Below are 72,089 nucleotides of genomic sequence, written 5' to 3' on the forward strand. Positions count from 1 at the left end.
TTATCCACGTAGCCAACAGAAGGCTTTGCCTTCATGTGCTCCTCGCAGCAGGATATTTAGACTTAAACTTACTAGGAACTCTCCGCTAGAAAAGTAATCCTTCTTTGATACCCAAGAAGACACAGCTGATCTGGAATGAGGATTGCCAAAGAAGTCTTCCTTCTCTGGGTGGCAATCCTGGTGTGATCACAGCATCAGACAGAGCGCTAGTGGAGGATTCCCTTATTTGAGTAAAAGACTCACACAGACCACAGGAAAACTCTTATTCAAGGGCAGGTGGCAGGTAACAGAATAAGATTTCCTTGTAATTTTTTTTCCAGGTCGCATTTACCTTAATATTGAAGGACTGTTCATTTGTTCTAACATGGCAAGCTTTACCCTCCCCCATCCAACCCTAAAAAAAGAAGAAAAAAAAAGGAGTTTCTTCAACAGTAGCTCCTGATGGGAAAGTTGAAAGTCACCTTTGGGTGTTCCATATTTCCCACAGATGAGTTTGGAGAGTTAGTGCTTGGTTTAACTTTGTTATAACTTGCTGTATGATTCAAATGAAACTGGGCCTCAGTTTTCTCATTTTTGATGAGAGCATTGGGATACATAACAATGATTCTCCAGTTATTTTTAGAAACATAATTTTTTCTATAAAAAATCTTAAACAGATTTCTAGTACATAAAACAGACAAATGCAGAGTTGTCTAGGTAATAGCAGGGATAGAGGGCCTCTGAGCCCTGCTGCCTTGCCCACTCCCTTGCTCACCTGACCCCCACGACACTCCCTGAAACTGCTCCCTGGAGAAGATTTAGTTCAGTTTGAAAATCACTATACTAGATGGTCTCTGGAGTGCCTTCCACATATAAAGTTCTAAAAGTCTTACATTTTTGCTTTCTTTTAATTTTCCAGGTATCATAACAGTGTGTGTCTATTCATCCATCCATCCATCCATCCACCATCTGTCTGTCTGCATGTATCTATCATGTATGTATGTATGTATGTATGTATGTATCTATGTCTGATTAAGAAAACAGCTCTGGAATCAGAATGCCTCGGTTTGTGTTCCCATTCTGCCACTTTACTGGCTGTGACCTAGAACAAGATAATTAACCTCTCTTGTGCCTCAGGCCCCAACCATGGAAAGGTAAGGGGAATACTATCTACTTCCAAATGTTGCTCTGTGTATTACATATGTAAGTGTTTTGAGCCCAATGTAAGAGCTCAACAAATATTAGCCATAATTATTATAATCTGGGTAAACCTTTGAAATTTAAAATGAATTTTTAAAAATCTGTATGGAGTGTAAGGCAACTAGGCCCTTCTCCCTCAAAAACATGTCCTGAGTCCTAGACCATAGGAGCTGGGGTAGAAAACAGCTGAGGTAAGGAGCAGCCTTAAGAAGGCAGAAGATGGGGCTGGGTCAGTGGTGCTAGTGAAGCAGAGGTTGGGAGCAAGCTCTTCTCTTAAAGTTACTGACCATGGCAATAGAATGAGACCTTGCCTACAGTCAGGATAATGCAGTCTGAATAACTGTATACTGGCTTTTACACCTGTTGGACATTGCAGAGCTTCAAGCTCTTTGAAAACCCAACCCAGTATTTTCCCCAGCTACTCAGGAAGTTTGGGTCAAATGACCTCATGAATGAATGTCAGCACTTATTTGATCCTCTATTTTCCTGGCCCAGACTCACTTCCCTGGTGCCCTCTGCTGGGCATTGCTGAGTCAGTCGGCACTGCCACTCGTGTAACACAGAGGCTGCCATTACTCTGCCCTGTTTGTTGGGTGTCATTCACCTTGGTGCACTGGAGAACATAAGGCAGAAAGTATAATGTTCTTGGTTAAAGAAGGGGCCAACGTCTCTCCATCTCTTTTGGCCACACTGTTATGGAGTCCTGAGGTCAGCAGAAGAACCTGAGTGCATAGATCTGAGCTCTCTTTCTGCCACTTCAACATCTTTTAACCCCTACATATAGCCAGATGACCCCTTGGGGAGGAGCAGAGGAAGGGGAGGAATCTGGAAGACAGTATTTTCTTAAAAGCCATTACTTAAATGGAAAAAATCAGATCTACCCTAAGTTGGGTGAATTTCAGACACGTGGTCCCTCCTTTCCTTCATATCATAATCACCCTATTGGGTGTCTGAGTCCTTCCCTTCTGTTCTAGAGACTTATGAGTATTCAGGACTATTGAGTAGTGGGTTGTTCACACAAGAAATTTTGGAAGGTGGGTGTAGCTGAGAAGTGTTTTCAGGGCACTAAGTTTTTATTTTTTATTAAAAAAATTTTTAACCAAATACACATTTGAGAAAAGCTGACTCTGCAACAGTAGGTGGTTCTCCCCAGATTGCTGCCAAAGGGACAGCTTGGCTCTGAGTCATCTTCCCACATACAGATTGTAGTTTTAATTTTATAGGAAATATTTTCAAGATAATGAATTATGGATGCCATAAGAAATACTGGAGCCATGACCATTCTTTTGAAGCTCACACAAAAGGAATCCAGTAGATGTTTACATGCAGTGTGTGTAAAGTCCTTGTTCTCTGCTATACTATTGTAGTTTTGCAGAGAACTGGAAATAATATGTAGAGCCTGTCCTCCTTGCCATTCTTCGATGGTGGCCAGGGGCATCATTCTTCCTAAAGTCCTCTGGGACAGCCCTTGGGTGATCTTTAATTCCCCTACCCACTTCACTTGCAGTGACTAGTCTGTTCCTAACCTTCTCATTTATCACTCTGAAAGTCTTTCCTATCTTCATGTTACATTCTTCCTACTTTACACATCAATCATGGCTTGTTAGTTTCTTCATTGACTCTATGTGATCCTCTTCCAAACCATCTGACAAATTGTTGAGATTCTAACATTCCATTTCATTGCCCCACTCAACGTTAAGGTGATCTGCCCCACCATCCTTTCCTGCCCCCACCATCAAACCAGTGCCTCCATTTGAAAACTTGAGAGGCTGGCAATTTCCATAAAAAGCCCACACAGTACCTCTATATCCTTTATTCACGTTCTTGTATTATTTGTGCCATTAGATTTGAGGCCAAGTCCACATCTCACCTGTGGCCCCTGTGAACAGCTGCACCCCATAACCACTGGTTCACTGCCCATGTTATGAGCAGACTGCGTTTGTGATCCTTTGCTTTACAAGACCTCTCCTTCTCTGTTTATATGAATAAACTCATATTTCTCCACATCCATGGAGCCTTCCTTACATGACCACTGCAGGCTTCATTGACCTCTGTCTTCCCTTTGAATTTTTACAAATGGTAAAGGGAGTGGCACAGACTAATTACAATGGGATTTCCATGCCTCATTCTATGTTAAGGTGTTCTGACTTCCCCATTCCCTTTTGCCTGGAAGAATGTCAGAGGATAATCACTGGTTTTTGTTGTTGGTGGTGGTTTTTTTGTTGTTGTTGTTGTTTTTTTTTGTTTCTGGTTTGCTTGTGCTATGGGCAGATAGAACCATTCCTCCAGGTACCAGTGCTAGTAGTTCTGCTAGGGACTGGATTCTATCTTATGCTTACTTTTCTTCTTCCTCAGTTTGTGTTTTATTGATGCTGGTGCTCAGGCCTTGGCGTACTTCTGCAGTGAGTATAGCTGCTCCTTCCACTGCTGCTTCTTGGTCTTCAGGTTCTCCTGCTTATTCATCTGGTGGCACAGGGCCTGTGTCTTCTTGGCTGCAGGTCCTGGGGCTTGTCCTTCTTACCCTTGTAGAATTTCCTGAGGTTTTCTTTCTGAGTCTGGCTGATGATGGTGAGAACACGAGCGATGGATTTGCAAACAGTTGGGATCTTGGAGAGTTTGGAAGCCGAGCCACCTGACACTTTGGTGACATGCAGCTGGGACAGCTCCACCCTCAGGTCTTCCAGCTATTTAAGCAGCTCCTCTTCCTTGCCGTGAGGGTCTTGAACCTTAAACTTGGCCACATCTGCACCGTCTGCTGCCACTGCCAAGGGAAAGAGCTCTCATGCTTACTTCGTATCCCTGCAGTTTTTAATGTCTTGCTCTGCATGGGGTGGATTCTGTACATATCCTTACTGGTTGACTACTGGGTTAATTCTAGGACATAACCATGTTTACCATGAAACTATTATGTGGAACACACAATCAATTTTAGAATTATAAGGTAAAGTACACAACACATGTTTCACGATGAGTGAAGCATACCTTCAAATAATAAAATTATGGCTAATATTCACGGAGTGCTAAGTAAGCACATATTGCCCAACACTATCCTAGGTGTCTTTACCTGCGAGGTAAATACTGTTATTATCCCATTTTTATAGGCAAGGAAACCAAAGCACAGCTATTAATTGTAGAATCAGAATTTGAACTAGTGAAATTTGGTTCTGTACTCAACTCCAGCATTAATGCCTTCAGACCAATCATTGGAACATCATGGCTTATAGCAATCAGAAACAGCAGTAAGAGGGGCACCTGGGTAGCGCAGTCGTTAAGCGTCTGCCTTTGGCTCAGGGCATGATCCCAGCGTTCCGGGATCGAGTCCCACATCAGGCTCCTCCGCTGGGACCCTGCTTCTTCCTCTCCCACTCCCCCTGTTGTGTTCCCTCTCTCGCTGGCTGTCTCTCTGTCAAATAAATAAATAAAGTCTTTAAAAAAAAAACCAGTAAGAGAAATTTCCAAGAAGTTTGCAGAAGGGTTTGCTGGTAGGTTTGGCAGTGACTAAGCCAAGTGCCAATTTCTACATGTTCTGCTTGTGAAAAAGACTGAGCATTATTCCTTTTAACTACCGATAAGCACTATAGGACATAGATGCAGCATGTTATAACAATCACAGCAGCAGTGGCGACTTCCGAATACATGGACAATGTAAGATACAAATGTGATGATGAATATACTTTCAGAGATCTTGTTTCTGTTCATATTAATTAATGTATGAGACATAAGTTTTTTGAGTATTATATTCTTTTTGGTGTAAAAGCTAGATAGTAAATATTTCAGGCCTTATGGACCAGAGTCTCTGTCACAATTATTCAACTTGGCCATTGCAGCACAAAAACAGCCATGAGCAATATGTAAACGCGTGGGTGTGGCAACGTATTAACCAATAAGATCTTATTAACACAAATAGGCAGTGTCTTGGGTTTTTGGTCCACTGTCCTTAGTTTCCTGACTCTTGGTTTAGGTAAATAATTTCTGTCCTGTCAGTTTATGACTGGGATGGTGGTGTCAAATCTATATCTTCCAAATTACTCCCTCTATAATTCTGTTAAGAACCACTGAATAATGAAGCTACTTTTTAATTTCTCTGCCAGGCTTTCCATGAGTTTCTAAAAATGTTAGAGCTTTAAAAGCAATAGCAAGCTCTATGCTTTGTATATTGCTTTATATTCATTGACTTTTAAGGACCTGGGAAAGGCACAATATACAATTTTAGTTTCTTGTATTTTAGATGTTTCAGATTTGCTTCCAAACCTTAGTTCTCAAATATTCTGGGGTGAAAACATAGTAGCTGAAAGAAGGAAGCAATGGGAGGAGGGAATAAAGGAAGTCAGAAAAGGAGAAGTGTGGGAATGGACGAGGGACTCTGAACTATAAAGAAAAAAAATATTTATGGCATTCTTAAGACTTAGGCTACTCTAATACAGAGCAACTTATGAAATACTTACCATGGATAGCACGTAAGTATGACAGCCTGGTCTAATAAATACACACAATTATTGCACTAAGTAGGTGTTACTTGGAACAACAGAACAGACCAGCACTTAATATTTTACAAAACTCACAGAACCAATGCATGGGCTTTTTCTTTAAATGCTGCAATTTTAGAATGGAAGTATATAAGGAAATTTTATTTAATTTCTGTTTGTATTAAATAACTCCCCCCCCTTCAAATGGAAGTGATAGAACATTGCTCTTGACTACAGAACAGTTGCCATAAACCAGGCAATGGTGAGTCCTCATTTGATCCTTCTGTTTACAGTGATGAGTATGACCGATGTCATGTCCAAGAATTTGATCAAGCTCAAGGGAAAGAAAAGGGATCTCTTTGAAGTGTTAGCTAGGCTGTGGTATGGTCAGAAGAGGGTAAATAGGGGCAATTGCCTTAGTGGTGTGGAAAGACTCTGCTTTTCCTGGACTTGGCCTCTGGGCATGAGAATGAGTCCATGGGAAACCACACACTCTGAGAAGAAAGTCAACATATATTGTATTTAAGGAAATCTTTATTTTCCTTAATATGGATTGAGGTTGTGATTTTCTGGAAAATTCTCTGGTAACATTTGCCGAAAATTTCTCTGTGTGTGTTGATACAATGCTTCTCTGCTGAAGAACCAGGAAGAGTGAGAGGGTTACCTGGGCCTAGGGTGTGTGGAGACTAACCTAGAGTATTAAAATTTCTTCACCCCACCCTACCATCCACCATGGTGGTTATTGGTGGCTAAACCTAGGTTTGGGACTCCATTGCTGCTGGTGTCTTATGGCTTGATCCCACAAGAAAAGAGACTTCTGTGGTGAGGCAGTGCATTTCTTATAAAAGTGTGTGTATAGAAGACAGTAATGTGGATATGCATCCGTGGGATTCATTTGAAAGAGCTTAACTTTGTTTTATGTGTTTTTTTTTTAAACTTTTCCCACAAACTCTGGAAATAACCGTATTTAAAGGTTTTAAAGTTGCTGCCTTATGTTGGACTTGATTATAATTACCCCCAACTTGTTTGTAAAGTGAGTTTCCCCTGAATCTTGTAGTGTGGGTGGTGCTTGGAATTAAGAGATGCAATATTAAAAGGATCCCTCTGTGGGAACCTGCATAGCAGTGTGGGTATGAAAACCCAGGGAGGTAGGGCGTGGGAGTCTTTAGTGGAGCTGAGACCCTTTGTTGTGTGGGGAAATCCATGGGAGAAGCATCTGCCAACAGAATGGCATATAAGCTGGTGCAAGATCCCAAAACAGTCTTCTCAAAATGAAAACAAATATTGCTCTCAAAATCAAAGAATCAACAGCAAGTTTCTGTGCTGATTCACTTGGCTCCTATGTCTTACTCCTACAGATTGCCTGAAATAAAACATTTTAAGAACTCTGGTACCATGAGAAATTATCAGATGCATCTGGCTATAAATGTACTAATCTTATTTCCTTGCATTAAACCTTTTAAATTGTCCTCGGTAGCTGCTAAAAACAACCACGTAAGCAGCCCATCTTCTACCTGGGGTGTGTGGCAATGTAGTTCCTTAGTTAGATTTAGATTATTGCTACCCTTGCCTGATTAAAACAGAATGGCATGTAATGACATTGTAAGTATTGGGTTTTGTCCTTTGTACTCAGGTGGACAATTCAATGGTATTGTTGCTATTACCATTCTTATTCCTTCCGTATTTTTCCTTTCTGCTTTGGAAGAAAAGGAGCCACTCTTTGGATGCTTTGTTTCTAGGAATGGGAGTGGAAATGAGTACATGGAGATGGGTGCCATTGGAGTTAAACAAATTAATTAATATTAAGTGGGTGGCATGGGCTTTAAAATCAGATAGACACACTTTGGGATACTAGGCAAGTCCCTCATTCTTTTTAAACATCAATTCTTTATCAGTAAGAGAGGGGATAATAATGGAACCTTTTAATTAGGATTATTGTAAAAAATTATATGAAAAATGCATAAAAACGTTTAGGACAATGCCTGAGTCCTAGTAAGCACTCAATAAATGCTCTTTACTCAACAGGTATTTCTTGAATTAATATCCAAATATTAAAGCTGATCAACATAATAGTTTGAAAGATCCTATTACCATTTCCAGTGGGAATAATTTGAATTCTGATTTCCTGTATCTAATGCTGGCTAGGAGGTGATAGCTTCTCCTTTGCTTCCGATTAGCATCAGTATGAGTGGGCTTTATGTAAATGAGACATTTGCATTCATAGTGACTGGAGGAATGAGTTCGAAATCACGTGGACTGTTTAGCACCTCGTTTTCTTGTTTTTTGGTGTTGTGCTAATACCTGCATGCAGTGCACCTGGGTCTTCATGTCTGAATGAGCTGAAGTCATGAAACAAATATGTGAAGTCTCTTTTTTAGATTAATGACATATGCTTCCACTCTTTACGTTTTGGGCAAATAATGAAAACTCACAGTGGGCAATTCATAAATGAAGTAAAATCTCACCACTTAAATACTTACCTTTTCAAATTGCTGGTTCATTTTTATCAGGGACAAATGGAAAAAGTTGCTGATGCTGGTGCTAGCACGAGCTTTTCATATCAGCATAACCATGTGATTAAATATGATTAAATAATTTATTAATTTTTAAAAGTTGTTGGAGTATTTTCCTTGCCAGGAATGTCTTTTCCACTCTTCTTCCATATAATAATACTAATAACAATAATAATAATAATAAATAATATAATAAGTATAATAATAATAACAACAGTAACTGCATCTATGGACTTTATTTCAGGCATTGTTCTAAAGTCCTTTATGTGTTTTAACTAAATTTAATCTCAACATCTCTTGATAAGGCAGATACTATTTAATTCTACTTTTACAAGTACAGAAATTAATGCTCAGCAATATTAAGCACCTGTTTAAGGCCACACAGCTAACTAAGTGGCACAGCTGGGATTTAAAGTGAGGCAGTATGTTCCAGAGTTCATATTCTTAAAATTATTCTATGCTGCCTCTCCATTTAGTTCATTCTCAAACTTTCTTAAAAGCTCAGTTCATTGTCACTTTTTCCTGATGCTTGCCCTGCCCAATGTACCCCTCTTTCCCCAATTTCTATGGCATTATTTCATTTGTGTCATTCATTTGTCACTTAGGGAACTCTACTTGGCATGGACAGTTAATTGTTTTTGTATATAGGTCCTGTCTGTCCCTGTGTATCATGCCTAGTAAATGTCCCCTTGGAACAGGTGGTGATGGGTGAAAAAATCCTCACTTTGACAATATCTCTCTATACAGGAAAGGTGCAACACAGTTTTATTAGATATCAAGGAATGACTTCTTTTCACCTATTTGCAGATAAATGAGGTAGAAAACCAGACTGAGGTAGGAGGAAAACTAAACATTAAGGTTCTTGGATTCAGTTCTTTGTTGCTTGTGTGTGAATGATCATCTTGAGTCCATATGTTTGGAGAGTTATTTTACCCTGGCCAACAGTTTACTGTAGAGCTGTATTTATTCACATTAACAAGAATCATGGGACTAGACCCTTATGCCTCAGATGGAAAGTTTACACCTACTAAGAGAGTCCAGAGCAAGGCAATTAGCACTTATGTTTTTGAGTTGAATGAATGGAAACCATCTGAGAATTAGAAAACATGCCAAAGTAGCCAGCACAATGGAAATCAAGTTTTCAGAAATGGCTAACGGGATCCTGTGACTGCATAATCATTTTCAGAGACATTCCACAGCCAGAATTTCTTAAAACCCAGATTACACTGGTTTCTTTCCATAACACATGATGCCTAACTGCTTGTTCTATAGAAATTTTTATTCCCTCTGTGGGAGATGTGTTTCAAAATGGGACAAATAGTCTCTTCTTGGCAGTTGGGAGTAGGTGAACTAGATATGGCTGAACTCAGGAACTGGAGTTGGAGCATTCAGTATTTGGTGGGCTCACTTGACCAGTGGGACAAAGTAATCCCTGTGTAAATTTCACCACTTATGGTCATCAGGCAAGAAGCAGTATTTACACAAGTAAGAAATGAGGGAATGTAGAGAATGCCCAGTAGAACTCCATTGTTATACTTTAATTTTCCCCAAATCGTAGATGAGAATCATGGCTGCAATGCCATGCTAACCTGATACTAATATTAGCTTAAAAATGTTTTTAGGCAGAAGAAAGCAACAAAGGGGACACTTCTTTGTTAGCATCTAGCTGGAAAACTGGCGTGATAAAGCCGCACACCACTGCTGCTGGATCTGAAAGTGGGAGGAGGGGCTGTTCTTTGGATAAATCCAAAGAGGCGTTGATTTTCTAGTGCTTTTTTGGAAATGCCTGTGTTGCTTTTTGTTGCATTTTCATTCACTCATAGTTGCTTCTGCTAATAAAGGTCCTCTGGTGGCAGTAATTCTTCTCAGCAGAGTGAAGTCGTTTAGCAGTGAAATCCTTGGAGTATTCACTAACAGGAAGTGCGATCTGTCCTTGCACCTGGTACACATTCAGTTCTGCCGAGAGTCACATTGCTATTTATGCCTTTTGTTTAGCCACACAAGGGGACTAGAACAAGAAGTGTAGATTTTCACCTTGGCTTTTACAAGGTACATTATGAGCTGTACACCTCTTTAGAATGAGCTTGGCAGTCCCTAGTTCTTAGGCAACAGTGATTTGCAACTGGACGTAAGGAAAAGGGACATTAATTGCTACTAATTAGTAGTTCACAGAGGGTTTTTTTTTTTTTACTGTGAATTAATCAATCTCCTGAGAAGAATGAGAAAGCAAGAATGAATAGAAAAGCAAGGTTTTAGCTTTAAAATCTGAGCATTTTGCGTTTAGTGTCATACCAGTGACTCACTCTAGTTTTATTTTGTGGCTCACAAAGCTTTATGTCACCTTCCCTCTTTTAAAATTTAATATTATTTTATCAAAGTTCTACATGTACATTATTGAGAAAGTCAAATCTTTTACAAAGCTCATAATAAAAAACAGCAATCTCCGGCTCCACTCCTTTCCTCTTTGATTCTTGGTCTCTGGAGGCAACCACTTTCAACTTTAAGCTGTTTCTTCTGCTGTTTACTGCCATTTTTCTAATAACTTGCTTGCAACATCATTTCTTGATTTTTTTTCAGCTTTGGCTCTTATTTACTGACTTCTTACTATGGAAGATAAAAACTTAGTGCTCTTAATAAGAAACCACATCCTGCAACCTCAGGATACATGCCCCCTCTTAATCTTCTCTTAGTGTTGCTTTATCATTTTTGATTGCGTCAGTATTCACTAATTACACTATTGGTGTAATTATATAAATTGGTGGAACTATATAAATATTACTCACAGATGTGATGTATGCCAAGGTATAGTTACATTTCCTATCTTTTACAAGTTTAGGGTTTCCCAGAGTTAATAATTGGCTTTCTCTGTCTCACTCCTTCTTTCCTTCTTTTATCTTTCCTTAGGTTTCTCTGTACTTTAGCAAAAATGATCACTAACTCGTTTTCAGCTGTCTGCCAGAAGTTTAAGTCTCCCCTGCAATACACCCAGTCCCTATGAAAATATTAGGTAATCAGTCTAGGTCCTTTTGTTCAGGGAGGGGGAGAGCTGGAAGCACATCCTTCTGGGGGCCCTCCCTTCTGTTTGGATTTGGACTGGTTGCTTACAAGGCCCAATGCATAATTGCCACCCTGCGACTCCTCTTCACCACCCTAGGAAAGGTTCTCTTTACTTGGCTTCTATAATGGATGCCCTGTTTCCTGAACCCCATGTCTTTCTTGGTTTTCTCCCATAATTTGGTTTAGAACATTATTTAGTAGTTAGTCAAAAAGGGGGTATGGGAAGTAAAGTTTTGGGAACTCACATGTAGGTCATGATTTTGTTTTGTCCTCACATGTGATTTCTTGTTCAGTCGGGTAGAGTTGTCTAAGATCAAAGTCGTTTTTCTGCAGAGTATTTGACATTACTGCCCCTGATTTGTGGGCTTCTAGTGTCACTATAGAGAAATCTGATGCCATGCTGATCCTTGATCCTTGAATCTGGACTTTTTATTTTTTAATTCTCCCTGGAAATTATTGAATCTTTTCTTTGTCCTTGGTGATCTGAAATTTTTAAATGATGTTCCTTATAATAACTTTTCTTTCATTCCTTTGGTTACTACTTCTAATCTGGAAACTCTTGCCTTTCAATTTGGGGAAATTTTCTTTAAATTAAAAAAAAATTTCATCCCTTCTGTTTTATCTATTCTTTTTTCTCTTCCAATTATTTCTTCTTATTATTCTGATGTTGAAATGCCTGAATTGATCTTTTCTCTCCTGTATTTCATGTTTTTCCTTATATTCTACTTTTTGAGAGATTTACCTAATTTTATCCTCAAATCCTTTCACTGAAATTTTAGTTTGTGCTATTATCATTTTAATTTTCAAAAAACGCTTTATATTTAGTTTACTGAACATTCTTTTTTTGCTTTCTTTTCTTGTTTCATGGATATAGTGTCTTTTCTTATTTTTCTATGTATATGAGTTAACCTTTTACTTTCTGAGTGCATTTAGTTTTTTTTTTTTTCTCTTCCCTGCCTTGTCTGTTTCTTTACAGACAGTTCTGTTTGTTTATTTGTTTATTATTTTGGTCTCTGTTTTTTACATTAGTACCTCCCACTAGTGTCTGGTGACACTGGGCTGTCCATTTACTTTTACCACTTATCTGATTATGTTTGTAAATTTGAAGACTTTAATGTGGTTTCACTTCCTCTTGTCTTTTCAATTATTGTTACGTGCAGGTATTTTACATATATGTAAAACCTTGCAAAAAGCACTATGATCATTGTTTTGCCTAGTCAAAATTCGTTTGTTTTTTTTTTTAAAGATTTTATTTATTTATTTGACAGAGAGAGAGACAGCCAGGAGAGAGGAACACAAGCAGGGGGAGTGGGAGAGGAAGAAGCAGGCTCCCAGAGGAGCATGGAGCCCGATGCGGGGCTCGATCCCAGGACGCTGGGATCACGCCCTGAGCCAAAGGCAGACGCTTAACAACTGAGACACCCAGGCGCCCCAAAATTCATTTGTTTTTATATTTATTTCACATTTTACTTTTCCTGATGTTCTTCATTCATCTCTTCATTTCTTGGCTTCTGGGATCATTTTCTTTCTGCCTGAAGAATTTCCTTCAGTGTTTCTTTTTAATTCAGGTATGCTGGTGATGAATTTCTCAAAGCTTTTGTTTGCTGGAAAAGTATTTATTTCATCCTGATTTTTGAAGGGGATTTCACTAAGTGTAATGTTGTAGATAGGCAGTTGCTGTCTTTCAGCATATTAAGATAGACTTCACTGTCTTCCAACATTTCTGTGGAGAAGGCGGCTCTCAGTTGTATTGTTCCTTGGGAAGTAGTATGACTTTTTTCCTCTGACTACTTCAAAGGTTTTTTTTTTTTTTCAGCAGTTTTACTGTGATGTGACAAGGAATGGCTTTTTTCCCCCCCCATTTATCCTGCTTGGGATTTATAGCACTTTATGAATTTGTGGGTTAATGTTTTTCATCAGTTTTGGAAAATCTCAGCCATTTTCTCTGCACATAGTGTTTCCACTTAATTATTTTTTTCAACAAGTTTTTTTTTAACCCCCTAACTTTATTGAGGAACAGTCAACATACAAAACTGTGTAAGTTTAAGGGGTTCAGAGTGATGATTTGATATATGTTGTGTTGATATGTATGTGTCATATTGCAAAATGATTGCCCCAATAAGGTTAGTTAACACATCCATCATCTCACATAGTTATCTTTTGTTTTGTTTTGTTTTGTGGTGAGGACTTTTAGGATTTATTCTCTTAGCAATATTCAAATATACAACACGATATTGTTAACTAGAGTTACCATGCTGTACATCCTTAGAACTTAAATTCATCCAATAACTGGAATTCTGTTTAACCACCTTTAACCACCTTCACCTATTACTTCTCCCCACCCCCTTCCCTGGCCCACACATACCGCTGGTAACCACTAGTCTGCATTCTATTTCTATGAGTCCAATATTTTAGATTCCACACACTAGTGAGATCATACTCTATCTTTCTCTGTCTGACTTAGTTCACTTAGCACAATGCCCTAAAGGTTCATCCATGTTGTCACAAATGTCAGGATTTCCTTCTTTTTTTATGGCCGAATTACCTATATAATATAATATAATAATATGTATGTATGTATCACATTTTATTTATCCATTCTTCCATCAATGGTGATATGACAGTGAATTTAGTAAAAAAAACCCTCTTCTTTGAAGAGCCTCACATTCTGCTGGAGAATATGGCAATAAACTAATATATATTATAATGGCAGTATGATGTACATGTCATAAAGAAAAATAAAGCAGGGTAAAAAAATACAACAAGGCGATACTGCTTTAGATAGGATAGTCAGAATCAATGTCTTGAGGAGTGACTTTGAGATCTGAACAAGCCAAAGGTGGACCCAGTATATATCATGCAAGGAAAATGAAAACAAAAAAACGTTATCTAGGTAACTGGTCTACACTATGGCATAATACTTGCATATTTAGAGTTAGAAAAATCTTTACTCAATTTATTTTATTTGGTAATCCAGATCACTGTTCATCTAGGATAATGTTCTTTAAAATATATATGGTAGACCAGATATACGAAGATTACAGGTATCAGTTCAGTTTGGCACACGTTTATTGTATCTAAATCTAGTAATGTTTATGATAGACTTTTTATCTGTAGTAAGCAAAATTCAGGTCCCATTTGCCATTTCATCTGTATCAAGATATTTATTAGATTCATTAGGAATTATCTTCAGAATCACTTTAGAAAAATATTGGCTCCAGGGAATACAGAATGGGGTTAGTTTTCTGATTTTCTGTAAACCTTCAGCAAAAACAATGAAGTTACAGACTGTCACACTGTCTTCTCCAGCAGGCTCATGGAAATGCCTCTGCTTCTGACCTAGCTGCTATAGGGATCGGTATACCAGGGAGAAGTAGCTCCTCTCTGAGTGTTTTGGAGAGTGATTCTGCTCCGTGATAGGTGTCTGGAAGATAAACCTGTCTCTTTTTCTTTAGTAACCACAGAAGCAGGTAAGAAAGACTGCAGTCCCAGCATGTCTCCTGTTGGCTGTGGACTCTGGCAATATCTGATGTCCCTGGCCTGTGTGCTCGGCTTTCTCATTCTCTTTGAAGCCTCGCTATTTGCACTCCAAAGAAGTTAGGATCCTCAAAATGACTTGGCCGAATGTAGTATTAAATCCAATGTTTTATTTACTCTTCAAAAGCTCTGTCTTTGAGAGCATATTTACCAGTAAGTAAACTAGGAGAATTTGTAATGATGACCTGAAATACCACCAACTCTGTATTTAAATTGCCCTGCTTTTAGAATGTGTTTGTTTTGGCTGTGGTTAAAATAACTTACTAGAGCAAGTTGATACTTTGAAGTGAAACATATTTTGAACCATTGTTTTATTTTTTTAAACCATGCAAGTGTTTTGATAGCTTGGTAATTAATTATAATGTACTCAATAAAAGGACATGAACAAAATATAAACATTCACTACATTAACTAATTACTCAAACATGAAAACATTGAAAAATTGCTTTTAAAAATAACTTAATAACTTATCTATATTTTTACTTCTATAAGGTTAGACTTAATAAAATATTAATAAATATAATAATAAAAACAAATAAAATACTCACAAATTACGTTGTACACATGGCTCAAGTTTTAAGTAAAGGAAAGAAAATACATAATATACTAACCAAAAAGCCAGTCCTGTAACTGCTGATAGTTTTTTTCCTGTGGGCTCTACCCCAGTCCATATGTCCCCAGAAATATTAATCAAAAGTGTGCTGTGTATTCTGGGCTATTTTCAGTAATACAATATATTTTATATGGAAAATCCATATGTAAACTATTAGTAGGCAGAACATAAATACAGATTTTTATATCATTTGATTATGTGGCTCAAATTTGTACTAAGGTTTACTGTGTATTTTTGTAGAGTTAATTGGTCACATAGGGCTTAGACTCTATTTTGACGTCATTACTCGGTGTGCAACCATATAGAAGCTGCCGGGAACTTTACTTGTATGATTATACTCTGAAATGCTAGAGCACCTTTCCCCAGAAGAAGATGCATGCATTGTACGTACTATCATTTCCTATTTGTACATACTTAGGCTGGTAGGACAAACTCCACCTGTCCTCAAGAACACTCCTTGCTTGTATATATGTGTGTGTGTTTGTGTTTGTGTGTGTGTGTGTGTGTGTAGGGGATAATCTAGAATTCAGTCTCACAATCTCATGTATGGGAGGTTGGTTTTTGTTTTTGTTTTGTTATTGTTGTTTTGTTTCTTTTGCCTTTTATCAGGGGATCATTGTGCTGTTGCTGAGAACCTGCGGACACTCTGCTTATGAGTCTGTGTGTGTACGCTGTCTCCACTGGAAAGCCCAGCAGTATGTTTTGGGGGCATCTGTCATCCTTTTCCTGAGACTCTCCTGTATGCTTAGTTTTATTCCCAGATCAAACATACACCTGATTATAATGAAAACATCACATGAATATCAAAGTTGTGACTTTGTTTTTCCCTTAAGGGACCCAAGGGAAGGGACTGTGGATTTGGTACTTCAAGGTGAGGGTGCTCACACACATATACTCTCTCCTGACCCCTCCTTTTCTTTCCTTTTTCTTCTTTAGCTTCAAAGCACCCACTCCTGTCCCTTAGACCAGTGCCCTCAGGCGTCCTTTGGGGAACTTCAGTTGCCTCACAAGAGGAAGAGATAACCCCTTCAACACGTACCTTTGGCCGTGGGTCTGGAGTACCAACAGGTACCTCCAGGACCTCATATTTGTCTGGGTGCTCACGCAGGCTCTCCTCTGCTCATCAGTCAGAGCTGGGCTCAGATACTGTGGCTGAGAATGCATGTAGGTGCCCAGTTCCTGTATTGTCTGCCCAGTAGTGAGAGTTATGGCCAATGTCTTCACTTGTTTATGTCAGAAACAAGCACACTATACCAGATGAAGGACAGAATTATGTTGTAATCACACATGAAAAAAACTGATTTCTCACATCACATAATTTTTTTTTTTATTTTGAAGATTTTGTTTATTTGAGAGAGAGAGAGCACGAGTGGGGGTGGGGGCAGAGGCAGAGGCAGAGGGAGAAGCAGAAACCCCATTGAGCAGGAAAGCCAGCCTGAGATGGGGTGCAGTCCCAGGACCCTGAGATCATGACCTGTACTGAAGGCAGCCGTTTAACTGAGCCACCCGGGTGCCCCTCATGTCACATAACTTTGACCATGCCCCCTGATTATAAAATAATCAGCCCCTACATTTTTGTGCAAATGGGCATTTTATTTGTCATGTCCCTGTATCATTTCTCATATCTGTGGATTATTTCTCCCCTGTTAGAATGTAAGCTTTATGAAGGCACGGGTGTTTGTTTTGTTCACTATTGTATCCCAATCTCTGGAACAGTGCCTAGCACAGAATAAGTGCTCAATACGTATTTGTTGACCAAGTGAATATTATAAGGATTATACACTACCTACAAATGGCTTCTTTTTTGCCGTAAAGAAGTGGGGGTATTTGTGAAGAGAATGTCAATTTAGAGTAGTTTCTATTTTATTGTAGATTTCATGCCAAATACAAAAGAAGTTTCTAATTTAACTGCCCCCCCCACCCCCACCAAACACTGATACTGATCAGAGATGACTCAGGTAAACTGAAAGACAGAGAATACACAGAATTTATTTTACAAATAGGCAACTGGAGGAGTCTAGACTTGGACCTACTTAAAACGGATCTGGTTTAAATGGCTCACACTCTGCATTCAGAATTATAACTACCATTTGGTGAGTAGACATAAAGTTTGCCTCTCAAAGCTAACAAGTAAATTTAAAAGCATACCTATCAATAATAAACATTACACATACAACTTTTTCCAAGTTAAATCTTGCAGTACACTCAAGGATGTTAAGCATCTGATTTTTAAAAACAAGAAAGTTCAATAAGAGTAGATTAGGAATAAAGCAGATACCAGTGCTGGCTTCCAGAACCTTGAGCTTTGTGGTAAGTGGCTCTCACACCCGGTTTTGAAATTGTGTTGTGCTGGGGCAAGTCAGAAGCAAAGGAAACGTGAATGTAACACACAGAATGGAATGAATGCAGGATTCATTCTTTTGAGAATCTGAGCACTCTGTATCAAATGAGGGAGAAGGGCTGATTGGGTTAATTTTCTTTCTGGATAATAAATATTGTGGCATAAGGCAGTAAGAGAAGGAAGGACCACTGTGAATGACTAAAAAGAAAATTGCTAAAATCTCTATGTTGGTAATTGATCTTAATGGACCTTAATTATTTTATTCCCATAATCAGTCGCCTCTTATCTTGCTTTTGCTTCCTCTCCACTTTGGGAACTATTAACTCCTGTTACCTAGCTGTGGTCAGGAAGAAACTGCTTGATAACAAATTTTAATTCCTGTTGCAGTGTAACTTTTGCAAACTCATTTGTCTGCATTCAGAGCATTGGAAACAAAGTTATTTGTAACACAAGCTGGGGTGGGTGAGATTGGTAGATGTGTGTATCATTGTGTGTATTTTTACTCTCAAGGCCGGATGTGAGTTCTCTGAAGTCATAAATCATGTTTATTTATTCTGTATTCCCAGCATCATACATAGCACCTCATAAATACTTACAGAATGAGCAGTAAAAAAAACTAATATCCATTTAATTCTTCATATTACTGTTGTGTCTCAGAAATGGAGATGATCTATGTATTGTTACAGGTCAAATGACTGTTTTAATTGTTATTATAGGTGCTGTGTTTCAGATGCGGACATACCCCTATTGAATTATATGTTTACTATTTGTTTAGGCTAGTATGCATCTCAAAGATGAAGACCCATGGCCAAATAGACTTTGGTTCTGTGCAATTGTTAAAGATTTTTTTTTTAAATCAGTGAAAAACTGACTTTTTAATAAGGTTTTAGACTTGGCATATTAGAGGATCGTGATAGTAACCCTCAGGAAATATTAATAATTTGTGACCATTTTATTCATAATTGTAGTACCCAACAAGTCTGTGCATTTTTCTTGTATACCTAATGAATTGGATAATTCTGGACAGCCCATTATTTCCATCTCTGTTTTCTTGTGAAAGTTGTATGCTTGATTTTGTAAAATAGGTTTTTATTTTGAAACAGTTTAAGACCCACAAAGAGTTGCAAAAACAGTACAGAGAGTTTCCTGTGTACGCTTCACCTGGCTTCCTCTGGTGATAAGGTCTTACATAACTAAAGCATGTTGTCAAAGTCAGGACAGAACCTATTCAGATCTCACTAGCTTTTTTTTTTTTTTTTTTTTTTTTTTTAAGATTTTATTTATTTGAGAGAGAGAGACAGGAGATAGTGAGAGTGAGAGAGAGAACACGAGCGAGGGTGAGGCAGAGGGAGACAGAGAAGCAGGGAGCACACAACATGAGGCTTAATCCCAGGACCCAGGGATTGTGACTTGAGCCGAAGGCAGACACTTAACCGACTGAGCCACCCAGGTGCCCCAGATCTCACTAGCTTTTAAAAGTACTCCGTGTGTGTGTGTGTGTGTGTGTGCGTGCACGCATGTTTGTAGTTCTATAAAGTGGATCACTTGTGTAGACTCTGGTAACCAACAGCATATTCAGGGTACAAAACTTCCACCACCACAAAGAAATTTCTGTGCTTTCCCATAAAAGTCACACCCTTCCTCCAAACCTAACTCCCACAACTACTGTCTGTTCTCCACTACTATAACTTTGTCATTTAGAGATTGCTGTATAAAGGGAATCATATGACATGTAACCCTCTGATACTGACTTTTTTCACTCAGTATGATGTCCTTGAGATCTATCCAAGTTGTTAAGTTAGCAATATTTTGTTCCTATTTATGGCTTACTGGTATTGTATGTATGTTTGATTTTTGGTAAACATTCAAATCCACAGCTGAAGCATCCTACTAACTGAAACTAAAGGTCTCCCAAGAATTGTGGCCTTGGGGCATGTTATGGAGAAGGCTCCCACAGCCAGAGAATGGTACAAGGGATGAAGAAGACAGTCTTTCTCAACTGTTTTCATGTGCTCTGATATTTCTTACAAATGCCATCAGTCCAGCTCTCACTTATTTATTAATTTCTTTTTATAGTGGTGACACTTCAGGATTTCCCAGCACTTTCCTCAGCTTCCTGGGCATTGGCTGCTGCTTTGGTTGTCTATATTCCTAAACTTCAGTTCTTCCTAACTTATCTTTCAAATCCTGATTTTAGTGTTGGCTCCTGGCTTGAGTAAGCCTAAACTGCTCCTCCAAGGATTTAAGCAGTCTGGGAACATGTGTTAATCCCTGGGGTAGGTCTGGCAGGCCTCTATTTGCACGAGTGACTGAAGATCCCTCCAAGAAAGAGTCTGGTTTGTTTAAGGACAGTGGGGCAAAATCTACAGAAAAATGCACTTCTGAGAGCACCATGTCTATCACTGAAATTTTCCGAGGAGGCTTCAAATAGAAGACTTTGAAAAACTAAATGAGCTCTTTCTCTTTGATCTTGGAGGCGTACTGAGTGCAGAACGTAATGGCAATGTGCCAGAAGCACTGCACTTGATAGGCGGCGGTGATCAGGACAGCTTTGGCAACAGAGGTGATATCAGTGTGTCAGCAGCAATCTCAGTGTAAGAGGAGACGTCTCCTCCGGAATGCTTGACCTTGTTACTGGTTCCCTTAGCATTGGCATCACCACCTCTGTGATTTGGCAGCCGTGGGCCGACCTCCACTGGCTGGGCAGGGTGGCAGTGCCTCCTGTGACCGCTGGTATCTGAAGGCACTATTTTCAACATCATTGTTAGGTGGTGTGTGGGTGTGTGTGTGTGTGTGCATTCAACTTTCAGTCTCTGCAGGTCTCATCCTGCAGAAATATCGCAACCTCTCAAACTATTTCCTTATATTGATTTTATAGAAGAAAAGTAGTTCTAGGACTCTGCCCTGGCTAGAAAGCTATAAAAAATTTTGTTGAAATTCAAAGCTTCTGCTTGGTCTTTTTGTAGTAACGGGTGAATATCAATAGAAAGATGCTTTTGGAGAGGGCTCGATTATTTCTCAGGTATTAAAAATAGTATTTTTCTATGATATACATTGTATGTACATAGTTTTTCTTAGGGTGAAAATAGAAGGAATACAAAGGGCAAGTGCCACTGTTTTTCAAATAATGTAAACTATTGACATGTGCAGAGATGGATAGCGAAGTGCTTCTTTCCTTAATATGGTTTGAAGTTCTACTCTTCTGTGGATGACTATGTATCTGTGAGATGTATGTGTGTGTGTGTTCTTCTTGTTAAAAAACCAAATTCAACCGAGTGAATTTTAAAGATCTTATTGGTTTTACTGAATGATTCATGAATCGGGCACGCATCCAATCTAGCAGATAAAGGAGTTTTGAGGAGTGTACAAAACAAGACTTTCTAGAGAGAAGGGAGCAGGAACAAGGACTTTGTACTAGGCAAAAAATTGGAGTGGTTATTTCAAGGTGACTTTCCTTTAGGGGATGACAAGGGTGTACAGGAAAATTACCCAATTAATGCTGATCAGGTGATTCCAGTCAATGAACTGGTTTAAGATTCCATTTCTGAGAGAGCTGAAAGTGAATTTAAGTCTCAGTTTGGTGATGTGGGCTTAGCATAAGTGACTGCATTTTGGGACTGTTGTCTTGTTTTTAACACTGTACTTACTTAGTAGATGAATTAAGGAAGAATAACTCACCACATACTAGTAGGGACATCTCAGAAAAGACCATATTTGACTGAATAACTCACACCTTTGGGGAATATATTTCCATGGGTGACAGAATTGCACACTATTCTTGAGGAGGAGATGAATCTTAGAGCTAGAGAAGGGATGAGGTTTCCCTAAAATGGGGAGTATTATGTGGCATAATACTTCACAGGGACCTTCTCAATTCAGTATTATGCAGTTACCAGTGGAAATCGGCAAGTATCTGGGGAGCTGAGGTCATTGAAAGAATTTACTGCCATTCTGATCTATATATTTTGCTATTGTCCCTCCTTTTATATTTGACCCTACTTTAAATGCCACATGCAAAATATTGTCAGCTGTCACTACTAACACTTCCATGGTCTGTAGTGGAGTTCCCTTCAGTTCTTTATCCTCTGCCAATCCCACGTCCTGACATTGTTTCCAGTCTGACATACTCAGCTGCCAGGCCCAGGAAACATTTTTATCCTCCATTGTCACTGCCAAAACGAAGGAGTTGCATTTTTGACATGCTGAATTTAACATTTCTACTGGACATTCACGTAGAGAGATTAAGTAGACTATTTCGTCTGAAGTTCAGAGGACAGGTCTGAGCTGCTGAATTTGGTTGTTGCCAGTATACACGTGGTATTTAAAAGCAAGAGACTAGATGGGGTAGTCAGGGGAGTCAAAGCCCTGGGGTGATTTTTGGGGGAGGAAGAAGAGGAGGAACCAGCCAAGTAAATGAAAAAAGAATGATCTAGCGAGGAAGGAAGAAAACTTGGAGACTCTGGTATCCCTGAGACAGTTGAAGTTAGTGTCAAAGATGGTGGTGAGTCAAAGCTATAAAATGTTAGTGATGCCTGCAGATGGGCCATTGGAGGTCATTTTTGACTGTGATAAGAGCAGATTTGGTCAAAGGAGGTGGACACAGTTCTCTTTGGATTGGATTTAATAGAGAATGAAGAAAAAAAGAGTAGAAGACTGTGGGAATAGATAAGGAGAGCAAAGAAACAGGGAAGAAGCTGGTGGGAGAAGTGGAATCAAGAGAAGATAATATCCAGATGTGACTTTTAAAGGCATTTAAAAGGGAACAAAACATTTTTATCCAGTTCATGTCTCCTAGTGTCCTGCAGTGTCTTCTCATCATGATGAAAAAGAAAGAGACTGGTAGGATACTAGGTAGACCTAAAAACAATGCTGCAGCCTCCACAGGGACCTTCTCAATTCAGCTATGCAGTTTCTCTTTCCTTCTCCCAGAATCGGAAGCACACCTGGAAGATTCAGAGGTCAGCAAGTTTAATAAGAAATTCTTCACATAAGATCCCGAGGATGATAATCCCATCCTTCCATGCCAACTCTGCTGTTTCTCTGACATCCTTTCTATTATCCATATCCTCCCTTTTAATTCAAAGAGTAGGACAGATTGGGTGACCCTCCAAAGCATCACTGATTCCCATTATGCTCTGTCCCCTAAGTGCCCATTCTGTCTTCAGGGGTACTGAAGTAGAATCCAACAGTTTGGAACCTGATTTCCTCATTCAGTCATCATTGCAATATCCCACTAACGTCATAATCCACCATTAGACTATCCCATTGAAGTCATAACCCATTGTTATTGCAGAGCTCAGTGAAAGAAAGAATTAAGATTTAAAAAGGCCTCAACTTCGTGGCATAATTACAAACAATGTCAGGAAAGTATTGGTTGGAAGCTAAATAATGTTATTAGATTTTTTTAAAGATGTCAATAGACTTCTATCTGCTATAGCAAAACACATTTCTTCTGAAAAAGAAAATGCAAAACAGTAACATATATCCTGGCTCTTATCTCGGATAGTGAATTAAATTGTGTAAAAGCAGCTCTCACTCTCTCTCTGTATCCCCCCATCCACAACATCATTGTAATGAGCCTTAGCTATTGCCACCTGACAGAGCAAACATTCTTAGACATTTCCTGTTAGGTTCGATGTTGGCTTTGGCTGTGGAAGCAGTTGCTTTCATTTCTGGTGGTAGACTGGCATTGGTTGGGAGTGGGGGTGAAGTCTTGTTCAGTCATGAAGTGTCACTTGATCTGACAGAGGAATTTCTAGGGCTGGAAATACAGCAGGTGCAACAGGACACTAAGGAGATATGTCAAGTTAAAATCTAGTTCCTGGCGGTTTACATGGGTTCTGGAGTATTTCACTGATTGTAGTTATTTCTCATGGCATTTGGTGTCTGTTGGTGAGTGATGATGAAGAAATTAGCTTCCATCATGGCCAGGTCATCATGTAATATAACCTATTAGAGAAAGAAAACTGATAGAGCCCTGATATTTTACTGGAGAAGTGTAACTTTCCACAAGAGCCTTTCAAGTAAAAGTTTGCTGACATTGACTATATCATTTTCTTTAAATGTTACAAATTTTCTCTTCCTTCAATTATCACAAAATCTTCCCTCCCACTTTTCTTGAGTGTCATAATTTTTTTAACTAAGAGGGTCATAGATTATAACTATGTATAAGAGAAGGCCCATAATTTTGCTGTGTTAACGAATCTAGAATGGTAGCTTTAGTAAATCAGTTAGATTTAGTTTTGATTCTATGTTATGGTCTTATTTTCCGCAATATATAAACTGTACATCATTTTAGGGAGTGGAAATTAATCTAAGTCAGAAAGAAGTAAAAAGCAGCCCACATGGTCTGCCTTTGTCAAGGAGACAGACATTTTTGATACTGTTCTTAGGGGAGTAAGAAGATTTTAATAGAATATAATAGCTCTCTGGAGAGAAGAACACATTTCCTATATGATGAGGGTGGTTATGCATTATATCTGCAGAGGTTTTTCCTTAAATCCAGATTTCAGATCTGCTAAGGGGGCCCTGGGAAGAGACCACTGTGTGGTAGAGGCAAGAAAGGAAGATTGGTTCACATTTTCCCAAGAGGTAGACAAGACAACAGAATTTCAGTATCCACCAGGTATCCGTCAGATGGTGGCAATTTTCAGCAACAACATAACAGGGACATATCAGTGACAGATTGAATCGGTTATCTAGAGATGAAAGGCTCCCCAGACCCTCGTTTCCTCTTGGATTCAGCTTTTGATTGCTTGCTTTGTCCTTTGTATCTCTTTTTTTCACTATCTTGTTGGTTCTTTCTCTTCTTTTTCAGAACCTTAAGCTTATCTTTTAAACTGATTTATTTTGGGTTTTGTGGCTTAGGGAGCAGCTGAAACTAACAGGAAAAATATAAAGAACAAACCTAGGTATTTTCTTATTGTCAAAGAACAGATGCTGTGGCAGGTGCTACTGGTAAGATATTATAATCAAACAGGCACGAAAATGTAGAATTTCATTTCTGCATCTTAAGACAATGCTCTCAACTTGCTGATTCATTCATGTGATTAAGGGCAAATTAATATTTTGGAAATTTGCCCACAGTCTATAAGATAGTGATATGTGGCAAAATCCTTTATGTACTCCCATAATGCAGATTCGACTGAAATGAATGATATTCACCTCTTAATTAAGTCCTTCTCACATTACCTTTCATGCCATAGTGAAATAAGAGTTGCTCTCTGCTCTCAAAGAAGAGGGGTATGTAATCATTCAAACTAATCTCAGTAGCCAAAAGAGTGTCTGGTTTTGATAAATCCCTGTGTTTTGATTATAAGCAGACTATTCAGGTTTTTTGCTTGAACATTTGTCTTTAGTCTGGCGTAACACTTCTCTCTGTAAGTTGCTCATATCTCAAATATTCTCTTTGGCTTACTCTATGTTTTTATTCTTGGGGCCAAAAAGATACCTGTTAGTTCCTTTTAATGGCTCTTTTGGCTATTTCTCAGATACTCAGTTGTCCATTTTTTAGTAAACTGTTGATAATGGGATTTAATCCAGGTCTTTCGCCCAGAGAAGTTGCTGTGTACTGGGTCACAGTTGTTCAGGCTGTTTAGATACCTGATCTACAGTATGGGCTGAGCAGGTATGTGGTCCATAATTTGGGGCTGCCACTGAATCTTCTGATCTTAGAAAAAAAGATACTGGGTGTCTTGGTTTTTTGAGCAAGACTATTCCCAGAAAAGTCTGTCTTTCTTCTTCCTTTCTTTCTCTTTTTTCTTTTTTCTTTCTTTCTTTCTTTCTTTCTTTCTTTCTTTCTTTCTTTCTTTCTTTCTTTCTTTTCTCTCTCTCTCTTTAAAAAGTTTCTTGATTTAGCAACAGATAAAATTTCTAGTATAGCTGCATCAGTTTATTCAGTAAGACTGCTAATTAGATCATTTTGTTGTTAATATGTACTCACCTTTCATCTTACCCAGATTTATGTGTTTAAGATACTTGAAGACTTGGCAGTAGTGGTATCTTTAAAGATTAATTATCCTTACAAACAGTCTCAAATGATATCCATGATTTTTTTGGGTCATCAGAATTCAAATGAAGTTGGGGCCTATTAGTAATTTTCTTTCTTCCAGCCTGTCTTTAGGCTGATGGAAATGCTCTGGGAAATGTGTCCTCACAAGTGCAATTGGAGCTTTTCTTGGGGAACATTGAAAGATCTTTGGAGGTTGGGCAATAGATTCACTTTCATTTGTCCATTTATCTGACTGGAAGAGAGCTGAGAGAAAAATTGATTCAAGCAGCAACTATTGTGCCAGTGCCATAGTTCTAGTTACTGTATCTTTGTGATCTATTTTAAAATCAGAAAGTGTGATGACTCCAGCTTTGTTCTTCTTTCTTAAGATTGCTTTGGCTGCTCAGGGTCTTTTATGATTCCATATGAATTCTAGAATTTTCTCTGTTTTGGGGGCACGTGGGTGGCTCAGCCGGTTAAGCATCTGCCTTCAGCTCAGGTCATGATCTCAGAGTCCTGGGATCAATCCCTATGATGCACTCCCTGCTCAGCAGGGAGCCTGCTTCTCCCTCTGCCTCCCCCCCCCCAGTGGTCTCTCTCCATCTCCCTCTCTCTCTCTCTCAAATAAATGAATAGAATTAAAAAAGAAAGAATTTTCTCTGTGTCTGTGAAAAATGCCATTGGGATTTTGCTAGGGATTGCACTGAGTCTGTAGGTAACTTTGAGCAGTGTGGGCATTTTAACATTGTTAAGTCTTTTAATACATAAACATGAAATGTTTTTCCATTTTTGTGTGTGTTCTTCAGTATCGTAGTTTTCAATGTATGTCTTTCACCTCCTTAGTTAAGTGTTTATTTGTAGGTATTTTATTCTTTTTCATGCTATTGTAAATGGAACTGTTTTTTATTTCCTCCTCTTTATTGTTCATTGTTCATTGTTATTGTATAAAAATGCAACTGATATTTAAATGTTGATTTTGTCCTGCAGCTTAACTACATTTATTTATTAGTTCTAACAGTTTTACTGTGGCATCTTTAGAGTCCTCTACATGTAAGATCATATCACCTATAAGCAGAGATAATTTTACTTCTTTTTTTCCTATTTGGATACCTTTTATTTCTTTTTTCCCCCTAATTGTTCTGGCTAGGACTTCAGTACTGTGTTGAATAGAAGTGACAAGAGTGAACATCCTTGCATTCTTTTTGATCTTAGAGAAAAAATTTTTGGTTTTTACCATTGAGTATGATGTTCACTGTGGACTTTTCATATTTGGCCTTTATGCCTATAAAAATTCCTTCTCTACCTAGCTTATTAAGATTTTTTATCATGAAAAAATGTTCAATAGAGGGCCCAGAAATAAACCCATGTGCTTATGGCCAACTGATTTTTGATAAGGGTGTTAAGAATACACACTAGGGAAAAGATAGTCTCTTCAACAAATGGTGCTGGGAAAACTGGGTATCCACATACAAAAAATGAAATTGGGCCCTTACCTTCCACCATATACAAAAATCAATTCAAAATGGATTAAAGATTTAAGCATAAGACCTGAAACTGTAAAACTCCTAGAAGAAAAAATAATGGAAAAGCTTCCTGACATTGGTCTTGACAATGATTTCTTGGATATGACACTAAAAGCACAAGCAGCAAAAACAAAAATAGACAAGCAGGATGACATCAACTAAAAACCATCGATAGAGTGAAAGAAGCAACCCATGAAATGGGAGAAAATATTTGCAAACTGTAGATATGATAAGGGGTTAATATTCAACATATATAAGAAATTCCTATAACTTAATAGCAACCCCCAAAAAACCCTATTAAAAAAATGAACAAAAGACTAGAATAGACATTTTTCTGAAGAAGACTTATAAATGGCCAACAGATACATATGAAATGTTTGACATCACTAATCACTAGGGGAGAATGCAAATCAAAACCACCATGAGATAAGGCATCACATTTGTCAGGATTAAAGAAAAACAAAAGATAACAAGTGTTGATGAGTCTGTGAAGAAATTGTAACACTTATATATGTTGATGGGAATATAAAATGGTATAGCCACTGTAGAAAATAGTATTAGGGTTTGTCAAAAAATTAAAAATGTAACTACCATATAATCCATCAATCCTATTGGGTAGATAACCAAAATAATTGAATTAAGAAACTTCAAGAGATATCTGCACCCCATATTCACTGCAGAATTATTCACAATAGTCAAGATATATTGACAGATGAAGGGATGAACAACTGTGGTATATCCATACAATGGAATATTATTTGTCATTAAAAAAGAATGAAATCTTGCCATTTGTGATAACATGGATGGACTTTGTGGGTATTATGTTAAGTGAAAGAAGCCAGTCACGGAAGGACAAATAGTGCATAATTCCAATTACATGAGGTATCTGAAATAGTCCAATTCATAGAGAGTAGTAGAATGGTAGTTTTCAGGGCCTAGGGACCAGAGGAAATGGGGAGTTGCTGTTCAATGGGTGTAAGTTTCATTCATGCAAGATGAATAAGGTTTAGAGGTCTGTGTACAGCATTATGCCTGTAGTTAACAATACTGTATTACCCACTGAACAATTTGTTCAGGCATAGCTCACGTTAAGTGTTCTTATGACAATACAAGAGAAAAGAAGAAGAAGGAGTCATATAGTGACGAGGAACACAAGGCTTGTTGTCAAGGCAACCTTGCTTCAAAGCCCAGCTTACCACTTACTAGCAATGTGACTTTGTCTTTCGGAGACCAAGTTCTCTATTCTGTAGGATAAGGAATTGGCAGAGCTATTGTCAAGGAGCAGGTGCAATAAAAAGCATACCTCTCGCAGTCTTGGCTGGGAATTTTCTCCCTCTCTTCTTTCCCTCTCTGAGACTCAGTTTCCTCGTTTGTAAAATGGAGAAAATTACAACTACTTCCCAAGTAGAGAATTTGAACTTATCCATGGTAATGGGTCGTTACTCAAGAAATAAGTATTCCACAGAAGACTGTGTCTAACCCACCCTCCCCACTTCCACTTTACAGACAAATTGAGGCCAAGTGAGAAGTGGTGCCGGGGGAGGCTGGATGCAGACATATTGGCCAGTGCTCATTTCACTCTGTTATTATTGACCACTTAAACATTCTAGATAACCTGGTTTGGGGGTTTAGAGACTAAGTTTTAAGCCATGTGATGAACAGACTGGTTGTAGTACTAGACTTATATGATATCAAGAAATATTTGGAAATGGCTTACTGGACATCCAGTTTTACCAGAAGACAAATCAATGTGCTGTGAATATAAAACTCAATTTTAATTTAAAGGAATGGTTTAAGTGTAGTTTTAAAAACTGCTTCAAACCATTTTCTTCGGCTATCTTTTTTTTCTCTCTTTTTTTCTTTTTTTGAGTACCATCGGTGTTGGCTAATATAATTTTGTCTCAGTGGATTCTTTACTAGGTGTCTCTTTACCTTGAAAAGCCAAATAATACCCTCATTCTGCATGACACTGATACCAAGTCAGATAAAAAGGGTTTCATTGCAAGGCTAAGAAAGAGCTAATTTTCTAAAATTGGAACATTATCTGTCATGTGTTACTACTCTGTAATTATGACTATTATTCTCATTGGGAAAAAAGATATTTCAGGAGGGGAAAAGATTTTTATAAGAGGCTTTTAATATAAATGGGCAATTATATTAAAATACTGACTTTCATACTTAGACATTATGTTGTAGATACATTATATTATATTTGATGTAAATTTAGTAAATGATATGCACGTGAAAACCTAAAATATAGGAATACTACTCCCTTAAATGAAAAGCATGAATAGTTTGGCAAAATAGGTTTTTGAGAAACGGATTCATGACTTCTATGCTTACAGAGATTTTATTGTTAATAATGCATTGTGTTTTTCTTTTCTGGTGAAGAATGAATCATTTTCATTTGGCGATGATTCTGAATTTCTTTTTTGCAAGAATGATTATGCTTTTTTAAATCGTGTGTGGGGCTGAACAAAGGGCAGTGGTAAAAATAAAAATTATAACCATGATTCATCTTTTTCTAGAATAAAAAGACAATAGTATAAATTATGAGGATGCTATCGGTTTTGCTTTGAGTGATATGGACAAGGAGAGTTCACAAGTGGGTAGAAAGTCTGGACATAGAAGGAAATAATTGTTAATCTCTCTGAGTTTAAGAAGTTTACATTGAATAGGTACAGAATCTTCCCAGCATAATTCACCTCAAATGTTATTTATAGCATGAGAATATCCAAGACTTGTAGGCCAGAAGGTTACACAGTTTTGGAGCCCTTTTAAAGAAAAATAATAGAAGATTAAAGCCTACAGAATGAGAACCAAAGATGATATTTATTTGGGTGAGGAGACAAATTAAAACATTATAAATTTAACAAATGACAAATAATACAAATACACCCAGAAAAACATATTTTTAAATTATAACTGTCTGACACATCTTCACGATACCTTTTTTCTTTACATTTTAGCAGATTAAATTTTGATTGCTTTTTCATGTGACATGATTTTTGTATTATCATTTTCTATGGGGAGAGTATGAACATAATTCAGTGTTTCACTAAATATGGGTTATTGAGATTTGTTTGATGGTTTGATAGGATGCTTAAGTATGACCACACACAAATGTATTGCTGTGTATTTCTGCTACCAGATATGTCCTTCAAACACAAGACTTCTGATAAATTCAATTTCACATAAATCCCAGAAAAAATGTGTTTTATCTATAATTATGTACTCTGTGTTACTGAGACTTCCCCAAGATGTGAGAACTTCTGTTTTAATGAGGATGATAAATAGATGCTCTACTTAGAATTGTGCTCATTTGATGATTGGAAGAATTTTTTACAGATTAGCTTTTGGTTCTGTACAATTCAAAATTTATTTTTCCTATTTTCCACATACTTCTAGTGCTGGATGCTGTATGGGAAAAAGTTTGTCTCAATATGACCTCTGTATTGGTCCCTCCTAGTATGACTCAGTGGGCAAAACAAGTATTTCTGGAAACCATTCCTACAATGGGATAGCTCAGAATAATTTACCTATATAAAAAAACAACTGTGGGCAACATAAATATATTCCACTAACCCAAATTAAATGTATCTCAACTCAATTTCCTTTTGGCTGGATCCCCAAAATGCTGATAGCCAGTCCGATGCCACCTGACATGAGAGAAGTATGATGGAGCAGTCAGAATGGAAAGATCCTAAATAATTTTGGTTAAAGAAAAAATCTCATTTTTGCAAATGTTACAAAAACATATTGCTACCGTTTCTCTCAGGGCCATGAAGGAGGTCTATGCATGTTAAGTGACTCTAAAGCTTAAACTGTATTTACTTTACCAGAGATCTGCCTGGGCTCCCAGGTATGGTGGTCATATGCCAAGGGATGCATGTGTGCCTAATGGATAGACATGAAGAAACATCATGGGGAAATTTCTTTTTTTTTTTTTTTTTATTAATAATGATTTTTCATTATATTATGTTAGTCACCATACAGTACATCCCCGGTTTTTGATGTAAGGCTCGATGATTCATTAGTTGTGTATAACACCCAGTGCACCATGCAATATGTGCCCTCCTTACTACCCATCACCGGTCTATCCCATTCCCCCACCCCCCTCCCCTCTGTAGCCCTCAGTTTGTTTCTCATAGTCCATAGTCTCTCATGTTTCATTCCATGGGGAAATTTCTTATTCTAAACTGTCACCTTCACCAAAGACTTGCACCGGACCATTAGCAATTCATTTCTGTCTCTTCATCCTTGGCCTTTCCCTCGATAGAGTCCTCTTTTGAAAATGCTACATCTCTTAGGAGGAGTGGCATGTACTCTTTGCGACCTTCCTTATCAGAGCGCTTTCCTCATTTTCTTTCTCCCCTAAGTAAAGGTAGGCATTTATGGGAAGTTTGGGTATTGGGCCAGGAAAAGGGCCCAGCAAGGGAGCACAGTGATGGAGTGAGCAAGGTAGATAGGGTTTTGTCATAGTTGCTGCAGCAGCATCATGCCAGCTCTAGAGCTTTCTGAGCCTTTGTTGTTACGCACGTGTGAGCATAATTGTGTCATATGTGTCTATGTGCATTTTTTCCCTTTGTTCATTTTTGTACGTAGCTGTCCCATTTTTTCAGTGGATTTTACATTCATAAAAAATAGGAACAATGTCAGCTGCACCTTTATTATTCTCTGAGGAGGGATCACCTACTCATGAGCAGGGCTGCTGCTAGACAGGAAATGCCACAGGGTGCTGGCCATACATTTGGTATTCTCAATTCACTCACATATTAGCTTTTGTTCTCTGGACCCATTTATCTCTCATGGTCCCTACTACCCTCATGTTCTTTTTAAAGTAATGTATATATTTCCAAGCAGAAATCTTTTAAGCTAAAGATTTAACAGAAACCCAACTGATGAAATAGATACAGCCTTCATCAAAGCAGGGGCTGGGACCTAAAAGCCTGGTCACTTGGTCTCCTTCTTCCCTTTTGGCAGGTCCCTGAGTGGACTTCAGAAGCCCTTAGAGCTCCCATCGAACAAAAAAAAAATTTTTTAAGATTTTTAAAAAAATTTATTTGACAGAGAGAGAGACAGCCAGCGAGAGAGGGAACACAAGCAGGGGGAGTGGGAGAGGAAGAAGCAGGCTCCCAGCGTAGGAGCCTGATGTGGGGCTCGATCCCAGGACCCGGGGATCACGCCCTGAGCCAAAGGCAGATGCTTAATGACTGAGCCACCCAGGCACCCCCCCCCCATTGAACAAAATTTTAAAACCTTGGTGTAGAAAAATGATTCCTAGACAGAGAATCAGAAAATCTGGGTTTTTATTGTGATTTGCATTTCTGCTAGTAGGGTGATAATAGGCAAATCATTAATTGCTGTAATCCTCAGTTTTTGCATTTGTAAAAGTGGATAATAATATATTGCTTACTCAGCTTATATTAAAGTGAGGTTAATGAGAGCCAAATGGTTCAGGTATGTGAAAGCTCTTCAAAGTGCTCTACACTTATGATCGATTATAGTGTTATTCCCTTAACCTTTCTAATAAAATCATCATTTAGAGTATTAAAAATCACAAAATCATGAACAATCACATCTGAGTTATCTCTGCTACTCTGTGTCCTTGATATTCCAGGTCCCAGGTCAGTGGCCACCCACTCCCTGTTCATATTGGCAAGAACACCGTGAAAATGAGTTTGGCATTTCCCAACATGTAGTGGGAAAAAAAGCCCACATACAGTGACGTGAAGGACAATGACTAAGCACAGCAAGAAAGAGATGAAAAATCATAATGGACTATAAACTTTTCTGGTATTGGCAGATTTCTGCTGTGACTAACAAAGCACGGATGACACTGTTTGTATAATATGACATACAGAAACAAAATATTTGGGAGTGACAAATTAATCTCATTTTCAGTTTGTGCTCAAGTGTGTCTGATTGTAAAGTCCACATTGTAAAATGGCAGATTATAAGAAGACCTAAAAGAAAGCAGAATAAAAAAGAATAGGCAAGGAAAAGTGAATACAAAGTATTTGTGGGCTAGTTAGCTTGAAGAAAAAACCCTGAAGAGTGATTTAACAATTGGCTTTTAGGACACAAAGAGATTTATTACATAGATTGCAGTGTATGGCTGGCTCCTCACAAAGAATTCACAGGTCTGTTGGAGCTCACAGAGCCTGGCCTTCAGGGAAAGGCATAGAAAATGGAAGAAGGAAAGCCTCCTGTGAGAAACATTGACCCCTCTGCCATCAAATCCCTTTAGTACCTAAATCATTTCAAAGAGATAAAAATATCACTCATCCTTAGAGACATATACTTGATCCTATATGGGATTTAGGATGGAATGACATGGAGGAACTGGATTAGAAGCATGATCTTGGAGAAGGGCTGATGATTGATGCCAGTGAATCAGAGCCAGGAGGTGGGGAGAGGTAAGTGCTTAGCAGCTCTTCAGAAATTAGAGAACCCACTTCAGTTACCTGAAGAGATTGGCCTCCATACAATGCAGATAAGGAAGAAAAGCCCCATAATAAGCAACTTTCCTTAATTGACATGTGGGATGGCCCTGGAAGTCAGAGAAGCTCAACCTACATCAAGATAAGCTTGGTTTGTGGTCAGACTAAAGGGCTTGCCTTTGGTTGTTTCAGGTTCTTAGGAATGATTTCCAGACAGGGAAGTACTCAAAGGGAGAAAAGATACACAAAGCACAAAGTGTCCTCTCTGGGTTTGTAGACTTCGCACATTGTTAATGTAAAGGATTCAGCACATATGGTAGAGTCGGTGCACATGGGATGAATCTGTATTCAGACTTCTTCAGGTCAGTGTCCCATATACTGTTCACCCAAATCCCATATTCCAAGAAACAGGTTGGAACTGCATCTACCAGGAAGGCCAGATCCACCCATTGCTGGTCTCTTAGACCATAGACAGATTGCCTGGGTATGGTACTGTTTTCTGCCTTCATAAGTACTGGACACAGGCCTGATGCTTTCTAGATTACCAAACTTATTTGAGGAGAACAAACATGATCTAAAGAGTCAAAGGGGTGAGAAATGAGATTTAGCAGGTGTCATGTTTTGCTGTATTTTCCATTCATTTTTCTTTGGGGAAGGATTTTAGTTGTCACATGGTCTAGTTAAAAAAAAATTACAGAACTCTCTAGTACATAACCCTGGAGAACATTTTTCCTATCTACTTTTAACTATGACACAAAAGTTTAAGCAGCCAGTATCCCTTTTATAGTGAATTGTTAGAGGTTCTTTAAAAAACCACCAAGAGTTATGGTCACTGTGTCTTTACTACGTTCTTCCTTACTGTAGCTGGTGATAAAACATCGCCAAGAATGATCTAATGTGTACTTGTATCTCAAGTCCATGTCTGCACTGTATTAATGTAGGTAACATTCTGCTTTACGGAGTGGAGTAAAAATACATCACGGGTTAGTCCCAGAGAGTGTTTGCTTTTTGGGGTTTGGTTCTGCTCTTTATCAAGATTGCAGTGTATAAAGTTTAGATGTCCATGGTAGCATCAGTCAGAACTGAAGGAGTCTGTTACAACGCCATAAAGCACCACCACTTCAAGACACACGGGGGCCTTGACCAGTATAATCAACCTAGCTAACGGAAAAACTAGCACCTTAATGTGTAGAATGTTCTTTGCATGCAGTACATCACAGTCGCTTTTGATATTTCTGTATCTGGGTAATCCCAGCATGCAACTAGACTCCCAGGCATATAATTGGGATGCACTCTAGCCCATCAAACACTAGGTGGCATCTGTCTCTTTGTGCATCTGATGAGTAGATGGATAATGTTTCTGTTGGACTTATGCATTGAGAGGGCAGTAGACAGTAATTTGCCATCTATGTTCTTTTATAGATTTGTGTGAGCTAAGCTGGTACCTATGACTCGTAAACCAATATCAGTATTGCAAGTGAGATGCAGCAAATTTGATTGATAGAAATATTCCTTGTAAGAACAGCAGTTGCTAGGGGATATTACAGCCTTTCCACCTTGGGCATCAGATAATCTAGAGAGTTTTAAAAATTCGTGACCTCATGAAGATAACCAAAAGGATTGCTTGAGAATGAATAAGACCATTTAATGGGTTGAAAATTATATGTCATTATACTTACATAAACTTTGAATGATAACAACTGGAGGTGTGATATTAATTTCTAATGCCCCATTGGTCAAATTTGGTAAGACTGTGTCATCAAGTATAGCTCAGGGAATAATATCTGTTCTGAACCACTCTGTTTTTCTTAAATTTTTAGTTTCTAGGAATTCTACTAAAAGGGATTAATGCTCCTCTCTTCCATGGCTAAGCTGTCAATGTCATATGCTTGAACCAGGAGCCTGTGCTCTTCTGCGATGTCTCTTGTAAAATCCTTGTTGCTTGTTAACTCTCCCTGCAGGTCCTTTCCTCTTGCCCACAACTCTGCAGCTCTCTGTATTTTTCCTCTGAGCACACTGTAGCAGAATGGTTGCCTCTCCTTTTGGCCCCTTTGTGGCATTCGGAGAGGCAATTTAAATTTTGCCTCTTTTGGTAGAACTTCTGTAACTTCCCGGAGACAAGCCAGAAACTGGCCTTCTATTTTATAGAAATGTAGCTGTCAAGTTCTGCTATCAAGGCGAATACACTTATAGACAGATCCTGTATAGTTGGGTGCAGGGGCTATTATAAAGAATGGGCCCACTACTGACTCTAATGGTCTCTTAGCCTTGCTTTGTTCCTATATTTTCATTGTGACCTTAATAACCGTCATGTCATGATATTACTTTAGGAGAGGAAAAGAGTACTTTTCAAAACTGTGATCAAAGTGAACGTCAGAATCTCTTGCTAATGGCCCAGTCATCTTTCTGCAATCAGAAACAGCTCAGGTATTTTACTCTTTAATAGTTTCCTTCTACATGAGCACAACCACAAGAGTCTCCATTTGTACCTCCCAGCTGGGAACTAAAGGGGATTGTTTAGACTGCTGGTGTTGCTCCTGGGAGATGGGGTGGGAGGGCTGGCATCATGCTGGTATTGGCAGAGCGTGCAGTTTGATTCATTTAATATGTATGATGGTATGTACTCTGTATTGAGGATGGTGTGTTTTAAAACAGACAGGGAGCTAAATAAACTCACAAATACAATTATAAAATATTGGGCTAGGAAATTTTAACATGGTAATAATGTGAATTTCCATTAGTAGGTATCCTGTACAGCTTTAAAGAGTAAGTCTCTTATTAGAATGTTGCAAATTTTACAGAGAATTTTGAGAATAGATGAATAGCATCTATATAAGGAAAATCTGAAAATCCTTGACGAAAGCACTGATTGCCAAATGCATTTAAAATGCTCTGTAAGGGAAGGGAGAAGGATGAAGAAAACCTTATATAAAACAGAGAAGGGCAAACAAAGACTTGCTAACATTCTCATGGCCATTATCAATCTTTTTTTCTAGGGCTAATGCCTGTATACAAGACATGTACATTCATCTACCCATGACATCTGTGCAGAGCATGGCACAGCGTATCTCTAAGTCTATAATTGCTTGCCACTCTGTGCTGGGGAAAATGAACTCCTGATATTTGGGAAGAAACAGACTTTGCTTTTTTGGCAGAGTGATGGTATGCTTGCCATTTAATGTTCTTAACTACTTTGGAGACAAATAAAGGAATAGAAAAAAACTATATTTCTATTAGTATTAGCTACTTACAGAAGCAGAGATATTATTTTTGAAAAAAACATATTTGGTTCATAAATGTGCTTTGTAGGAAAAGTTCCAACGGCAAGCTTGCAAACATTCAGGATGGCTTTTAACACTTGACTTGCTAGAAGATACAAAACTACTGGAGTTCTCAAGGTTTTTATTGTTTATGAGGGAAAAGATGAGCAGACTTCAGTATCAGCTTTTCAGTGGAAAACACATCAGTCTATGCTGGGATAATCAAATTCTCAATCAGTGAAAGCCTTTGAGGTTCTTGAAAACAAACAAAAAAAACCATGAACCCGTGCTCTTGATGGTTTTTCTTTCTTTTTTTTTTTTTTTTTAAGATTTTATTTATTTATTCGACAGAGACAGAGACAGCCAGCGAGAGAGGGAACACAAGCAGGGGGAGTGGGAGAGGAAGAAGCAGGCTCCTAGCGGAGGAGCCTGATGTGGGGCTCGATCCCATAACGCCGGGATCACGCCCTGAGCCGAAGGCAGACGCTCAGCCGCTGTGCCACCCAGGCGCCCCTCTTGATGGTTTTTCTGATACATTTCTTTCTTTGTCTTTAAAGCCATACATACTCCCTCTCCAGTTAATACATCTAGTTTGCTCCCCTTTGTATGGCCCACATCAGCCATTGCTGAGGAAATACTGGTTTCTCTACTTTGTGACCCTGGTGGGAATCCAGGAGCTATACTGAAAATTAAATGCTGGTGGCCTCAGAGGAAATGCTTCTCTTGGTTCTGCTTTTGAAATTTGCACTTGATCAGTTTGATGATGCTACATTGCCAATACATTTTCTGGACTCTGCATGAAATGTCTTTCCTCACAAAGACAAATGCCTCCAATGAAAATAAAAGAAGGATTGGCACAAGCAGAATATTAGCCAGAGTGCATTATTAGTTGCCTTCAGCGTCTCCAGGGAGGAAATGCATTCAATAACAATTTAACAAATATTTATTTACTGAACACCTGCTTTATTCCAGGCACCGCACACACAGTGATAAATAAGATAGAAAAGGCCATGGCTTGACTGGGTCTTACATTCTAGTAGGGGACGATAGACAATAAGTAAGTAAATAAAAATAAAAGTTAAATAATTTAAAGTAGTATTAACAGCATTTTGTTCGAGTTATCTATTAGTGTTGTCGGGGAGGAAAAATAATCTTCCCTCTAACCCTTCTGAGTTCTTGGCTGAGGCCACCTGTAGTAAAAGACAGATTAATAAGGAAAACAAACAGAAGTTTATTAACATGTGTATCTCATGTATACTTGGGGGGATACCTAGAGAAACTGAGTAACTCCCTGAGGTGGTCCAAGCCACCAAATTAAATACCAACTTAAGCTAAATACCAAAGAAACATGTTATGGGGAAGGGAGGCCCGTTAGGAGGGCTTACCAAGAAAAGCACAGTAAACAAGAGTAAGGTTAGCTATGGAGATTTAAGGGAATACCTTCTTTATTGATAAAATTCTTTTGTGATTTATAGTCATCATTCTCTTTCTGGTACAGACAAGGAGACACTTACAAATGGGGATCTGCTTTATAAATATGACTTTCCCTTGTAAAAGGGTTACTTCTATTTTCAGAAGTGTCTGCTATTTCTCAAACATAATCAGCTCAGAATTATCTTTATGCCAGAGGCATATTCTAGGGTGTGTATTCTGCTATTCTTTGCTGTATAATGAATCACCCCAAAACTCAGTGACTTAAAACAACTGTTTTGTTGTGTTTTTTATTTTGTGGGTCAGGAATATGGGGTGGCTTTGGCAGATCTGCAGTCTCTGATCCACATGGCATTGGCTGGGACACTAGGGTACCTTGTTGGGGGGGAGTGTCTACTTCCAAGATGGCGTTTGCACTCATATGTCCAGTGTTGCAGTCTTGATCTCTTTCTCTTGCCACGTGAGGTCTCATTCTCCAAGGCCTCTCCGAGTGGTTTGAATTTCTCACAAAATGGTTGTCTCAGGGCAGTCACATTTTTTACATGGTGTCTGACTTGCAAAAATCACAAAACAAAAGTTGTCAGGGAGTTAAAGGCAATCCTGGCAGTGATACAATGTAATTTTGGTGTATTCTACTGGGCAAACTAATCTCAGTGCTCACCTAAATTCAAGAGAGGGTTGAGAAAAAGACTTCACTTCTTTATTTTTTTTTTTTAAGACTTTATTTATTTATTTTAGAGAGAGAGAGAGAGCAAGCAAGCGTGTGCACATGAGCAAGGGGAGGGGAAGGGGAAAAGCAAGCAGACTCCCCGGTGAGTGGGGAGCTTGGTTTGGGGCTTGATCCCAGAGATCATCACCTGAGCCGAAGGCAGATGCTTAACTGATTGAGCCCAGGCGCCCTTAGGTACCATTTCTTGATAGGTGAGTGGTAAAGTCATATTGTAGAGCAGGTAGGATGGGTAATATATTTGCATCTGTATTTGGAAAATACAATCTGTTACATGTGTGAAGAAAATTAGGCAGAGTGGGTGGGGCCAGAGGAAGACGGAGACTTATTTGTAGTAGGTTCTAGTTGAACAAGCTTGGAAAGAAATGGCCAATTTACATTCACCTTAATACCCCAGTGTCAGAGTTTGTGTAAGGAGGGGCATGCTAGAAGACAGAAATTCAACGAGTCTTATTTTTCCAACTTCTCTGAACATTTGCTTCAGTTCATTCTTAATCATTTACATTCTTCTTTTCTGTCTAATTATGGTCTAAAAGATGATAAATTTCAATGCTGACTGCTCAGATATGGTTGTTGTTTATGGTTCCTAAATCTCACATAAGCAAATGCGGACATACCAAAATTGATGTTGCCTGTAAATTCTCCTGATCCAAATAATTGGACCAAGGCTGTGGGTGTTGGCAGCATCGTGAATGATGGCGCAGAGAGCCCTTCAAAGCATTTTACAACAATGTCTATCACAATTAAGGAGTGTTTTGTCCCTTGATGTTTTTGCAAAGTCATTGCCGATTATTGACCACAACTTCTTACAAGCTTCCCAGGAAGTCATGTACACCACTGGCAGGTTATGAGGTTATGTTAAGTGGCTCAGCATTTAGGACACTTCTTCATGTATATTTTATTAAGTAAACTCTACGCGCAATGTGGGGCTCAAACTCACAACCCCAAGGTGAAGAGTTGCATGCTCCACTGGCTGAACCAGCCAGGTGCCCCCCAAAATCCTTCTAAGTCACCAGTCCTTGTTCTGCTTAACACCTGCAAGTAAACAGACTCAAAATGTGTTGCACAACATTCGCTGTGCCAGTGCTCTCAGGTTTCTTTTGGTGAGTAAGAATTTCTGGGGGACTTTTGAAATGCTAATTTCCAGGCCTTACCTTCAGAGATGCTAATTTAGTAAGGTTGGGCGGGAGCCCTGGACAGCTGTATTTTGAAACATTCCAAATCATTCAGAGGCAGATTTTCAAAGAATATACCATTCTGAGTTAATGGCTCAATGACGTGGTATCAGCAATATTTAAAAAAAAAATTTTTTAGGCCATGTAATATGAAATCCAGCATATGCTCAGTATATTCAAGGACTGTTGTTGCATTTGATTTCATTATAATCCTGACTGGCCTGAAGCTTCATTAATGCTATTCCATTTAAGTCCATTCAACAGTCATTCCTTAAGCACCTACAGGGGGTAAGAGACCATGCTAGGTGCAGAGTCACAAGGGTGGATAAGACATGATACTTGTTCCCAGGAAATCTACAATTTTGACTTTACATTTGTTAGTTTCTTTTCACTAATAACTATATTAGAGAATGACTTAATTACTGCTAGGGAAGTGAGAGATGGGAAAACATGGTATAGTTCAGCAAAATTCAGAATTAGAAAATTAGAGCCCCAATTTACCTTAAGTTTGTTTTTTGTGCCTTGAGCAAAGCACTGTGTATCTCAAGTCTCCACTTATTTTTTTATCTAAAATAAAGAGGTTAGATCATGTAATTTTGAAGTGTTTTTGTATATCTCAAGTTCATTCATTCTATATTAAGGATATTGTAACTTTATGCTAGAAAAGCAATAAACAGAGAACAAAAAATATAGGAATTGGTAGTAAGCACATGAAGAGATGCTCAACATCTTTGGTCATTAAATCATAGATAAATTAAAATCACAGTGAGATATCATGTCACATCCACTAGAACGACTATAATAAAAAAGACAATGACAAGTGTTGGAGAGGATGTGGAGAAACTGGAAATCGTCATACTTTGCTGATGGGAATGTAAATGATCTTTGTTGCTTATATTAATGATAACGTAGCCACCAAACAGCTGGGGGGTTTAGCCAGAGCAAAGTACATTGACAACTCATCAGTCCTTGCACCGTTAAGGGCCATGACATCCCTTCCTTGTGACCTGAAACCTGTTTTCTAACCTCATTTTCCTTCCAGAGTGGTTGCTTTCCATTGATTCCCTGGCTTTACACCTCAGTCTGGTATCTAAGCACATGGACAGCTCTCTGACTACACCCAGGCTTCTTTCTGGTGTTTTCTTTCAGAAAATCCTTTGGTTGATGTACTTGACTCCTGAAAAGCTAGCAGTGACTTCAGGATCCCGGAAATAAAGCACATCCAAGATTCTGACTCCTAGGAATTCTGATAGTAATTAATCTGAGTTCCTATCTTATAATTCAGTTGAGATAGTCAGTGTTTCTCAAAGGGTGATTCATGGACCACCGACATCAGAAATCACCTGATGGGGTTTACTGAAACTGTAGACTTCTCATTCTGTTCCAGAACAGAATATCCAAGGGTGGACCCTGGAGATTCTTAGATTTTCTCAAGTTTGAGAATCTCTGGGCTCGTTATCACAGTAAAATTCCATAGGACTTAAGCATTTGAAAAATGATAGACAAATAGCAGGACCCCCAAAGGCTCATGGATGTCAACAAAAAGGGAAACCTGAGGAGAACCACAAGGGCCTGTTGAAGCAGAGCATCAAGGATGCATTTTTAAGAGATGGCAGATCAGGGTAGATATTACATGTCACAGCTGCTGTTCCAACAAAGGATAGTCTGTATACATCTGTTGAATGGAAGTGGCTGCGATGTTCACATCAGGATTGATTTTTTACTCCTTTCCATTGGAATTTACTGAGCACTAATTGTATACTTACTAATGAGCTAACTGCTATTGAGACACATAGGACAGTACCAGGGCTTTGTCCTTGAGAAACTTGTGACTTAGTTGGAGAGCCACTTGGAGACAGTCCAAGGAGGGCAAGCAAGTGCTAAGATAGCATCAAATTCCATGAAAGAAACAGTGAAGGGAGAAAGTGCATATGATTGTGTTTTACAAATAGTGATTACTGCTGTGATTGTCACTCTAGGCTCTGAGAGTTCAGGAAAGGTCACACCCACCCCTCATGTCAGGATCACTGTCAGAAGCATCAACTTGAACACAATTCCACTGTGTTTTCTCCTGTAGGCAGTGATGGGGCGATCTCATGAAATTTCCTTTGTCTATTGCTTTCATTGCATTGTTGAAGGGCAAGACAAGTCTTGTGCAACCTGCCAAAATGAATTACAATTCCCCTTGGACACCACTCAAATTAAATTCCTACTTTGTTAATTAATTTGTTGCTGTCCTTGTTCTACCTCTTGCCACTGTCTTTGTCCATATGGTGCTGGATTACAGTATCTAATAATCAGAGATAGGCATGCCTGGCACATAGTTAGAGCCCAGTAAATGTTTGTTATCACCACTATTATTGTTCTCATCATCATCTCCTCCAATGTGCGAAGTTATATAAGAAAACAAAGACCGATTTCTTCTCATGGAATCCTAGGGTTGGAGAAATTTCAAAGGTCGTATACTTTAATTCATTGACATTAGAATGCTCTCTACTATTTTTTTTTTTAAAGATTTGTTTATTTATTAGAGAGAGAGGGAGAGGGGGCAAGTGAGCAGGGGTAGGGGCAAAGAGAAAGGGAGAGAAGCAGATGCCCCGTTGGGCCAGCAGTCCAATGGGGGACTCTGTCTCACAACCCTGAGATTATGATCTGAGCCAAAATCAAGAGTCAGATGCATAACCGACGGAGCCACCCAGGCACCCTCTCTACTATGCTTCTGACAAGTATTCAGCCAAATACTCAATCAGTCCTTCTGTTCTTTTCCCCATGTCCCTGTCTTCTGGGCCAGCTCAGAACACTACTGGAGAACATGAACAAAGCATGGGATGTGGTGTCCCAGAGTCTGAGTCCCATGAGGACCTGGGAACTTAGTTTATTCCCACATGCAAAGTTATCCATGGCTGCCATGTCACACTGTGGGTCCATTTCTCCTTTAGCAGAAACTGGGGTCTGGTACTCCAGCTTGATTTTGAAGCAAACTTTCACCTCCCTGTAATTCTCCTTTCTTCACTAGTACCTAGGGCAGGCGGTCAGTGCATTCCCCAGATATACTTCTGCTGGAGCTAGTGTGTGTGCATGCGTGCGTGCGTGCGTGTGTGTGTGTGTGTGTGTGTTTGCCAGTTGGGGGGGGGGTTGTATAAGCAGAAACAGGTTCACAGGCTCAGAGGAGTTGGCCTCTGGTCAGAACATCTAGATTCACATCTTAGCTCAGACTTGCTTGTGGCTTGGGGCTGCTCACTTAATGGCCTGAACCTCAATCTTCCCATCTCTAAAGTGGAGACAATAATAATTATTATGCAGTTTCTGCAAGGATTAAAAGAGACAGGGTGTGTTGAAGTGCTTAGCACAGTGCTTGTCTTTCGTAAGGTTCCTTTTAGTCCCTCCAGACATGAGGTTTCCCTGTGCTTGGCTGAGGCTGTGAAGAGGGAGAGAGTCAATAATGAGAATCACTGGCCAGAGAAATGCATCCAGCTGTTTCCACAAGGGTGTGGGGAAATGGGTATTAGCTTGAAATTAGCCTCTGATGTCTCATTGTCTCAAGTATTATCCTGAGCAAGGGGGTGAGGAGGAGGGTGAGAAGAAATTTTGGACTTGGGTAAGACTTTAGAGAGGACGGTGTTAATTTTCATCTCATACACATGCACAGTCACACCCAGACAGCAAAGACAGGCCTGTCAGCCCTATTGTCCTTCTACTGCATGGCACTGCCTCCTCCTTATTCGAGTTTCTCTGAGGCATTTTTCTTGAGTCTATCAGCTGCCTTAAACGTGCAGTCTAGTTGGATGTGACAGACAAGAACAATAACAAAACAAAGCCACTTTCTGTTCCTCATGCAGCCCTAGATCTTTTCATGGCGCAGAATGGGTGGGGAGAATGAGAGAGCCCGCAGGCTGCTTTTATTGCCCTCCTCTGCCTCACTCCCCCTCCCCCAGTGCAAAACTGCCAGTACCCATCACATCACATTGTTTCCTTTCTTACTCCTCAACCCTTGGGGTTAGGGTGAGCATTTGCATTAATGTCAGAGAGGCCAGGTTCAATGTGAATTCTTGTGTGTCATGCTGCTGATGACCTGCGGCTTCCCCAGAGGGTTTTCCTAGTACATTTCTCTTGTTCCTCTGGAAAGAGAAATCCACCTGTTTATAAACTCCTTCTTGAACATATTGCAGACAGAAAAATCCTTGTTTCCTAAATGGGATAAAATTTGAAATATTGGCATCAGTCAAGAGGAGAGCAGCTCACAGGTCAGGCCACACTTTTATTTTTTTATTTTTTATTTTTTATTTTTATTTTTATTTTTTTAAAAGATTTTATTTATTTACTCGACAGAGATAGAGATAGCCAGCGAGAGAGGGTACACAAGCAGGGGGAGTGGGAGAGGAAGAAGCAGGCTCATAGGGGAGGAGCCTGACGTGGGGCTCGATCCCATAACGCTGGGATCATGCCCTGAGTGGAAGGCAGACGCTTAACCGCTGTGCCATCCAGGCGCCCCCAGGCCACACTTTTAATATGTAGGTGCTCTGCATAAGACAGTGGGGAAGAACAGTTACAGAGTTTAGATGCATTAGGAAAGATAATACTTGGGAAGTGCCTGTGTCCAAGAGTAAGGCCTCAGAAACATTCCCTTTATGATAAAGAAATTAACCCTTCCATTATCTGACAGAATGTTGGGGTAGAATATGCTATGCTTAAGGCAGGCTGGGCCAAAGGAAATGAATGCTGTGATCCAGAGAAATGATTTTTTTTTTTAAAATGCAAACTGGATCATCACTTCTTTTTTGTTTGAGATGTATTTATTTATTTGAGAGAGACAGTGTGTGTGTGTGTGTGCGCACAAGCAGAGGGAGCAGCAGGCAGAGGGAAAGGCAGAAGCAGGCTCCCCGCTGAGCAAGGAGCCCAATGTGGGACTCATCCCAGGATCCTGGGATCATGACCTGAGCCGAAGGCAGACGCTTAACCGACTGAGCCACCCAGGTGCCCCCAGAGAAATGGTTTTTAGTTGTGCCTCTGCCACTTTGTGACCTTGGGTAAGTTGCTTCATGCCTCTGAACCTCAGGAACGTCACCTGTAAAATGGGTGGGTAGGCGTAGCATATAGCAATCGGAGATTAAATAAATATATGACAGCACTTATCACGTGCCTGAATTATATCTGCCATTGCTCTCTTCCCTTCTTTCCCTTACCTTTCCTTGTCTTATCTTCCCTTGTCTCCCCAAATCATAAAAATTTTCTCAGTGTCAAAGTCAGTTTTACACACTCAGAGAAAAAGCAGCCAACTTCATTATGCTATTTGAACAGGAGCTAAGAAGCTTGTCTTCTTAACCTCCCCCACCCCCACCCCTGGCTTTCTCGAAATACCTAAATCCTTCTCTGAGTCGTTTTCTAGAGAGTTAACACACAGAGGGTGTTGGTTATACAAACATTATCTGGTTTTAAAATACTAAAGCGATGTAACCTTTGGCAACAGCGTGAGTTAACCATTTGACGAGGAGGGAAAGAAGTGGGCCACGTGAAAAACTTGTTTAATGGAGAAGAGAAGGTAAAGAAGGAAGTAGAGGATAGATAACTGCCTGGGAGGAGAGGTCAGATGGACACCATGAGATGGCAATGGTAGTGGGCAGCACGGACACCCATGAAAAATGTGGACCAAGGCCGGAGAGCAGGCAAGGAACCAGGAGCCAGAAGTGTATTGACTTCAGGCTTGCCACTTACAGTAGTTCATTTTTTATGTCTTATGTGCTTCTTTTCTTGCATTTACATCTTGGCTGCTAAAAATGTAGATAGAGATAAAGAGGCTGGAGTGGTTTTTTTCTTTTTACTTTTTTTTTTTTTTTAACATCAAAGGTTAACTGTTTGGCAAATGGTTACTTGGTATGCATTTAATGGCACCGTAGCGTCCAATTCAGCCCATTTGAATGAACAGTATTTCCCCAGGAGAACTTTATTCACTCTGGCTTGATGGCACTAGGAAATAATTTTAGCTTCTAGGCAGTATATACTCCTGCTTCCTCTCTCTGTCTCCTTTATTGCCATAAATACCAATGCAAGCGTTTAAACACAGAATCCAGGGCTATTTTATGTTGCTTGCCGTTAGTATTTATATACACCAATATATACCTCTTACCAAATTGTACCAAAACTGAAAGATGACAATGACGAGCTACATATTAATGTATTTGCCCAAAATGTTAGCATACTCTAGAAACATGGGGTTTGGGTTGTTAATAAAGCATGATTGGTCTATGAAATAGTCACATTCCAGACAGCTTCTTGTGAATGTCTGAAAGTATTTCTGCATTTCATTTTCAAAGGGAAAAGAGAGATGTAACAATTTAGGGTCTAATGGTCAAATGATTCTGCTGCTACCCAGACACTGTCATTTATGCACCACGATTATGCTGATGGATCTTTCCAATTTTTTCAGTGTCTTCTGTGTCATTATTCCTTTGGCTGGTTAGTTTCTGGCTTTCATATCAGCCCCAAAGAAAAACAGTTAACGGTGCTCACATTTCTGTTGCTAATCTTTGGTTTATTAGATCTTTTCCTATAATTGCATTTCAGGGGCTCTGCTCTGCTGCTGGAATAGTTGGTGTGTGTCAGGTATTATTGTAAGACTTGGGGATGGTAATCCTGGGCTTTACAGGGTAAGACAAATGTGGTATTGGAGAAAAATAGATTGTTGATGGTGAGGCTTAGTAAGAAACATTTGTTTTCCTTCCAGCCTTGGTTGTTAAATTAAATTATGACTTTGAGGAACAGAGGCTCTAAATTCTTTCTTCCTGCCTTGAAAGCATATTCAGCTAGGATTTTGTGCTGGGTCCTTTCCCTTACTCTGTCAGTGGCTGGCACCCTGATGAAGACTGCTGTCAGCTTAAGATAAATCATATTTCTAACATTTTTTTTTTTCAGCTTGGACAGTCAAAATTAGTGCAAGGAATGTCAGTCTGTTGCCAGATCTGTCAATGTAAAGTTTAGATCACAGTTAACTGGTGCCAGTTTAGTTAACTACCTGACAAAAAAGGCTCATAATATGCCATGAAGAATGATTTCATTCTTAAAATGATAGATGCTCAAAGCCAGCAGGGATGCTGAAACCAACACTGGCCATTTTAAAAAGGACTTGATAACATTACGAAATAATGGAAGGAAAGAAAGCTTGACCTGGAAATAGATGGCAGTTGAAAAACCCTCTCTTTATTTTACACAACTTATCTGCTAGTATAAAAGAAACCCCAAAGCACCATCAGTTTGGAGCCATGCAGAGATTTGTCTTGTGATAAAATAGCCTCTTGGTTAGTTCAAGCTGCTTCTAAGGTTTTTGTTGATCCAGAGTCCAAATTCCAGAACGACAGAGTACAGGCTCAAGATGGTTTAGGAATAGACATGTTTCATTGTATTTGTTAGAGTAAGCTTATCTATGTTAACAAATAGAGGCAGAAATATATAATGGTTCATATACAGTTTATTTTCTAGTCTTTCATGAATGCGGTACAGATGTTTCTAGTCAGCTCATGGCTTTCCTCCATGTGACAATTCAGGGATTCTTGCTCTTTTCATTTTGCAGCTGTACCATCTTCCAGTCTAGACTACTGTGTCTCAAACCTGAATGAATATATGAATCCTCTGGGGAGCTTGTTAAAATGCAAATTCTCTTTCCGGAGGTCTGGGATGGGACCTACAATTTCACATTTCTAGTAAGTGCCAGGTGATGCCAGTGCTGCTGATTCATGGACCAGGCTCTGAGAAGCAAGCACCTAAAGCACCTTGTCATCAACTGCATCTCTCTGGTGCTAAAGAGCACGAAGCATGTGGGGATTTCTGTGGGGCAGGTTTGGAGGTGGCATATATCATATTTGCTCACGTTTTATTCACCAGAACTCAGGAGATGGCTGTACCCAACTCATGGGAGGCCAGGAAATTTAAGTTAGCCGTGTATTCTGGAAGAAGAAACGTATCTTCGTGAGCTTCCAGAAGTCTTGGCCATATTAGGTGATCTCAGGTGCTAGAGCTCATTTTTTTTTTTAATACTCTGCTGATAATCCTATAAAAATTCTATCTAGATTTCCTTTTTCCCTGTGCTTTCTCAGTATTTAAAAAAAAATGTTGACAGTTTATTCTCCTCCTCTGGGAATGATAATACCTGGCACTTACAAATAACTTTTTTTTTTTTTTTAAAGAGGCCCAAAGCTGCTTTTGAGCCTGGTTGCAGTAATCTTATAGGTTAGAAATGTCTCCATTTCCATCCCTCAAACACTGAGGTATGCAGAATGGATGTGGTCTCTGTGTGGCAACCAGGGAACCGGCTCTGTAGGGCATTGTCCTGTCACCATCAACCTCCTCCTGCAGTCCTGTGCTTTCTTCTGATGGCAATGCCCATGGCTCTTCTGTCTCTCTGTTCTTCTGGAAAGATCTGCTGTATTCTTTAGCTGAATAGAGTTTTCTCCTAGCACTATGCTGTGTTTATATTCGTATGGTGCATTTGTCCTTAAAGGATTCAAGATCCATTTAGACCATGTAATTCATTTTAAATAGCTTAGCGAAAGGTTAGCTGAACTGAAGCTCCAAGGACAGTTTCAAACAAATGCATATATTCCTGGAGCCGGTTTTCAAACAGGTACAGAGGGGGATGGCTGGGGTCTGTGAGCGAGACACTCGTTTGATTTCAGCTTGTGGTCATCAGCGCACAATTCATAATTGTCTTATGATGCCTAAGGTGTAGGTGGGGAAAATGGAGAGTTCTTTTATTTCTATTTTATGCCAAACTGGAGGAGAAAAATCTCTAAAGCTTTTATAGGTTTTGCAATCATATCTTTCCAACATAGCTGTGGTCTGCATACTAAATGATGTTCTAGCAGTTGGTAGTTTTTTCCAGCCTAATGTATGTGATTAGCTTACAAAGCCTTCCCTGGTAAAAGGAATCTTTTTTTATCATTATCCTGTTTTCTTATACACCTGGATGAAATAATTTAGTCAGCCTACAAGAAATCTATAATAAAGAAATTTAATGTTTCATTAATAAACTGGCAACTCTTTCTCTCTGTTCCCAAAGGACTAATTCTATTTTTGTGTTACTTTTGTACAAATGCAATCTTGGAATGTGTGCTAAAAAGCAGGGGCAGAAATTTCATTTGATAGCTCATGGGAGGTACACAGCTGTCTACCTCAAGGTTCCCACCCTGAATCTGCCCAATCTTTAGACCTCTGCAATCCCATATGCCAGTTTCTGTCTCTCTCTCTTTTTTAAAGATTTTATTTATTTATTTATTTATTTATTTATTTATTTATTTATTTAAGAGAGAGTGAGCATAAGGAGACAGGCAGGAGAGGGAGAGGCAGACTCTCTGCTGAGAAGGGAGCCCAATGCAGGACTCGATCCCACGACCTTGAGCCAAATCAGACGTTTAATCAACTGAGCCACCCAGGCACCCCTGCCAGTTTCTATTTTTAATGGTGGTATTCTTTGCATGTATTTGGGAAAATGAGAGGAATCTCACATTAACTCTTGAGTCACCTGCTGTACCTGCTTCTTCAAGGCCAGTTCTACTTTATTGGTCTAGTTACACTGTCATCCACCATTTACTTTGCTCCTGATTGCTGCCTTGGACTCTTGGACCACAGGCCTCTCAAAAAGTCTCCTCCCTCTGCATAAGCATCAGCAGAAAATGATCCAGGTCAGATCACAGTTCCTTTTCCTGTCCTGCTCCTTGGTTTTTCACACTCTCAAATGTGTGCTATACAGGCATACACAACTACTGTGCCGGGGAAACTAAAAGGAACTACATCATAGGAAGAGAAAAACTTCAGTTCTGTGTCTCATGTGAGAGTTCCTATCATCTGAGGGAAAAACGTACAGGGATTTATTTACTTATTTATTTATTTTTAAGATTTTATTTATTTATTTGACAGAGACAGCCAGTGAGAGAGGGAACACAAGCAGGGGGAGTGGGAGAGGAAGAAGCAGGCTCATAGCGGAGGAGCCTGATGTGGGGCTCGATCCCAGAACACTGGGATCACGCCCTGAGCCGAAGGCAGACGCTTAACCGCTGTGCCACCCAGGTGCCCCCGTCCAGGGATTTAAATGCTTACTGGATGTTGTCTCAGGCAAATCCTCCAGTTGCTATCTTGACCTAGTGCTGAATGACCTTAAGCTCCTTGACCTTATGTCCAACTTCTTGTAAAGAAGGATGACTCCTTCTTAAAAAAACTCTACAGGATGTGTATGTGCTTTCTGCCAGGCTCATTATCACCTCTTTTTTTTTTTTTTCCCTTAAGATTTTATTTATTTATTTTACAGAGAGAGAGGCAGTGAGAGAAGGAACACAAGCAGGGGGAGTGGGAGAGGGAGAAGCAGGCTTCCTGCTGAGCAGGGAGCCCGATGTGGGGCTTGATCCTAGAACTCTGGGATCATGACCTAAGCCGAAGGCAGACACTTAACCACTTAATGACTGAGCCACCCAGGTGCCCCCATTATCACCTCTTGTTCTGTCTCTTTCCCTCATCTGGTAGCAGGCCTTTGTTGTTCCCAGCAGCACTTCCCTACATTTGAGACTTCAGCTCCTTAGGAACACCCAGTGGCAGGGATTGGAGCAGGATTGGCAGGAGAGTCTAAGATGACTGGTGGAGATTTTGGTCTAGTAGAAACATCCGAGTGGATTTAGAAGCTCCTAGTCTGGTTTCCTTCTAACATTCATGCCAAAGGGAACTGGAGAATAAGAATTCTTGTTAGTCATCCAGTCAGCAGCAATTGAATAGAATGAATACACGTGTCCAATTAAACTCACTTGCTCCCCAAACATATATTAATTCTCAAAAGCAATAAGTGTTTATTAGATCAATGCTAAGCAGAAAAGTGGTTCATGAAGCAAAACCTAATCTGCACGGACTCCTGAATTATGCAGGCAGATTCCTGGCTTTCTTCTTCCTCCATGTTCTAGGTAGACCCTTGGATCTTTTGCTAAAGAAGTACATGAAGAGTCTGAGTCCATTACACTGAAGGCTACACAAATACCTTGAAGAAAGTTTGAAATGACCAGTTGTTGGTATGTTAGGATGGGTCCATATTTCTAGTCAGGACACCCACCCTCTTACTCTTCTTTCTTTGAGTTTAAAGGACACATCGTTCAGGTTGGAGTGGGGAGACAGGGAGGCAGTGTTGCCTCTTTCAGGGCTTTGTTTTGCTCTTGTAGTGTAGGGAAGCTTAGTCATTGTTTGCTTGTGAAGTACTTGTAGACAGATATTTGAAATATAAATAGCATAATGGTCATTCTGATTAATATATATGTATTTTAATTAATAATATATATGTATTTTAATATATATGTATTTTAAAGTGCAAGCTATTATTTAAAATCAATATAGTAGAGAGAGAGAGAGACTCTTTTTTCCTCTTTATATATGAGCTTCTCAATGAAGGTTAGAGTATATTAGTTCTTAACAACCTGAACTTTGTATATAAAGTTTTATATATATATATATATATATATATATATATATATATATATATATATATAATGGATTAGAATGGGTCATTATCTGGTCTAATAACAACTTAATTTTTTTAAATAGCAACTTAGTTTTGAGAGCCATCACTTTGTGCACCTACACTAAAAACAGTATAATTCTGTTAGTACTGAGTTTCTTAAACATTGTTTGTGTCTTTGAAGAGACAGCGAAGAAAACTTGAACTTCAAGAATATATTAGAAAAAAAATCATTCTCTCACTTTTAGAGTAAACTCTGTAATTGTTCATAAGCTGCAAATGAAACTGAAGGCCAGAAAGATTAGATTCAGTGACTCCACTCTATGTCGTTGAAACACAGTTCTGGTGGGAAAGAACAGTGGGGCAGCAACAGCCTTTCTGTGCTGCCAGATCCTACGTCAGTCAGTGTAGGAGAGAGGACAGGAAAAAAACCAAAACAGGGGTAGCAAAAATTCACTGGTTGAAGTCTTATACAGATTTGAATGTTTCTAAGGGATGTGACCACAAGTAAACCATGTTCCAAACTATCCAAATCATAGAGTATTGGAATTGGGGTAGTTATCAGTGGTCATCCATCTTCACCCCAAAGGGTAGGTTTGGAGCAATTGAGTGTCCTGTCCAGTGTCTCTCAGTTTTTGTTGGCAGTCATAGGATTAGAATTCACGTCTTCAGAATCTTCATCCTAGAATTCAGGTCTTTAAATTGCTGATTTCTAGATTTCTGTGGAGGTGGTTTGGAAGCAATCTTGAGGGTGAGGGAGAGGTTGAACCTTTAGCACCAGGGCTCACTTTAATTAGCACACCTGGAACTTTAATTGCTTTAATTATTAAGGTTCCAAGACTTCATTAAATGGGCTTTTATGATTTAAAAAAAAAAATGCTCGAAAACCTCTGTATTGTATGTTTTCATTTATAGACTTCAAATAATTTATTTGACTTATAAACTGTGAATGTCTTTTTTATGTTTATTAATATGGCCATTGTCTTTGTAGTTATTCTTGCTTTGTTCAACAATACCTAAAATAATTAGACTTGTAGACTTCAGTAGGTGATATGGTATGTATCTTTATAAGTCTAGGTTGTATTGCCAGGAATTTAGGCAAAAATCAAAACTCCTAATTAATTAGTTTTTGATTCTAATAAAAACCTATTAAAATGTTTAAGACTGAATAGTTTAACTTCTCATCAAAATTTATGGATAATTTTCTTTTAGTCTTTTTGGATTTCTTTAGGTTAGACACCAGGTTTTCCATCTTTAAAAAAGAGCTTTTTAAATTAAGGATGCGGGGTAATTTGTAGACATGAGGCAAAATTCAGTTGTTGTGAATTGAGCATGACTGCAAAATCCATAAAGGTTACAAAATGGTCATTGAACACAATGTGCTTGGGATTCCCTACAGTTGACAATGGATCTATTTGGCTTCTTCAGTATGGTTCCCTGTGGCTCAGCAATTATGAGTGATTTTTCTGTCATCATCCATAGAAGATAGAGCTCTGTAAGAGAACCGGAAACCAGAGGTAGAAGAATATGGAATGGGAGTGTGTGGGAATTCATGTTCAGCAAAGCCAGCTTTTAGTTTTATTTTTAGGGCTCATGTTCTCATAATCATGCTCCTGGACTATAAAAGACTGTAAAAGAAGAGGACAGGGAGAAAAGGGGGAAAAAAAAGATATGACTCCTTTGTTTTCATTGTGTCTATGAAGGCAGAAGATCTGCTTTTTATCAGTAAATCTTTTATTAATAAAAGAAGAGCCTCTAGATTTTAAAATGCCATGAGATCTAAAATTAGAACTTTCTAAACAGTGGTTATCAGTGTATTTTCAGCTTCAAAGTGAAAAAGAAAATTTATTTCTCAAATTCCAAAATGTCTCAATAGAGACATGTATCCATTTCTACGGATATTTGCATAGCCTACTTAACTGATCAGTTTTATCTAATAACACCAAACCTGAAATAGGAAGATCCTAACAATTGATTATTAGCACCTAGTCACTAGAGTTTGATTTTTTGTGTTTTTAAGTAAAATAATTAGTATCTAATTAATGCTACATATGGAATTTCTTATGGAAATATTTATGGAATACTCATGGAATTTTAGGCTTAAATGTATTCAGCTTAAGAAAAGATTTTGCAGTTTTACTTGGTGTATGTTTATGTGCCACACATTCTGTTAAAATATTTCTACTTGTTCTTCTTTCTAAGGCAACTTTTTTGGTAGTGGTGAGGAGAGGGTCAGGAGATTTCTTAAAACAAAATTTACCATGGAAATCTTGAGGGACTTTACATGATTGAAGACAGGATCTTCACTTTGACAGTTTAATGCATTTTACATTATGATGGCATTGCATGCTTCACAGTTCCTGAAAAAGAGCTTACATTAGGTCTCAAAGTAGCCTCTTTTTCTCCTGGTATTTCCTGATCATTTCTTTTGCTCGTATCAGATCCCAGAGGAGGCCCATTTGTGGAGGAGAGATAATTTTGCCACTTGGGAAGAATTCATATGGTTCTCTGCTTTGAGTAAAATTAGTTACTTAAGAAAGTATCCTTCACTGAAAGTGTTTTGTCCAGCTGTGGAATGGCTTAGAAGATTAGCCCCCTGACTACATCTTGGTTCATGATTCCTTGTACAAATTCTATGTGTAACTGATTCTGCAATTTTCCTAATGTCGGGATTAAGGAAATGGATGCTAACACCAGATTTCAACCTGCTTGGCTCTTCCACCTACGCAGTTCCTCTTCACGTCAAAGAACAAAGAGACGTATTATGCATGCGTGGTACACATCTCTTTTTACTAGGGTCCCCAGACAATCTAAATTCTAGCCTGGACTCCTCCATTTATTTGTTGTAAAATTTTGGATAAATAATCCAATATCTGAGTTTCAGTGTCCTAATCCTATAAGAGGGAGAACACACTTATTAAGTTATTGCTGTGTACCTTAATTTATTTCAGTTCTTCAGTTGAGTAGTATTTATCTGGGAAGTAAATATTATTAGTTCCTTAGTACCAATGAGGAAATAAGGCCCAGAGAAGTTAGTTGAATTGCCCACCGTCTTATAGCTGGTGAGCCCAGTTAATGTCCGACTTCGAGAGTAATGCTCTTTTCATGATGCCGGAAGCTGCTAGAAAATGCACTTATGCCGGGTACTATTATGTAAAGTGCAGTGGGGGTATTCTAAACTGCAGAGAGCTAAAAAAAAGTATTATTATTTACTAATTGACTCATAGTGTTGTTCTTAATGATACTACTCTGACAGGACTAAGCACTCCAGCATATTTTGGTGTCAGGTTCCAGCCTCCTTGAGTAGCACAGATAGCCTCGTCTGAGAGGCACTCTGTGTAATGTTACTAAATTTATTCAACATTTTGGCAAATGTAACAGGATGGAGAACAGCAGGCACTGATGTATTTGACTTTGGCTGATAACCTCTTCTGGGACGGATTAGGCTAAACAGTGTTTTTTTGGTCCAAGTCAAATTATCTGTTTGATAACTGGTGAGGAGAGGTGGACATAGTCTGAGGCAGTCCTTTAGCATTCTGGAGAAATTACTTTAAACGGATGGATAAATATTCCCAGGAAGTTGAGGAATCCTAGTTACGATGTGAAAAAAAAAGCTGTGCAGTAACAACCTTCACGCACTGCCGAAATTCTGTTTAGGACAGCAAAGTGATTTTCCTTTAAAGGTTATTATAATAGAGTACGATAGAATTAGAATATTTGGCTGTTGATCATCTCGCTGCTGCTCCAAATCCTACATATTTTACATGTTATTCCTTACTGCCCAATAACACGTGGAGCAGGAATTAAGTTTGTTCGGATAACTTCTGATTTTTTTGACCCAGAATAGCAAAGTCCGTCATAATTTGCCTGGATTGCCTCTGCAGTTGTCTGTGTCAGAGCCCTGAAGAATTTGCACTGGTGTGATAAGAGGAGGTTGGAACATAGTGATCCAGCAGCTGCTAACCTCCCCTGGATTTAGGATGCTGGGCTCTAACCAGACTCCCTACTTGGGAAGGAGGAGCTGATGGACAGGGATTCAAAAAAACAGAACATGATTGCCAAGCTCAAATTTCTGCTCTTTTAAGATACATACCACCTGCCCCCCTCCCACTCCAGCGGTGACAGTACTTTCTTCTGAACTCCAGAAGTACAATTGTACACAACCCAGGAGAGTTACTATTATTTTGTGTTTATCTTTGTTCTCTCAGTGAGATTTCAAGTAACATGGGGGTCATTTCCCTCTTCTTTGTTTCTCAGGATGCTTAGTGCTGTGAGTATGTAATGCATGTTTTAAAATCTTGATAGTTTCGGGGCGCCTGGGTGGCTCAGTTGTTAAGTGTCTGCTTTCGGCTCAGGGCGTGATCCTAGGGTCCTGGGATGGAGCCCCACATCGGGCTCCATGCTCCGCTGGGAGCCTGCTTCTTCCTCTCCCACTCCCCCTGCTTGTGTTCCCTCTCTCGCTGGCTGTCTCTCTCTCTCTGTCAAATAAATAAATAAAATCTTAAAAAAAGAAATCTTGATAGCTTAATTCGTTATGTAACACTTTTTTCATAAATTATGTTTTATCACATTTGGAGATATATTTTCAGTTCTGTATATGATGCCAGTAATATTTGAAAAAACTGAAATATTGGGGAAAGATATTTCCTTGTAAAAACCTTCACAAATATAATTTATAACTTGAAAGTGCCCATCTTAAATCAAACTCAGCCAAACAATGACAGCTAGTCAATTTCCCTATTTAAACTAATAGATAAGAACACAATTTATATTATATATGAATGAGGGATTCAGAAGAAAATGGACTATATTTGAAAACAGATGATTGTTTAAGTATTTTTAGGGTGGCTTTCAAAACTACAAGACTAATAAATTCTTTGTAATAAGGAAAAAAGTCCAAGCAATGGAGAAGTGCAATTATAAAGAGGAAATCCTTCTCCACATTCTTCCCCCATGTGGTAGACAGAGTTTTGGCCCCAAGACCTTCACTCTTTGGTGTCACACCAGTGATTATGTTACCCTACATGGCAAAAGAGACTGCAGATGTAGTTGAAGTCCCTACTCATTTAAGATATGGAGAGTACCTTGGATTATCCATGAGGGCCCAATTTAATCCTATGAGCCCTTAAAAGCAGAGCTTTCTTCTGGCTGAAGGAAGAAGTCAGGTGGCTTCAGAATGGGAAAGGTCATGTACAAGGAGGACCAGAAAGAGATCTCTAGGATCTAAGGCTAGTCCCCAGCTATCAGCCAGCAAAGAAACAGGAGCCTCAATCTTACAAGTGTAAGGGACTGAACCCAGCCAATAACTTGAATGAGATTGGAAGTGGACTCATCCCTGGAGTCTACAGAAAAGAGCACAGCCATGCCAACACCTTGATTACAGCCTCGTGGTATTCTAAGCTGGGGAACCAGATGAGTTACATAGTAATTGGGCTTTTGATATACAGAACTGTGAGATAATAAAATGGGTGTTGTTTACAGCTATTTTAAATATATGGTAATTTGTTACTGCAGCAATGGGAAATGAATACACCGCATGTTCATTTGCAGGGAGTTAATGGTTGATGTGATCCTTCAGAATGTTTAATGTATTGAAACATTTCTGACTGGAATTCTTAGTAGCATAGTTAACCTTTATTATCATTATGAAAAAAGCCTTGCCTAGCAAAGCTAGACTTCTGCCATGATAATGCTGAATGTGACAATTTCTGATTCTGGATTCATAAATTCACATTTTTAACTAGTTCCATCAACAAGAGTTTTTACTATTGCAAATCTTTAACAATCAGATGAGAACCTGCCTCATTTACGATTGTCTGCCTTGGATGTCTAGTATACAGTGTATTCCTGCTTTTATAAATGAGCATCTTGAGTCATTTTACTTGTATTTGTGGATGTTTTCTGGCTTCCACAGTGACGGAGACTTTCACTTAAGGCCATGACTCTCGATCAGGGACAGAGGGACCAACATCAGACTCTTCCTGTTAAGGGCTCCAGTGGCAGTATAAAATTTCATGCAGTTGACTCCAGCTTTATGCTCAAATGCAGGCTTTATTGAGGAATACCAAAGTCGATGAGTAAAAATACAGGTTTTTTTTTTTTCCCCCCCAAAGGTGGGGGAAGGAAATAAAAATAAAGGTGAACTTACTACAGTAATCCTTAAAGTTTGCTTTCGGCTTTCCCTTTGATTCGAGTGTACAGAGCAAGCTTCTATGTTAAATTTAGGCAGCATTTCTATAGTCCTTTAACTAAAGTGGCTGTTGACCTGTTTGTTCATCCACCTGTGTTTTGCTACAGGGTTTATCACTACAGGTTAGCACCCAGTGACTGATGGCCTAGACTTCGGACTCCATTTGACCTAATTGCAAGAGTAGCTGTTATAGAAATTTAGTTAGTGGAAAGATACCATCTAGGCCTGAGACTCAGCAAATATATAAAAATACTCATCTATCTTATGGCATTTTTAACTTTTTATTTTATTCTTGTAAATATATCAGAGCATATAGAGCAGAGTAGGGTAGAAATGCCTAGTCTAAGGGTAACACAGACATATCTGGGGCAGTCTGGTGAGCTGATGAAACAAGGCTGTTTGCATGTGAGTTCAGGAGCCTTCTGGAAGAGAATGTATGCTGAGGGAGGAAGGACTAAAGAGTTATGACTTTGACCCAGTAAATGGTTTTGCACCCAATTCCAGTGTTGGCAGTGGGTATTTTCTACCACCAAAAACAGTTCTTTGACACCAGCTGAGTGTCCTATAATTCAACTCATTTCTAATGCTGTCTGCCCAGAGATAGCAACAAACTCCACAAGGTAAGGGCTCAGCCCTCTGAGTTTGCCACCCACCCTTTCAGAGGCCGAAAGGCTATTATTACCTGTCCTTCTGACTAACCGACTATAGATTGGAGCTTCCAACATCTCCCTCTTTACGTTCAATTGATTTACTAGAGTAGCTCACAACACTCAGAGAAATGTTCTACTTACTAGATTACTGGTTCATAATAAAAAGATATAACTCAGGAAGAGCCAGATAAGAGAGATGCGTAAGGCAAGGTATGGGGAAGGGCACTGAGCTCCTACATCCTCCCTAAGTGTACCATTCTCCCAGCACTTCCATGTATTCATCAACCTGGAAGCACTCCAAAACTTCTTCATTTGGGTTTTTATGGATGCTTCATTATGTAGGCATGATTGATGCAATCATTGGCCATTGGTGATTGAACTCAGTCTCTAGCCCTTCTCCCTCCCCAGAGATCGGGGTTGGGAGTGAAAGTTCTAACCCTCTCATGGTTGGGTTCTCCAGCAACTAGCCCCCAGTCTTAGATGGGGTTCACAAATCAGCTCATAACATAAGGAAGGACACCTTTATAGCTCTCATAACTTAGGAAATTCCAATGGTTTTAGGAGTTCTGGGCCAGAAACTGGAATGAAGACCAAATACATATATTTCTTATTATAGATCACAATGTCATGCCCAACAACAACAACAACAAAACCTAGTTACCAGAGGAGAAGGGGGATTTTGAGTAGAGAGAAGATTCCTCACATTTGAAACAGATGCTGCATGGTTTGGCACCGTTTCCTCAGGGGCAATGCCTGGTGGAGCAATGCAGCCACTATTCTAGGCAGGAGGATGTGCCATGTGGCAGTGTGGCTGCTTCTCCAGGAACTCTCAGAAATGCTGGGAAAGAAAGGAGACTTTTAAGAAGTGGAATGTTAGTGATCGGGGCAAGAGCTGGTGAAGTTAAATATATCTGTGTGACTTTGACCTGCAGGTAGGTAAAACCTGGAGAGACTCCATTATATATTGTGGTAGCCAACTTACAGGGTGGTGGTTCCCAATGATTCCTGCCTGCTGCTATCCATGCCGTTATGTAGTCCCTTCCCTCATTAAATAGAGCTGACAGGATATTCAGGAAATGATGGTTGTGACTTCGGACGGGTGGCCATAAAGCACATTCCAGCTTCCACCTTTCCTGTCTCTCACATCACCTGCTTTGGAGAGAGTAGTTTCCATGTTGGGAGGGCGCTCAGCTCAATGGAGAGGCCCGTCTGGCAAGGCGTCGAGACCTCTTGCTGTCAGCCATGTGAGTGAGCCATTGCGGGAGCAGATCTTGCCACCCTAACCAAGCCTTCAGATGATTGTGGCTCCAGCTGATATCCTGACTTCAAACTCATGAGAGACCCTGGGTCAGAACTACCTAGCTAAGTCACTCCCAAATTCTTAACCCCCAGAAACTGTGAGATAGTAAATGTTTTTTTTTTTTAAGCTACTAAGTTTTGGGGTAATTTGTTGTGTGGATAGACACACACATACATTGTTACAGATGTTTAAATTTTATTCTCCAGTACATTTTCAAATACGAGTTCTTTAAGGGCATCTATATTATTCATCTTTTTATTCTCCATAGCTCCAAGCACAGTGCCTAAACATTCTTCTTTATATATATATTATTTTTTTTAAAGAAAAAGAATAAAATGCCTTGGACAAATCTCAAATTTATTAGCACTGAGAAATGAAATATCAGAATGAAAATAATTATTTGTTAAGAACTTCCTTTGTTCTTGGAGTTGAATATCTACAAAATGTTTCTTGAAACAACCTCCATTTCCATCATTTTATTAATAAGGAACCTGAAATCTGGAGTGGTTCTGAGGTTTTCCACAGTGAGTTAAAGGGTGAGGTGTGATTAGAACACAGACCTTTTAACTCCTAAGCTAAATTAACTCCTAACCTAATACAGAGACCATTTGAAGTTTCTTTTCTTCTTACTGCTCCAATATGCAACATCAACTATATGCATATGCAAAAAGAAAAAGCCAGTACTAGGCTTCTTACCCATATCTTTCTGTAGCATGTAACATTAGTTATGTTTATTTTAAAGAAGAAAAATATGATGATAGGCTCATTAAATATTGGAGGTCTTTTAGAAATGTTTTTATATTGGAAAAATGCGATGGAGGAAGTGAGTGCATCTGATTTTCCCCGATGAGGTCTGATGTATGGTGAGTGTCACTAATAGACCCCAGTTCATCATCATCATTATGTTAATGATGATGATGATGATGGGATAATAGCAATAATGGTAATAGATACCATAGAAGGAATCCCAGTCTGAGCCTAATCAGTGTTTACCCATGTATTCAGACATGTCTGGAATGTCTAACGGAGGGGGGCATCTCTTTGCATGAGAGACCCTGAATCTCCAGGGAAGGAACACACCTTGAAGAAAGACAAATGGAGTGAACAAAACTGGCTCAATGATGATGGGCCCAGAGAGACAAGGAGGGTAACTTTGGATGCTACCTGGTACATTATTCTGAGGCTGAGGTGGCTGCAAAGGAGGAAGTTGCTAGTCCGAGAGGCCAGTGAACCTGTGCTCTCTGAGGGCCAGTGGCTGTGCTCGGGCAGTGGCTCCAGTGCCGGCAGCTCCTGCAGGAACAGGAAATGACATTCTCCTCAGGAGCCTTCGCGTTGGGGGAGCAGACACTGGTGGCTTCTGCACAGATTTAGGGAGGATTAGCTGTGGCACAGGCACCTTTCGTTGGTGTCCATAGCAGCAGTGGTGCCGTCAGCGGACATCGGCAGGATGGTTGATACCAAGGTAGTGGGCACAGTGAACTGGAGGAGTGGAGAATGTGGCTGGTGCTGCTGGTGGGTGGTTGTGGGGAGAGGAACCACAGCCTGGGACTCCCAGACTCTTTGGGAGAAATTTGAGGGGAAGCAGAGAATCTAAAATTGGAAAACGGTGTTGCGATTAGAGAAGTACTGGCTTTCTGACTCTTAGTGTGATGCTGTTTTTAAGCAGGCCGGTGTGGACCTATTTCAGAAAGTCATTATTAGGGAAATCATCACAATCCACTCTATGCCTGTATAGTTTCCATCCAGGAATGTCAAGTGGGCCACTGAAAATGCATTCACCTCAAAAGACCTCAATCATTAAAATAATTATACTACAAGTTATGCGAGTTAAAACAATAATCTGATACTTAACTCCCCATCAATTCAGTAAGTGTGTTTTAAACCTGATAATATTACTGCTTATAATTTTGAAGGATGATCTGTTTCTTGCCCTTTGACATGGTGATGTCTCTCTGGCTCACTTCCAAGCTCTTGCTTTCCAGGTGAAGCCTGAATGGATCTCTTGATATAATAATTGTAATAATATAATAATAAAAGCCCAACCTCAAGGTCTAAATCACGGCCCTTCCTGGATCCATGAGGGTAAATATTGTAAGATTTCAGGTAAAAGCAACCACATTCAACCTCTATTTAGGCATGAGTAGAGTGAGAACATGATTTGTGTGGTGGAGCAGGTTGAACCTCCTGTTCCAGATGATGTTCCTTAGGTGGCCATCCTCTGAATCTGTTGAGCAGCCACCCCAAAGCCAGTTTGCTAATCTTTGGGGGCACGACTATCCTTGCATGAGCAAGATCTATGTGTACTGCCTACGCCAGTGTGTGGCAGCAACATGGTCATTTGGGTATGGTGCCACAAGGTTTCCACGACTTTCTGAGGAATGGTGACCACTCCAGTGCATAAGTAAGAACTTGGCCTTTGCAACCAAACTACTCTGGCTCAGAATCACAACTCTGCACACATAAGGTACCTGACTTTGGGCAAATAGGCAAATCACTTACCTGTTTTTTTGCTTCAGTTTCCTATCTCTAAAATCAAGACATTTTATATTACCTACCTCACAACATTGTTATAAAGATTGAGTGAATTAATATAGATAAAGCTCTTAGAACATTGCCTGTTTCATTGTAAGCATCTCATAAATGTTAGTTTTATGGGGGTCCTTCAATTAATGGGTCAGTTCCACCAATTTACAGTTTCTGTGTCTCTTCTTTTCTTCGTGAAATTTCCAAGAGAAAGAGTAAAGTTGCTTAGCTTGGATCAAATGTCCACTCTTAACCTGAACAGATTTAGCCAAGACAATTGAACAGAGACATAGAAACTGGGGTGCATCCTTGTGGGATCCATCCCTGTGGGGCCAGTCTCAGAAAAATCATGGTAAGCTGATAGCTACCTCATGGTATCTGTTAAAATAAGACCAGCAACAGACACAGGTAATCTGTATTTCTGCAAATGTGGGGTGTGTGTGGTTTGTGTGGTGTGTGCACATATGTCTTGAATTGTCAAACAATACAGACAAGTTCTATAGCTGACATAAGTTCATTTAATAATACTGCTGGTAGGACCAAAAACTGGCAGTCTTTCTGAAGAGCAAGTTCTTAATTCATAGCAATAACCTGATAATATTGCATAATTTTGATCCAATCATATTTACTTTTTGAATTTATCCTTAAGAAAATAATAAAAGATAAAGTATCTTTTATTTAAAAATAAGTACTTACTTAAAAATAAGAAAAGATACTGTTACGAAGAATTCTATCAGAACATATTTATAACATTAACATGGAAAGAACATAAATATTCAACTACAGAGGAGTGGTTGAATAGGTGCTGGTACATCTATGAAATGTTTATCCTCAATGGTCATTGAAAATGTAGAAGAACATTTAATAATATGGAAGTTTTCCTCACAATATATTAAGTGAAAAGAGCAAGTTACAAAGTTGTATGTAGAATGATTCCATTTTTGTTAAAAAAGAATAAAGGATGTTTGCATAGAAGTAAAACTTAAAGAAATGTAACAAACCATCAATAGTGACCATCTTGGAGTAGTACAGTACAAATAATTTTAATGTTCTTTTTTTTGAATCAGAATTTTCAATTTTTCTTCAATAATTATGTTTTCCTTTTGTAATAAAACATGCATAGTGTAATTTAGTGTCAATCTGTGAACCACCAGTTTGGCTGTAAACTTTCTAGCAGCCAATACAGGCAGGAACATTACCAGGTCCCTGATTCACTATGCTAATAAAAGGAAAACAAATTTAATTGCTTGGGGGAAACACAGTTCTTTCCGGACTAAGACCTATTAGAAATATATCCTATGGGTCCTCTTAAAGAGGTCACTGGGTAATGTAAGAAACAATGTATTTGATGGCATCCTTAAGGTAAATGTGGTCCTGAGTTTTATAGGGCTCTCTCATATTGCTCCTTTTGTCCCTCAGCATATGCTGATGAGAGATTGCTAAAGCCCATTCAGAAAAAAGCAATTTAACTAGGAAACCAATATGACACCATCCAATTACATAATTCATTTATCAGGTTTAATCCAGTAAAGATTTTTGAATAGCTGAAGGAATAGATGAATTGCATAGCCTTCAATCTTCTCCTGAAGAACAAAGAATTCAAGGTTATTTTCCCTGACATGTAGCTGGGGTTTACAATTTAATCTTGTCTGTAACTATGTATAGCTTTTTCCTCTGTCAGTAAGCTGAACAAAATCTGTGAAAAGAAGGACAACTGTTACGTCTTTGTGAAAGTTAGGAGCCTGACAGGGAGACATACCTAACTGGAGGCCCTGGTCAAGATAACTCACGTGGTCAAGATAATCCACAGAATGTAGATGTTGAACCACTTCAGCTCATAGACAAATAGGAAGGCAAATCATGTCTAAATATTTGTCATAGAACAGTGCCACAATACATGTGGCCTAGATGTTTTTATAAGAAGTACAACCAAAAGCTCATCTATTAAGACTGAACAGAACCAAATGGTAATAGCTACATTAGGAATCCATAGGACATTGACATGAGTTATATAATTTCTTGGTGCATAGTTCAAGACAAACTGAATGAGTTAAATCATTTAATTTTGAATCAGTCAGATAACAGAGGGCATTTACTGAAAAGGATTACTTGTTTCAAATTTTTTTTTTAATGGTTCTTCTTTTTGGTATTAGTTGGTTGTCATGGCAGCCATTAAGGTAATTCCCAGTTCCTTACTATAACACTGCATTATCTACAGCGAAGAGAACCCTTACCTCTCCATGTCCTGGTAGTGATGGTAGAGGAAATATATATTATAACCATGAGGGAAATATCACATGGTGTATTTCTTCATCTCCCTTTTTCGGCCATTCAGAAACAGATTTATATTACATAGGGAGTTCCATGCTATATCCTGACCAAAAAGATACACTCCCAATGTAGTGAGCTCTAGATTGTTCTGATCTTCAAATCAGCCTTAAACGAAGGCAGAGCAAACATGCCTGCTGATTTTGCCCATGGTCAAAGAAACGTAATGAGGAGAATGTGGTATCATTCCTCAGTAGTGGGTTTTCTTGCTTATATTCTCTGTCTGTCCTCACTGCCTTTCAACTAAGTATTGTAATTGTTTCTTTTGCAAAAATAAAAATGCTTGCAATATTGGTTGATTGAGCATATGAACCATGAAGTACAGCAGAGCTTGGAAACTCAGTGAATTTCTCCATGATAAATATGGTTAAAATGCTTAAGTGTTACCAGGTGTATTAAAAATCCAGATGTTGGACAAGACAGTCTGGCACAGAATGGTCAGAGGCCCCTTGATCATACGGGGAGTTTCATATTTTCTGTCAGTTTCACTTAAAATTTCTTCAGGGAGAGGCTGAGAGCTGGTATGTATACATTTGAATTGGAATTTGGCAAATGATGCTTATTTAAATATATGGGTATACGCCTCCTATCATATCACCTATTGCGGCTTGCCTGGATTACTGCAAACAGCTACTAATTGGCCTTCCTGTTCCCTGTCCTGCTCTCTTGCAACCTAGTCTATGCACTAAAGCCAGAGGGACTGTTTGAAAATGGAGATTATGGTTATCTTGCAGGGGCTAACCATTGCTTACATGTCAGCCTTACCTCTGAGTTTAGATGCTACCCCACCTATCCTCATGCCTCTCTCATGATGCTTTGAAACTATCTGTTCCCTTGTGTTTTCATGACCTCTTTCTCTACCTGTGGCAGTCACCACCACCAGCCTCTTCTCTTGGCTAAATGCTTGCATATTAGTCTTCATCAGCATTCCCTGATCCTCAAGTCTAGGTTAGGAGCCCAACCCATGGTTCCTACACCAGCCCAGGAGCCCTCTGCCTACTGTGGAACTATGGTCATTGCATTTTCAGTAGTTCCTTCTGCCTAAATGAAGTTCCTTGAGGATAGATTCTAAGTCAATTTTATTAGATTAGTGTTCCAATACCTACTTCAGTGCCTGGCGTATATTTGTGGCCAACTCAATGACTTACTTGATGTATATTTGGCACAAAGCTGTCAGAAGCACAAAGAGAAACAAGACGCTTTTCCTGGCTACAGAAACTTGATGTAAGACACATACACATGTCCGATAGTATAGTGTAGAATGGGATCGTGCAACAGAGTGCTCTGGGAATTCAGAGAAGGGAGAAGGGGCAGCCATGGGCGTTAGAAAGGGCTTCCAGGCAAAGGAGATTTTCAAATTGGGCTTTGGATGGCTTAACCTATTTTAAATGGGGAGGGAATACACTTGAGAACATAGGAAATGAACATAAGGCAGAGGCCCAGGAAATGCAGCAGTGTTTGGAGAGAAATGGCATATAGTTCATTCTAACTGGAATTTAGGGTGGATAAAGGGATTATTGGAGAATATGCTGGGAAAGCAGGTCACGCCAGATTCTGCAGGCCAAGAAAGCCAGCTTACAGAAAACACAGACTGCAAGCAGAGTTGGTGGCTCTTATTTTAAAAGATTAAGAGGAAGATAACAGAATGTGGTCCTTCTTCATTGTGTTGTGCCCTTCACCATCACTTTTATGTATGTGTGTAGGTATAAGCACCATTCTTGTTATTTTAAGAGGAAGTTTTAAAAATGTTTATTATGGTGGGCGCCTGGGTGGCTCAGTCGGTTAAGCATCTGCCTTATGCTCAGGTCATGATCCCAGGATCCTGGGATCGAGTCCCACATAGGGCTTCCAGCTCAGTGGGGAGCTGCTTCTCGCTCTCCCTTTGCCCTTTCCTGCCCTTGCTCATTCTCTCTCTCTCTCTCAAATAAATAAAATCTTAAAAGAAAGTTTATTATGTAACTGATTATAAACATGAAGTTTTGTGTTTCTGCTGGGGCCATGCCTTGTATATTGCTGATCCTTGGTGCACTTTTAAGTAAGACCATCCAAAATGCTCTCTAGATTGAAGTGGGATATAAACAAATAAAATATTTCGATTGTGTGATTACTGAATAATGAAGGTAAGCATAGCCAGAAAGTTCGTGTGGCCAATTTTTCATAGTTAATCCTTGTCACTGGCGTTCTGGCTATTGACCTTCTCTATCTTACGCTACTATAGCCAGCTTCTTACTAGAGACCTGCTGTGAGTTCGCAACTCTTCATTGGAAGACAGCTGCAGGGTGGAGAGTTTGGATAACATCCAGAGAAAAGCAATACAAATGATGAATAGCTTGGAAAGTAAGACCTCAGAGGGATGTCTAAAGAGGTTGAGAATATTGATCGATAGCGAAAGTACGGCTTACATGTCTTGAAATCACACTGTAGGTGCTTTTTTCTCCATCTTCACAGTGAATACATGGAGAAGACAGCCTAGGTTGCAGCAAGCAAATTCATATTGGACCAAACAGGCAAAAATACACACAAATGCTAACATTGGCTTAATACTCAGAGGTCAGACTAAAGGTATGGACTGTTAATTTATAATAGAGTCATGGTTGCCAGGGGCCAGGGCGGGGGGGGGGGGGGGGGGGGGGGGGGGGGGGGGATGGGGAGATGACGGGCAAAGCGTACAAACTTCCAGCTATACCATGACTAAGTTCTGAAGATGGAGTGCACAGCATAGTGATTACAGTCAGCAATACTGTTATATCCTTCAAAGTTGCTAAGAGATCCTGAATGTTCTCACCACAAAAAAGAAGTGGTAATTATGTCATGGGATGGAGACGTTAGCAAGACATGGTGGTAGTCATTTTGCCATATGGAAGTATGTCAAATCAATAGGGTGTACACCTTAAACTTCCACATGTTACATGTCAGTTATATCTCTGTAAAGCTGGGCGGACAAAAAAGCACAGAGGAGACACCTGCCTGGGATGTTTTGTTTTAGACAAAGTAATAAAGAACTTCTGCATGCCACTGATTCTTCTATCAGGATTTGTTGAGGTGGTGATTGCTACCAGTATTTAGTAACATAGGTCTCTTACACATTTGCTACGTATCACAGTTTGGTTTCTCTGGAAGAAGATGCCAAGCAGTTAGAAGTGCAAGATATTTACTGGGAAGTAAGCCTGTGAATGGGAATGAGAGGGAGCAGGACCGGGCAGGGGGTGCTGTCAGTCTGCCGTGCCCACCTGGCCGAGCCTCTGCCTGCCCAGCGGGAGCTCAGGAGCACAGCTTGCCCATTGGAGGGATGCCGCGTTGGGTGGCCGGGCCCTTGTATTTATGCTTTGTTCAGTCATTGACTGGAGGCTGCTGTGAGAGGAACATGTTCTTGGCTACCACTGTCTGGCTCACTCATTGGCCCAGGGCCACCCCACAAATGGTGTGACCTCGGCTGGAAAGCTGAAGCAGACCCTGAAGAAGTAACAGCTGGGGGCCCTGCACAAACCACACTCCTCACAGCTGAGCAGCGAGCCCTTTTTGGAAGGGGGATTGGAGTGGCACATCTCTGTTTCTGCCACATTGTGAATAGCACACTTCTTTTGGATTGCAATTAAATAAATCTGAAGTACTGGCTTTCTATGTGTAAATGCAATCTGCAAATTACTACCGAAATTTTCATTTTGGGGGGGAGGGAGGACACAGAGTTACATGTAGCCAAACACACCTAAGTATGGTTTGTCAGATTTACCTAATGAAAGATCATAGTCTAAGAATAGCAGTAGGTATTCAAAATCAGATATTTTACCCATATTTATAACTTTCACAACAACCATGCAAAATAGGCACGCTGATTTAATTTTTCAGTTGAGAAAGCTGTGGGTTGCATTGTTTAGGAGATTTTTTGTTCTAGGTCATGTGACTAGGACGTCCTTTCATGCAACTAGGAGCTGAGATGTTTGGATTATTCTAAAGGCACTTTGCATTATACCAGGGAGACTGATGTGGAAAAATTGCCAGAAAGGAATATGACTACCCAGCTTGTATTTTGTCAAAATAGTTCAGTTCTTATGTACTCTGGTCCAGACTCCAGGGATGTTTGATATAGTCTTTATTGTGTTAAAATAAAATATTATGGCTTTTGGCCACACACAACAGGGTGGAATTAACTTTTGACTTTGTAATGTTTGGGTAGTTGTTTCCTATACATGTATAGATGTTAATGCACCACATTTGCTGAGAAAGTTCTGATTCCATTCCATAGGACCTTGGAGTTTATTGATTCCCTTTTTATTTCTAGCTTTACATATTATTTACCTAATCTATTTTAAAAATAAAATGTCACAGTCAAAACATAAAGTTCAGTAGACTACGATATCAACTATAAGGAATTTTTGAATATAAAAAATAATCCCTTTACCTGTATCATTTTCAATATTTTATACACAACAACATGTGGTAAGCATCTCAGTAATTGTTCCCTAATTGCTTAACTATTGAAATTCATTCCTCTTTTTTATTTAGAGGTCATTAGAATCAGCTGTGTGACCAGATATCTATTGCTAAGGCTAGAAAAGTGATAGTATAACTTATTTAGATATTTACTGATGAATAAATTCAGCAGCAGGGCACTTCAACAGCTTACACTTAGCTCATTCTAAATTGAGTATGTTAGGTCAGGGAGACCATCACTTATGAGGTCATCTTCCATATGTTTCTCTTTGCCCCATATACTTCCAAAATTTTGCTACTAAAAATATAAGAAGTGGAAAAAGGAAGCATTTTGAGAGTTCAACTGTGTGTTTAACATTGCTTTCTGATATTCATCCATCCATCTGCCCATCCGTTCACAGTGAACTACCAAATCTTAGTAATGTTATCTGTGAAGTTCAGAATGCAGACAGTCACCATGACATAGAAGTAGGCTAGCACAGGAGTTACTAAACGTGGGAGTCTTCTTGAGTCTCATCTGCCGTGCTTTGGAGACGACCTTGAGCTGGGCAGCCCATGACTCTCCAGCTGCTGCCACAGAAATGGCAGTGAAACCAGAGATACCTAGTCCAGGAGGATCTTTTCATAAAAGACAGTGTTCTACATACTGTGATGTGGCTTCTGTCATTTAGGTTGTGCTCTGACAAATAGTGTTGAATAATTTGAGAAAAAACAAGCGTTGATGCTGGATCTGCTGGAAAACAAAAAACCTGAAGGTCAAAATATAAGTTTTACAATAGTTTCAGGTACTTTCATGGAAATGCTTGAGGAACTACAGGGTAAAGATCAACAGACCCCAGGGGCGCCTGGGTGGCTCAGTCATTAAGTATCTGCCTTCTGCTCGGGTCATGATCCCACGGACCTGGGATCAAGCCCTGCATCGGGCTCCCTGCTCAGCAGGAAGCCTGCTTCTCCCTCTCCCTCTGCCCCTGCTTGTGTTCCCTCTCTCGCTGGCTCTTTCTCTCTCTGTCAAATAAATAAATAAAATCTTAAAAAAAAAAAAAAAAAAAGATCAGCAGACCCCAGGGCCTGGTAGAATCCATTAATGTTTGGATGAGGGTGATAAGCATATTTGCAGTCTGGAACATTGACCCGCAACCACATGAGGTGTAGCCATGGAAAAAAATATGCCAAGAGATTTGTCATGATCTGATGGGGACTTGAAGGTAAGAGAAGGGTGATTTTCAGGTGATCCTGTGACCTTGAGACCATGTGGCTATGCTGAGGAGTGCTGATAGTGCCTGTTTCCAGAATCATACAGCCCATTGGAAAAGGGATGCTTGCAAAAACTGTGGTGAAGGGTTGGCACAAGGATAAATTCTCCACAGGTTCTCTTTCCATTCCACCTTGGTCACAGAGTGGATGTCCCCCTCGATGGCCTTGTCCACACTCCAGTAACTGAATCTTCTGCCCTCTGTTCAGAAGGCTTACAAGTGTCCATCCCTCCTGAAAAGCAGTTTGCCCACAGGTGACTAATGAATTGGCTGTGGGAGTGGTGGGCTGTCCTTTCTCCTGGACAGTGTGGCTGGCTTGGAGAGGGACCCTTTCACTCTGTAATCCAAGAGGGATGGTTTACCTTCTCCTTTCCTTGTCTGTGACTACAAACTGTCCTCCTTTTAACAAACTCACTATTTGGCTTTCTTTCTCCCTTTCCTCCATGACCAGTCTTTTCTAGACTCTTCATGGGAAGAAGATAACTCTGCGTCTTTGCCTCCCACAGGTGTTGCAGTAACTTCCTAATTTCCTCTCCCATACCTTTTTGTGTGTGTGTGTGTGTAGATATGAATTTCTTACCCTGGTGAGGGAAGGCTCTGGTAAAGTCTTTTTCATTGGAGAGTAGGTCTTTGTTATGGAGAACCCTCTGGGTGTATTTCAAAACAGTTACCTTTCTGCTCCCCTTGTCAGAGCCATGAGGGGATCTTTCTTGGTTCTTCCCTGTTAGAATCTGTGGGATCCTGGAGGGAACAGTCGAGAAAGTCTGAGGGTCTCCCTAAGTCACCAGGAACTATTCACTGTCATGCTAGTCTATATTCTGTTTCTATAAATTTGTCAAAATTACCATTCAGATGTTCCTACCAAATTATGGCTCTAGCAGCTTCTGCTCCAGGTAAGTAGATCTTGGCTGTGATCTCTATATTCTCCTGTGTCTCCAAATTTCAGGGTGGCCCTTTGCCTTGTAACTCAGTTCTCTGACAGGTCCAGGAAAATTAGTGATTTTCAGTTTGTTTCGCTTTTTTCTCGTGGTAAGGATAGGGGTGATAACTTCTCTTTACATGTTAGTACTGAGACCAGTAACCATATTTTGAACACAGCAGCCCATGAAATTCCTGTAATGTGTAAGACAGGTCAAGTTGCTCCTCTGCTTCCAGCCTGTCTTGGAGTAAAAACCAAAGCCCTTTCATTGGCCCACAAGGATTCCATGATCTTCACACTCTTGTCTACTCATTGGCAACCTCTCTTATTTTCCTCTTCCTATCTCTACTCCAACCACCTCGGTCTCCTAGCTGTCCCTTAAACATACTAGCAGGCTCCCACCCCAGGGCCTTTGCACTTGCCTGGAATGATGTCCACTGTCCCTGAACAAAAGTCACAGATACCTTGTGATGCCTTCTCTGACCACCCTATTTAACAACCTCATAGTACTCTCTTACATCCCCATTTCCTTATACCTTTCCAGCTTTATTTTCATAGCACTTTACACCACATGATACACTTCTTACATTATTTTTCTAATTTTTTATGTTTATTGTCTCTCTATCCTACCAGATTGTAAATTCCGCACAAGCGGGGACTTTTGCTTGTTTTATTCCTTGCTTTATAGACCAGTGATATAATGAAATTGTTAATTCAGGATTATCAGTTGATGTTAAAACCATTAAGTGAATACATGATGG

The 72,089-nt window shown here is 39.4% G+C and overlaps 1 pseudogene; it reads right to left on the minus strand.

Annotated features, from left to right (window-relative positions):
• Positions 1-3,401: 3,401 nt before the first annotated feature.
• On the minus strand, positions 3,402-39,863 carry LOC103659845 (annotated as a pseudogene).
• Positions 39,864-72,089: the final 32,226 nt, after the last annotated feature.

This window comes from Ursus maritimus, unplaced genomic scaffold (genome assembly GCF_017311325.1).
Source record: "Ursus maritimus isolate PB19 unplaced genomic scaffold, ASM1731132v1 scaffold_1, whole genome shotgun sequence".
Classification (NCBI taxonomy): Eukaryota; Metazoa; Chordata; class Mammalia; order Carnivora; family Ursidae; genus Ursus; species Ursus maritimus.